Consider the following 72089-nt stretch of genomic DNA (forward strand, 5'->3'; position numbering starts at 1 on the left):
AAAAACTATTGCAAGTTATTTAATTAATGCTAAGTGCTGTGAGTGATGTGAGGGGAAGAAGAAGAGAGACAATCCAACACAAACACAAGGTTTTATAGTGGTTCGGAGCTAACCCTTGCTCCTACGTCTACTCCCCAAGTCTCACTTGGGAATTCACTATAACCCCCTTGGATTACAGCCGGTTGTTTTCCAAGCTCACAACCAAACTTGTTGTTTTACGAGCTCACAACGAACTCGGTCGGTTTTCCCAGGCTCACCGACTAGAACCACCCCGATTGTTTTTCCGGGATCACAATCAAACCCTTACACACGTTGGTTTTAACTCGGCTCACCAACCAACCTCAATCCCCTTGATTCAATCCCCGATTGAACTAAGTAAATACAAGTTGTAGAAAGAAGACAGAAAATGAGCTTCTCAAAAAGCAGATGAAAATAATATGAACAATAAATGAAGTTAAGAAGCCTCAAACGCTTTTAGATTGGAGATGAGGAATGGCTTCTTAAACTTCTGGTCTCCTCTTGAAAGAGTAGTCGACTTGAATGCAGGAGAAGGAGGCTTTAATTGCTGGGAAGATGTAGTTGGAAGCAGTAAATGCAGATCTTCCTCTTTTTCGTTGAAGAGCACGTTGCAGAGCTTGAATGCTTGATTAGTTGGAGTGGAATGGTTGTTCTCTGCCTTGCTACAGTCCTCTGTGGCTATTTAAGCCAACCCCCATGGAAACTAGCCGTTAGAGTGCTTTTTCTGCCCGTTCTGAACACTCTGCGCAGCCTGACAATATGACCGTTGGTGGGTTGGAGTCGACTCGCGCGATCAGGAGTCGACTCGGCTGTAGCGGGAGTCGACTCAAGCTTTTCCGGAGTCGACTCGGCAACTGTTCCAAATTTGAATTAAAGTTGCCTTCACGACTGGGAGTCGACTCGTCTTGACCTGGAGTCGACTCGTCAACTTCTGGAGCTGACTTGGCAATTTTGGAGTCGGCTCATCCACTGAAGTCCGTGGATCCAATTTTGAATTTTGTCCACTCGAGTCGACTCGACTGTCCTGGGAGTCGACTCGAATCTCAGAGCCCGAACTCCCGATCCTCTGTCTTTTGGCTCGTCCAGTCTTGGAGTCGACTCGAACTTCCTTGGAGTCGACTCGGCTCTCAGTTTCCGAAAGATGGTCTTCTGCCTTTTGACGTGAAGCTGTCTTGGAGTCGACTCGAGCTGTCTGGGAGTCGACTCGAATCTTAGAGGCAGTAACTTGGTTTTCTGTCTGTCTTGGGGTCGCGGTGTCTTGGAGTCGACTCGCGTATTGCGGGAGTCGACTCGAATCTCAGAGTCCATAAAATGCTCTCTGACTTTTTCTTTGTGTACCGCTGAGAGTCGACTCTTGCTTTCTCTGGAGTCGACTTGCCACCTATCAGAGTCGACTCGCGTTCCACTGGAGTCGACTCGAATCTCAGACCCGAAAACTGTTCTCTGACTTTTCTGCCTGTGACTGCTTGGAGTCGACTCTTACTTCCTTGGAGTCGACTCGGTGAACATCGGAGTCGACTCGCGCACTTCGGGAGTCGACTCGCTGACAGGTTCTGAGTTGAAGCTTTCTGTCCTTCTGTCTGTTCTCAGTCGGAGTCGACTCGTACTTATCTGGAGTCGACTCGAGCTCGTGCCAGTGAACTTGATACGCTTGGAGTTGACTCGTGATACTCGGGAGTCGACTCGAGTCTCAGACATTGGTTCAAACAGACTCCTTAACTTATCCAAAAATTATGAACCAAGTCTTGGGACACTTAGACAGGATTTTCACTGAAACACTCAATTGAATTCATTAGTAATCAAAAGATATACTCAAATGCTTTGAGCTCATCAAAATCAAATGGGGTTTTAATCAATCACTCCACAATCTCCCTCTTTTTGATGATGACAAAACTTTGAGTATATGTAAAATGAATTGCTCAATAAATAATGAAATAAAATCCATAAATGAATTCAAATGTCTGGTAATTCAATTTATCCAAGCTTGAAAGGAGTGAAACAATAAATTTCGGAGTTAAAGCTCCCCCTTTCATTTGGAATTATATAAGCCTTCATATTATGCAATCAATTGTTTGGCTTATATGTCATTAATGATTTAGTTTGATTAAAATTCAGATTCTCCCCCTCAATATATGCATTCAACTATGTTTTGATTCTCTGAATTTCCTTTTAATGCTTTGAAGTTTTTGAACTGAATTTTTTGTATTTAGAGGAAAAATCTGTCAATTTGTTCTTGTGTAGGATTCAGCTAATCTCCGAATATTCCTTGAATAGATTCTGGAGATTACTCCATTAGGAGCCCCAAAAGAGAGATAATGAGCCTCGAGGTACCGAATCCACTTAGAACAAATTTGTGTGTTTTTAAGAGTTTTATGTTTTTATTGATTTCCATTGATTTCTTTTACATATTTCGCCCCTTTTACATACTTTATACATATTTCTCCCCCTTTTTGTCATCATATCAAAAAGGAGGCAATCACACACAATCAATGGCACAACCAATCATCAAATGGCACATAATTGAAGATAAAATGTCTACTCATTGTATTGATATGAATGTGAATACATGTGAGAATACAATAAGTAAAGTAAAACAAGACAAAACACAAAAACATCTATGGCCTCCTCGAGGATGAGGCACCTCCTCTCGAGGATGTGGGTCCTCCTCTCGTGGATGTGGCTCCTCCTCTCAATCGGCTCTGCTCCATGAGGAGGGTGACTGCATCTGTAACATGGCCAAGCTGCGTGATAATAGACGTAGTGGCTCTGCTATGTGTAGTGGAGAGCTCAGTCACCGACGTCTGAAGCCCAGTCACCGACGTCTGAAGTGCGTCCAGCTTGTCGATGAGTACATTTGACAAGCGCTCGGCCCCCTCGGTGGTGGTGTGCATGTCACGACCTATGTCCTCTCGCATCTGTCGAGTGGTGCTCGTGACCTCACTCATGCTGTGGAACTGGGCCTAGACCAAACTCCGGACATTGTAGATCTCTTCCCGTACATGAGCCGTCATGTCAGTCACGGCTGTCAAGGAAGGGACCAACTGAGAAGATACGGGTGCAGGAGTGGGAGCAGGCACCGCACCTCGGAGCTCCCGAAGCAGCTCATCCCTCACATCTTTGACTATCTCCTGTCGCAGCTCCCGGAGCTGCTCAGGATCAATCCGGACCTCCATGGATGGTGGAGCCGAGGAGGAAGGTCCGGCGGAGGTGGTAGGAGCAGGAGGAGTGGATGGAAGGTCTGGATGGTCTGGAAGGTCTGGGTAGTCTGAATCGGGCTCAGGACTGGGTGAAGGTCTGGTGGTCTGAGCGGTGAGGGTAGACTTCCTAACCCATACCCCCTCTCTCTTCCGAAACCCCATCCTGTGTAGGGTCCCCGCACGCGTGCGATCAGTCCATCGCAAAGCGCGAAAGGGCTCCCCCTCAGGAATGGGAACCTCGTACTCCCTAAAAAGAAGGGTGAAAATCATGCCGTATGGGAGGGTGAGCCTAGGTCTATCTAGGGGCTCACACATATACCTATAGATGAGCTTAGGGAAGTTGATTGGGGTGTCCTGAAGGATATAGAACATAAGAGCTAGGTCTCTCTCATTTACAAAATCAAATCTCCCTGTCTTAGGGAAGATGGATCTAGACAAAATACTCAAGAGGATCCGCACCTCAATCGGTAGTGAGCTCGCGGATACCTCGTCTAGAGGTGACTGGGGTGGATGTCCTAGAACGGCCGTAAGGGCCTCAACCCTATCCTCAGGGTGTGCGGGAGCCACCCCTGCTAATGGAAGGTGGAGGATGTGGGCAATAAGATCCTCCGTGACACGCAAACGGACACCGGCTACTGTGCCCTCGATACCTCCATCTTCCCGATGGACGGTACCATAGAACTCTCTAATAAGGCCCGGGTATGTGGGGAGGTCCAGTGTAAGGAAGTACTCTAGGCCCTGGGCCCTAAGTCTATCACCTATGGTGAACCCTTCCCGGGAGAGGAAGTCGAAATCGACATACCTCCCGGTGGAGACGACCTTCCCGGCCAATGGCCTCGCGGGAACCGCCCTAGGCGGGGAACGAGCCGGAGGTGGTTGCCTCGCGGGATCGTGCCGTGCCTTGGAGCGCCGCTCGGGACCGGCCTCGGGTCGGGACCTCTTCCTAACTACGGTCTTACGCGGCATTTTGACCTAAACTGAGAGGAAAAACCTAGAGGACGGTGAAGGACCGACGGAAAAGACTCGGAACCGACCGGGAATGACCTAGGAAGGGAGGAGAACTCAATGTCCGGCGAAGAATCGACGGAAAAATGGCTTGGAGACGATCGGGGACGACCTAGGAGTCGGCTCTAGGGCTTTTTGAACAGTGGCGGCTCGAAAGAAAAGTATTTTCGAAACGATAAATCTAGGGTTAAAAAGTCGGATCCCGACTGCGAGTCGACTCCACTGAGTCGCGAGTCGACTCGACCTCGAGTCGACTCCAGAATATGCGCGAGTCGACTCTCCTTATGCGCCTGTGGACCTCGAGTCGACTCCCGACAGTATGCGAGTCGACTCCCCCTCTGCTGCCATCTTTGCGAGTCGACTCCCGCCAATGCGCGAGTCGACTTCCCCTTAGGAGCCGGCTCTGAAACTTACTCGAGTCGTCTCTAACTTTGGCACGCACCTAAAACTCATGCTATAATCGTGCCGAATGACGGAAAATCACTTAATTAAGATCTGATTTGATGATCATTGGAAAGAAACTCTATTTTTAACCACATTGTAATCATCAAAATCAATGTATCTAGTGGAACCACTAGGATGGATCAATCACTCCTAATCCCCTCCTAAGCACACTAAACCTCTCTTCACTTAGGGGTTTTGTAAAAATATCTGCTAATTGATTATCAGTACAAACAAATTGGAGTGTCACATCACCATTCAATACATGATCTCTTATGAAGTGTTGTCTTATCTCAATGTGTTTAGTTCTTGAATGTTGAATTGGATTTTTAGTAAGGTTTATGGCACTTGTATTATCACAATTAATGGGAATTTTATCTTGTTTAATGCCATAATCTTCTAATTGTTGTTTAATCCATAAGATTTGAGCACAACAACTCCCGGCTGCAACATATTCAGCTTCTGCAGTGGATAATGCAACCGAGTTTTGTTTCTTGCAAAACCATGAGATAAGATTTTCTCCTAGAAATTGACACGATCCGCTGGTACTTTTTCTATCAAGCTTACATCCAGAGAAGTCTGAATCTGTGTACCCTATTAAGTTTAGGCTAGATTCTTTAGAGTACCATAGCCCTATGTTCTTAGTTCCTATTAAGTATTTAAAAATTCTCTTAACTGCAACTAGATATGATTCTTTAGGATTAGCCTGATATCTAGCACACATGCACACACTAAACATAATATCAGGTCTACTTGCAGTAAGATACAGTAAAGATCCTATCATACCTCTATAAAGTTTTTGATCTACAGATTTACCTGATTCATCTTGGTCTAACTTGCATGATGAGCTCATCGGGGTGCTGATTGACTTGTTTCCCTCCATGTCAAACTTCTTGAGCATCTCCTTGATATATTTGGCTTGATTGATGAAGATGCCTCCTTCAGACTGTTTGATTTGAAGCCCGAGAAAGTAGTTCAGCTATCCCATCATGCTCATCTCAAACTCACTCTGCATCAAATCAGCAAATTTCTCGCAGAGGCGATTGTTAGTAGCACCGAAAATGATATCATCAACATAAATCTGTACTAATAACATATCCTTATTTTGCTTTTTCAGAAATAGTGTTGTATCTACATTTCCCCTAGAGAATTCATGTTCTAATAGGAATTTGCTAAGCCTTTCATACCATGCTCTAGGTGCTTGTTTTAAACCATAAAGTGCTTTATTTAGCTTATATACATGATTGGGGTATTGATGATTTTCAAAACCAGGAGGTTGTTCTACATATACCTCCTCATTAATATACCCATTTAAAAATGCACTTTTTACATCCATTTGAAATAGTTTGAAGTCCTTAGAGCATGCATATGCTAATAGTAGTCTAATCGCCTCAAGTCTAGCTACGGGAGCAAAGGTTTCATCAAAATCTATACCTTCTTCTTGATTATACTCCTTTGCTACTAGTCTAGCCTTATTCCTTATAACAATTCCATTTTCATCAAGTTTATTTTTATAAATCCATTTAGTACCAATAATTGGATATTCAGAGGGTCTCTCTACTAGATTCCACACTTTGTTTCTAGTAAATTGGTTTAGTTCTTCTTGCATTGCATTTATCCAATTTACATCATTTTCGGCTTCTTCTATATGTTTGGGCTCAAAGTGTGAAACAAAAGCTAGATGGTTATTCAAATTCCTAAGGGATGCTCTAGTCCTAACGGGTTGAGATGGATCATCTAGAATTAGTTCCTTAGGATGCCCATGAGCATACCTCCAAGCTTTAGTTAGCCCATGATCCATAATAGCCTCTTGGCTTGATGATTCTCCTTCAATCAACTTTTGATTATCATCTTGTAATCCCATCTCATCTATCTTTTCTTCAAGTATTTCCATATCATCATCAAAATTAACCTTCTTACTAGACGAGATGTCACTAGAGTCATCAAAAACAACATGTATAGATTCTTCTATAACTAAGGTTCTTTTATTAAAGACTCTATAGGCTTTACTAGTTGTAGAATAACCTAAGAATATTCCTTCATCAGATTTAGGGTCAAATTTCCCTAGATTATCTTTTCCATTATTATGCACAAAACACCTACATCCAAACACATGAAAATAATTAACCTTTGGTTTTCTGTTTTTCCACAGTTCATAAGGTGTTTTCTTTATAATGGGTCTCAATAGAAATCTATTTAGTATGTGACAAGAGGTATTAATGGCTTCTCTCCAAAAGTACTTAGGGAGGTTACTTTCACATAACATAGTTCTAGCCATTTCCTCTAGTGTTCTATTCTTCCTTTCCACCACTCCATTTTGTTGTGGTGTCCTAGGTGCTGAGAAATTATGGGTTATCCCCTTCTTACTACAAAATTCATTAAATGACTGATTTTCGAATTCGGTACCATGGTCACTTCTAATGGCTATGACTGAAGACTCTCTAGCATTTGTTACTTCCTTATGGAACTTCTTAAACATAGAAAATGCTTGATCCTTATGCACTAGGAACATGACCCATGTGTACCTAGAGTAATCATCTACTATAACTAGACCATATTTATTTCCACCTAGGCTTGTTGTTCTAGTTGGACCAAATAGGTCCATGTGTAATAATTCTAGAGGCCTAGAGGTAGAGACACATTTTATGGATTTAAAAGAGTTCCTAGATTGTTTGCCAAATTGACATGCTTCACATATTTTGTTCTTTTCAAATTTTAATTTTGGCAAACCTATCACGGAGTCTCTTTTAACTAGTTTAGTTATTGTGTCCATGCTTGCATGACCTAACTTACGGTGCCATAACCAACTAGCATCATTATCTTTAGTTTCATTTACAACTAAATATTGGTTATGTTTTGCAAGATCTTCTAGGTCTACAACATATACATTTCCACGTCTAATCCCTTTAAAAACTAAACTATTATCATTAGGGTTTGTTATAATGCATAGTGATGGCTTAAACATAACATCATACCCTTTATCACATAATTGACTAATGCTTAATAAGTTATGCTTAAGACCATCAACATATCTAACATTATCAATAAAAGTAGAAGGGGTGATTTGAACTTTACCAATACCAATGATGTGACCTTGGTTGTTGTCTCTAAAAGTCACAGCACCTCCCTTCTTAGCTTCAAGGGTGAAAAATTGATCTTTGTCACCCGTCATGTGCCTTGAGCAGCCACTATCCAAGTACCAGCAGTTTTTGTTGACCTTGGCTGCAAGACACTCCTACACAAGCAAATCATGTCATCTTAGGTACCCAAGTTTTCTTGGGTCCTTCATGGTTAGTCAAGTTGGTTCCTTTTGGAACCCATACCCTTTTAATTTTCCTTTTTGTTTTATTTTTCCTAAAATTACACACATTCGCTTTATGACCTATAGTACCACAGCAAAAGCAAGTTATTTTCTTAGTTTTAGTTTCCCCAGCTTTAACAAAGAAGTTACTAAGAAGTTTTTGTTTATTTCTTGGTTTATACCCTAAATCCGCTTTATTAAATACGGCTCGTTGACTATTAAGTATCATGTTTAATTTTTCAGAACTATATGTAAATTTTTCAACTAAGGGTTTGTATTTGTTAAGTTCTTTAGTTAGAGTTTGATTTTCTGCTTTTAGGTCATTAAGTTCTTTTGTGAGATCCTTATTTAAGATTTGTTTATGATTTTTAAGTTCTGAAAGTTCCTTAGTTAGTTTTTCATTATCTTTAGTTAAGGTACTAGTCTTTTGAGTTAAAAGTTGGTTGCTTGTCTTAAGTTCTATATTTTCTTTGATGATTAAATCCTTATCCTTAACTAATTTATCGTATTTATGTAGGTATGATTGATTAGCTATTTTTAGTTCTTTATTCTTAAGATTTATGGCCTTATATTCTACCATTAATTCATTAAATGCATCATAAAGTTCATCAAAAGAAAAATCAGGATGCGTATCGGAAGTTACCTCGTTTTCATTGGCCATGAAGCAGAAATTGGCCTTCTCTTCTTGTTCATCATCTGATGAGGAGGATGATGAGTCGGAGTCGGATAGTGTTGTGACAAGAGCCTTCTTCTTCTTGTACTTATTCCCCTTCTTCAGTAAGGGGCACTCAGCTCTTACCTTCTTGCACTCGTAACACCCAATCCCCTCATTTTCCCTTTCCTTACCTTTGTCCTTGCGGTAGGAATTTGAGGGGCCTCTCCTTTGATGATAGGACTTCTTGTGGTTGATGAATTTCTTGAACTTCCTGACAAGAAGAGCCTCACCATCATCTTCCTCATTCTCTTCTTCGTCACTGCTGCTACTGCAAGACAAGTCCTTGTTAGATGAAGTAGACTTAAGAGCTATTACCTTTTTCTTGTGGGAGGACTCCTCTTCGCTGTGTTGCTTCATGGTTAGCTCGTGAGTCATTAGGGATCCAAGGAGCTCTTCAAGTGGAAGCTTGTTCAAGTCTTTAGCTTCTTGGATTGCCGTCACCTTGGCTTCCCATGACCTTGGTAGGCAGCGAAGTATTTTCCTGACAAGATCACTGTTAGTATAGCTCTTGCCAAGGCTTTTTAGGCCATTGACAATGTCAGTAAACCTAGTGAACATGCTAGTGATTGTCTCATTAGAATCCATTTTAAATAGTTCATACTTATGAACCAATATATTAATTTTGGATTCTTTAACTTGATTCGTGCCCTCATGGGTCACTTCAAGTCTATCCCAAATCTCTTTTGCAGAGTTGCAAGTAGAGACCCTATTGAATTCATTTCTATCCAAGGCACAATAAAACACATTCATAGCTTTAGAGTTTAGTTGTGCCTTCCTCATGTCATGTTCATCCCAATCCTTTTCTAGTTTGGGTACCTTGATACCCTCTACATATATGGATGGGATGTATGGGCCATTTACTACAATGGTCCACATCTCATAGTCTTGGGCTTGGATGAATATTCTCATCCTAGCCTTCCAGTATGAGTAGTCGGATCCATTAAAGAAAGGGGGTCTTTGGGTGGACTGACCCTCAATGTGGGAAGATCCAAATGGGGTTGTCATTTTGATCTTTTAACTCTTGGGTGGAAGAGTTTAGGCTCTGATACCACTTGTTGCCCAGATAGACAACCCAAGAGGGGGGGGTGAATTGGGTTTTAAAATAATTTGAATAATTAAAACGATGTGGTTGACTAATTAAAAACTATTGCAAGTTATTTAATTAATGCTAAGTGCTGTGAGTGATGTGAGGGGAAGAAGAAGAGAGACAATTCAACACAAACACAAGGTTTTATAGTGGTTCGGAGCTAACCCTTGCTCCTACGTCCACTCCCCAAGTCTCACTTGGGAATTCACTATAACCCCCTTGGATTACAGCCGGTTGTTTTCCAAGCTCACAACCAAACTTGTTGTTTTACGAGCTCACAACGAACTCGGTCGGTTTTCCCAGGCTCACCGACTAGAACTACCCCGATTGTTTTTCCGGGATCACAATCAAACCCTTACACACGTTGGTTTTAACTCGGCTCACCAACCAACCTCAATCCCCTTGATTCAATCCCCGATTGAACTAAGTAAATACAAGTTGTAGAAAGAAGACAGAAAATGAGCTTCTCAAAAAGCAGATGAAAACAATATGAACAATAAATGAAGTTAAGAAGCCTCAAACGCTTTTAGATTGGAGATGAGGAATGGCTTCTTAAACTTCTGGTCTCCTCTTGAAAGAGTAGTCGACTTGAATGCAGGAGAAGGAGGCTTTAATTGCTGGGAAGATGTAGTTGGAAGCAGTAAATGCAGATCTTCCTCTTTTTCGTTGAAGAGCACGTTGCAGAGCTTGAATGCTTGATTAGTTGGAGTGGAATGGTTGTTCTCTGCCTTGCTACAGTCCTCTGTGGCTATTTAAGCCAACCCCCATGGAAACTAGCCGTTAGAGTGCTTTTTCTGCCCGTTCTGAACACTCTGCGCAGCCTGACAATATGACCGTTGGTGGGTTGGAGTCGACTCGCGCGATCAGGAGTCGACTCGGCTGTAGCGGGAGTCGACTCAAGCTTTTCCGGAGTCGACTCGGCAACTGTTCCAAATTTGAATTAAAGTTGCCTTCACGACTGGGAGTCGACTCGTCTTGACCTGGAGTCGACTCGTCAACTTCTGGAGCTGACTTGGCAATTTTGGAGTCGGCTCATCCACTGAAGTCCGTGGATCCAATTTTGAATTTTGTCCACTCGAGTCGACTCGACTGTCTTGGGAGTGGACTCGAATCTCAGAGCCCGAACTCCCGATCCTCTGTCTTTTGGCTCGTCCAGTCTTGGAGTCGACTCGAACTTCCTTGGAGTCGACTCGGCTCTCAGTTTCCGAAAGATGGTCTTCTGCCTTTTGACGTGAAGCTGTCTTGGAGTCGACTCGAGCTGTCTGGGAGTCGACTCGAATCTCAGAGGCAGTAACTTGGTTTTCTGTCTGTCTTGGGGTCGCGGTGTCTTGGAGTCGACTCGCGTATTGCGGGAGTCGACTCGAATCTCAGAGTCCATAAAATGCTCTCTGACTTTTTCTTTGTGTACCGCTGAGAGTCGACTCTTGCTTTCTCTGGAGTCGACTTGCCACCTATCGGAGTCGACTCGCGTTCCACTGGAGTCGACTCGAATCTCAGACCCGAAAACTGTTCTCTGACTTTTCTGCCTGTGACTGCTTGGAGTCGACTCTTACTTCCTTGGAGTCGACTCGCGCACTTCGGGAGTCGACTCGCTGACAGGTTCTGAGTTGAAGCTTTCTGTCCTTCTGTCTGTTCTCAGTCGGAGTCGACTCGTACTTATCTGGAGTCGACTCGAGCTCGTGCCAGTGAACTTGATACGCTTGGAGTCGACTCGTGATACTCGGGAGTCGACTCGAGTCTCAGACATTGGTTCAAACAGACTCCTTAACTTATCCAAAAATTATGAACCAAGTCTTGGGACACTTAGACAGGATTTTCACTGAAACACTCAATTGAATTCATTAGTAATCAAAAGATATACTCAAATGCTTTGAGCTCATCAAAATCAAATGGGGTTTTAATCAATCACTCCATAACTCTGCATCAAGTCAGCAAATTCTTCGCAGAGGCGATTGTTAGTAGCACCAAAAATAATATCATCAACATAAATCTGTACTAACAACATATCTTTGTTTTTCTTCTTTAGAAACAATGTTGTATCTACATTACCCCTAGAAAACTCATGTTCTAATAGGAATTTGCTAAGCCTCTCATACCATGCTCTAGGTGCTTGTTTTAAACCATAAAGTGCCTTGTTCAATTTATATACATGATTAGGGTATTGATGATTTTCAAAATCTGGAGGTTGTTCTACATATACCTCCTCATTAATATACCCATTTAAGAATGCACTTTTTACATCCATTTGAAATAATTTGAAGTCCTTAGAGCATGCAAATGCTAGTAGAAGTCTAATTGCTTCAAGTCTAGCTACAGGAGCAAAAGTTTCATCAAAATCTATACCTTCTTCTTGATTATAACCCTTTGCTACTAGTCTAGCCTTATTCCTTATTACAATTCTATTTTCATCAAGTTTATTTTTATAAATCCATTTGGTACCTATAATTGAATATTCAGTAGGTCTTTCAACTAGATTTCATACTTTGTTTCTAGTAAATTGGTTTAATTCTTCTTGCATTGCATTTATCCAATTTACATCTTTTTCAGCTTCTTCTATGTGTTTGGGCTCAAAATGTGAAACGAAAGCTAGATGATTGTTTAAGTTCCTAAGAGATGCTCTAGTCCTAACATATTGAGATGGATCATCTAGAATTAATTCCTTAGGATGCCCGTGAGCAAACCTCCAAGCCTTAGTCAGCCCATGATCCATAATAGCCTCTTGGCTTGATGATGCATTTCCAATTAATTTTTGATTATCATCTTGTAATGTCATCTCATCTATCTTCTCTTCAAGAATTTCACCATCATCATCAAAATTAACTCTCTTGCTAGAAGAGATATCACTAAAATCATCAAAAACAACATGTATGGATTCTTCTATAACTAGGGTTCTTTTATTAAAGATTCTATAGGCTTTACTAGTTGTGGAGTACCCCAAGAATATACCCTCATCAGATTTAGAGTCAAATTTTTCTAGATTATCTTTTCCATTATTATGAACAAAACACCTACATCCAAAAATATGAAAATAGTTCACTTTTGGTTTTCTGTTTTTCCAAAGTTCATAAGGTGTTTTCTTTATGATGGGTCTTAATAAAACTCTATTTAATATATGACAAGAAGTATTGACAGCTTCTCCCCAAAAGTACTTAGGGAGGTTACTTTCACACAACATAGTTCTAGCCATTTCCTCTAGAGTTCTATTTTTCCTCTCCACAACCTCATTTTGTTGTGGTGTCCTAGGTGCAGAAAAATTGTGTGTTATTCCCTTTTTACTACAAAACTCATTAAATAAATGATTTTCAAATTCGGTTCCATGGTCACTTCTAATAGCTATTACAGAAGTATCTCTAGCATTTGTTACTTCTTTATGAAATTTCTTGAAAATTGAAAATGCTTGATCCTTATGGCCTAAGAACATGACCCAAGTATATTTAGAATAATCATCTACGATAACTAGACCATATTTATTTCCACCTAGACTTGTGGTTCTAGTTGGTCCGAATAGGTCCATGTGTAGTAGTTCTAGAGGTCTAGAGGTAGAGACACAATTTATAGATTTAAAGGAGTTCTTTGATTGTTTGCCAAATTGACATGCTTCACATATTTTATTCTTTTCAAACTTTAATTTTGGCAAACCTATCACAGAATCTCTTTTAACTAGTTTAGATATGGTGTCCATGCTTGCATGACCTAACTTACGGTGCCATAACCAACTAGCATCATTATCCTTAGTTTCATTAACAACTAAACATGGGTTGTGTTTGGCAAGATCCTCAAGGTCTACAACATACACATTTCCACATCTTATTCCTTTAAAAACTAAACTATTGTCATTTGGGTTTGTTATGATGCATAGTGATGGTTTAAATATAACATTATAACCTCTATCACATAATTGACTAATGCTTAATAAATTATGCTTAAGACCATCAACATATCGAACATTATCAATAAAAGTTGAAGGGGTAATTTGTACTTTACCTATACCAATGATGTGACCTTGGTTATTGTCTCCAAAAGTCACAACACCTCCCTTCTTAGCTTCAAGGGTGAAGAATTGATCCTTGTCACCCGTCATGTGTCTTGAGCAGCCACTATCCAAGTACCAACAATTTTTGTCGACCTTGGCTGCAAGACACTCCTACACAAGCAAATCATATAATCTTAGGTACCCAAGTTTTTTTGGGTCCTTCATGGTTAGTAATGTTGGTTCCTTTTGGAACCCAAACCCTCTTAATTTTTCTTTTAGTTTTCCCTTTCCTATACTTACACACATTTGCTTTATGTCCTAAAATTCCACAACAAAAGCAGGTTATTTTCTTAGTTTTACTTTCCCCTGCTTTAACAAAGAAGTTACTAAGAAGTTTTTGCTTATGTTTAGGTTTATACCCTAAACCCGCTCTATTGAATACCGCTCGTTGACTATTAAGTATCATATTCAATTTTTCAGAACTATATGTAAATTTTTCAACCAAGGATTTGTATTTTTCAAGTTCGTTAGTTAGTGTTTGTTTTTCTGCTTTTAGATCATTTAGTTCTTTTGTGAGACTCTCATTTATATGTTTATTGTTTTTGGGTTCTAATGTTTCTTTGTTCAGCCTTTCATTTTCTTTAGTTAAGGTATTATTCTTTTGTATCAAGATTTGGTTACTTGTTTTAAGTTCTGCATTTTCTTTGATAAGAACATCTTTATCCTTAACTAATGAATCATACTTGCGGAGATGAGTTTGGTTAGTTACTTTTAGTTCTTTGTTTTTAACGTTTATTGTTTTGTATTCATCCATTAATTCATTGAAAGCATCATATAATTCATCGAAAGTAAAATCTAAATGTGATGCGGATGTTACCTCATTTTCATTGGCCATGAAGCAGAAATTAGCCTTTTCTCCTTGTTCCTCATCCGATGATGATGATGATGTGTCGGAGTCCGATAGGGTGGTGACAAGGGCTTTCTTCTTCTTGTACTTGCTCCCCTTCTTCAGTAAAGGACACTCAGCTCTAATGTGTCCCGGCTTCTTGCACTCATAACATCCAATTCCCTCATTTTTTCTTTCCTTACCTTTATCCTTTCGATAGAAATTTGAGGGGCCTCTCCTTTGATGAAAGGACTTCTTTTGGTTGATGAATCTTCTGAACTTACGTACGAGAAGAGCCTCATCATCCTCTCCCTCGTGATCTTCTTCTTCACTGCTGCTACTGCAAGACAAGTCTTTGTTAGATGATGTAAATTTGAGAGCTATTACCTTTTTCTTATGGGAGGACTCTTCTTCGCTGTGTTGCTTCATTGTTAGCTCGTGCGTCATTAGGGATCCAAGAAGCTCCTCAAGTGGTAGCTTGTTCAAGTCCTTGGCTTCTTGGATTGCCGTCACCTTGGCTTCCCATGACCTTGGTAGACAGCGAAGAATCTTCCTGACAAGATCACTGTTAGTATAGTTTTTGCCAAGGCTTTTTAGGCCATTGACAATGTCAGTAAATCTAGTGAACATGCAAGTGATTGTTTCATTAGAATCCATCTTAAATAGTTCATACTTATGAACCAATATGTTTATTTTGGATTCTTTGACTTGATTCGTGCCCTCATGGGTCACTTCAAGTCTATCCCAAATCTCTTTTGCAGAATTGCAAGTAAAGACTCTATTGAATTCATTCCTATCTAATGCACAGTAAAGCATATTCGTTGCTTTGGAATTGAGTTGTGCCTTTCTCATGTCATGGTCATCCCAATCCTTTTCGAGTTTGGGTACAGTGACACCCTCTACATAGATGGATGGGATGTATGGTCCATTTACTACAATGGTCCACATCTCATAGTCTTGGGCTTGGATAAATATTCTCATCCTAGCCTTCCAATATGAGTAGTCGGATCCATTAAAGAATGGGGGTCTTTGGGTGGACTGACCCTCAATGTGGGAAGATCCAAATGGGGTTGTCATTTTGATCTTTTACTCTTAGGGTAGAAGAGTTTAGGCTCTGATACCACTTGTTGCCCAGAAAGACAACCCAAGAGGGGGGTGAATTGGGTTTTAAAATAATTTTGCAATTAAAATGTTTGTGGATGACTAATTAATACTTTTGAAGGATGATTAATTAGTTGCTATGTGCTGTGAGTGAAATGAGAGTGAGAGAGAGAGACACAAGCAATCACAAACACAATGTTTATAGTGGTTCGGAGCTATCCCTTGCTCCTACGTCCACTCCCCAAGACTAGAACCATCCCGATTGTTTTCCCGGGATCACAATCGAACCCTTACACATTGGTTTTACCCTCGGCTCACCAACCAACCTCTACACTCTTGATTCAATCCCCTGATTGAATCAAGCAAAGATAAGATGGAAAGAACAAAGACAAATAGAAAAACAGAGCTTCTAAAAAGCAGATATACAGCAATATAAACTAGAGAGAAGTTAAGAGCCCTCAAACATGTTTGAGTTGGAGTAGAGTAGGGCTTCTTGAACTGTGAGTCTCCTCTTGAATGTCTGGTCGACTTGAAGGCAGGAGGAGACTTCTTTAAATGCTGGGAAGAGGTAGCTGGATGGAGTTAATGGCGCTCTTCCTTCTTTTCTGTTGAAAAACAGTTGGCCGAGATAGGATGCTTGATTTCTTTGAGTGGAATGGTGCTTCTCTACCTTGCTACAGTCCTCTGTGGCTATTTAAGCCATCCCCCACGGAAACTAGCCGTTAGTCACCTTTTTCTGCCCGTTCTGCACACTCTGCACATCCTGACAATATGTCCGTTGGGGTCGGAGTCGACTCGCGCGATCTGGAGTCGACTCGGCTGTAGCGGGAGTCGACTCATGCTTTTCTGGAGTCGGCTCGGCAACTGTTCCGGATTTGAATTAAAGTGACCTCCGCGACTGGGAGTCGACTCGACTTAACCCGGAGTCGACTCGCCAACTTCTGGAGCTGACTTGCCATTTTCGGAGTCGGCTCATCCCATGAAGTCCATGGAGCTAATTTTTCAACTTGGCCCACTCGAGTCGACTCGACAATCCTGGGAGTCGACTCGGCGCTCAGAGCCCGAACTCCCGATCTTCTGTCTTTTGGCTCGTCCAGTCTTGGAGTCGACTCGAACTGTTCCGGAGTCGACTCGGCTCTCAGTTTCCGAAACACAGCCTTTTGCCTTTTTGATGTAGCGCTGTCTTGGAGTCGACTCGAGCTGTCTGGGAGTCGACTCGGCTCTCAGAGACAATAATTCGGTCTTCTATCTTTTTGGGGTCGCGCTGTCTCGGAGTCGACTCGGATCTCAGAGTCCGAAAACTGCTCTCTGACTTTTGCCTTGTGTATCACTGAGAGTCGACTCTTGCTTTCTTTGGTGTCGACCTGCCAACCATCGGAGTCGACTCGCGTTCCACAGGAGTCGACTCGAATCTCAGGGTCGAAAATTGCTCTCTGACTTTTCTGTCTGTAACTCCTTGGAGTCGACTCATACTACTCCGGAGTCGACTCGGTAATCATCAGAGTCGACTCGCGCACTTCAGGAGTCGACTCGCTGACAGGTTTTGAGTTGAGTCTTTCTGTTCGTCTGTCAATTCTCAGTCGGAGTCGACTCGTAATGATCCGGAGTCGACTCGAGCCCGTGCCAGTGATTCTGATACGCTTGGAGTCGACTCGTACTATTCTGGAGTTGACTCGAGTCTCAGACTTTGGCTCAAACTGACTTCTTAACTTATCAAAATATCTTGAACCAAATCTAGAAACACTTAGACAAGATTTTCACTGAAACACTCAATTGAATTCATTAGTAAACAAAAGATATACTCAAATGCTTTGAGCTCATCAAAATCAAATAGGGTTTTAATCAATCACTCCACATCATCACATCTAGGGAGCAAAGATACTCCCAACCTTGCCTTCGGATCCATTCCCCCAAACGGAACCCTTCTTGATCAAAGAACTCGGAATGGATCCTTCTCCCCGTTGTAACCGGTCTCCCCGCAAACTTTGCAAGTTGTACTGAGGGGGAGGGAGGAGGAGGTGGCTCTGCACGTGCCTCACGTTGTGGAGACACTGTAGATGGCTCCGTAGCTTCTCTTTCCTCACGTTGGATCCATGGGACTCTCCCGGATCGCTTGGCTACGGCTCTCTTGGGTCCCATTTCTCCAAGATCTTGAAGTAATCTAGCGTTTGGAGTTGATTGGAGGAGTTTGGAGAGTGGGGAATAGAGTTTTCAGAAGAGGACAAGGGCAAACAGTGCCCTAAAAAAGCTCACGGGTCCCCCTTTTAACAGTGGGGTCCCGACGTTGGGTCGACTCAAGAATTTTCTTGGGTCGACTCAACGTTGAGTCGACCCTATTCTGGGTTGGGTCGACCCAAATTCAGAATTTTTTTCTTTCTCTTTCTTTTTGCTTCTAAAAATTTTCCTTGCTTCCAATCCTTACAAATTCTTTGTGGATACATGAGTAAGGAATCTATATATGACAATTTTGACTCATGTTTCATGGGTTTTTAGAAATGGGAGGAATGTATCATGAGACTGCTTGCTCCCTTTTATATCTCTTCAATAGAAAGGATCACATATGCCTAATTTCCTTCTTAGCGTGCAGAATCTATCTTCACTCAATGGTTTTGTGAATATGTCGGCTAATTATTTTTTAGTGCATATATGCTCAATACATATGTTTCCATTTTGCACATGATCCCTAATAAAATGATATCTTATTTCTATGTGTTTGGCTTTAGAATGCTGAACCGGATTTTTAGTAAGGTTGATGGCACTAGTATTGTCACACTTAATAGGAATATTATCTAGCTTAACTCCATAGTCCTCTAGTTGTTGCTTAAGCCATAGTACTTGAGCACAACAACTGCCAGCAGCTATATATTCAGCTTCAGCTGTTGACAATGCCACTGAATTCTGCTTTTTGCTAAACCATGATACTAAGTTGTTTCCTAAGAATTGACATGTTCCACTAGTGCTCTTCCTATCTAATTTGCATCCAGCAAAATCAGCATCTGAGTATGCAAGCAAATCTAGACAGGAGTCTCTTGAGTACCATAATCCTATGTTCGTAGTTCCTCTTAAATATCTAAGGATTCTTTTAACAGCACTTAAATGTGACTCCTTAGGATCTGATTGGTATCTAGCACATATTTCTACACTAAATACGATGTCTAGTCTACTAGCAGTAAGGTAGAGCAAGGATCCAATTAGTCCTCTATAAAGCTTAATATCAATACTCTTTCCTTTTTCATCTTTGTCTAGCTTACTAGTAGGATTCATTGGAGTGCCTACTCCCTTATGATTTTCATTCCCAAACTTCTTTAGTATTTCCTTTGTATACTTAGTTTGATGAATGAAAATACCTTCTTTAGTTTGTTTGATTTGTAATCCTAGAAAGAAACTTAGTTCTCCCATCAAACTTATTTCGAATTCTCCATGCATTAGATCAGCAAATTCTTTGCAAAGAGTATCATTTGTGGCACCAAAGATTATGTCATCTACATATATTTGTACCACTAATAGATTTTCGTCCTTTCTTTTGAGAAACAGTGTTTTATCTACATTTCCTCTACTAAAGTCATTATTAAGCAGAAATTTGCTTAATCGATCATACCAAGCCCTAGGTGCTTGCTTCAATCCATATAATGCCTTATGTAATCTAAACACATGATTTGGCAATTCATGATTCTCAAAACCAGGAGGTTGCTCTACATATACTTCTTCCTCTATAAACCCATTTAAGAATGCACTTTTTACATCCATTTGATACAATTTAAAATCCATGAAATATGCAAATGCTAGAAGTAATCTAATAGCATCTAATCTAGCTACAGGAGCAAATGTTTCATCAAAATCTATCCCTTCTTCTTGATTGTATCCCTTAGCTACAAGTCTAGCTTTATTTCTTATAACTAACCCATTTTCATCTAATTTATTTCTAAAGATCCATTTTGTTCCAATTACAGAGTTATGCTTTGGTCTTTCAGTTAATGTCCATACACTACTTCTTTTGAATTGATTTAATTCTTCTGGCATGGCATTTATTCAATTAGTATCTTTTTCAGCTTCTTCATAAGTCTTAGGTTCTAATTGTGAAACAAAAGCAAGATAATCATTTAAATTTCTAAGAGAGGATTGAATTCTTACCCCTTGAGATGGATCACCAATGATTAGGTCTTTAGGGTGTCCAGATGCATACCTCCATTCCTTTGGCAAGTTTTGAGATTGTGGTGGCACGCAATCATCACCCTTATCTTGAATTGGCACGTCATCAATATTCAACTTTTCAAAGTTAATAATTCCTGTATCATCATCAAGAATATTTTCTTTCCTAGTAGACTCACTATCAGACTCATCAAATATGATATTAATTGACTCTTCGACTACAAGAGTTCTTTTATTGAATACTCTGTATGCCCTGCTAGATGTGGAGTATCCTAAGAAGATACCTTCATCTGACTTGGCATCAAATTTACTTAGATCCTCCTTGCCATTGTTTAAAACGAAACATCTACATCCAAATACTCTAAGATATTTAGCAATTGGTTTCTTATGTTTCCAAAGTTCATAAGGAGTTTTCTTGGTTATTGGTCGTATTAAAACTCGATTTAGAATATGGCAAGCAGTGCTTATAGCTTCAGCCCAAAAGTACTTTGGAAGATTTGACTCACACAACATCGTGCGTGCCATTTCTGCCAATGTCCTGTTTTTCCTTTCAACAACCCCATTTTGTTGAGGCGTTCTAGGTGCTGAAAATTGATGTGAAATACCATTTTTATTACAAAATTCTTCAAAGTGTTGATTTTCAAATTTTGTACCATGATCACTTCGAATTGCTACTAAGGTGAGCTTCTTTTTATTTGTGATATTATTATAAAGTTTCAAGAATTCTGAAAATACTTCATTCTTATGTGCCAAAAATGAAACCCATGTATATCTTGAAAAATCATCTACAATAACTAGTCCATACTTCTTCCCTCCTAGACTCGCAGTTCTAGTGGGTCTAAATAGATCCATGTGTATGAGTTCAAAAAGCCTAGTTGTTGATACTATATTCTTTGATTTGAATGATGATTTAGTTTGTTTTCCTAATGAGCATGGTCCACAGATTTTGTCCTTTTCAAAAATCAACTTTGGCACATCTTTTATTAATTCCTTATTGACTAGTTTTGATATTAATTCCATACTAGCATGTCCTAGTCTACGATGCCAAAGCCAACTTGTTTCATTTTTCTTTTCTTCATTAGTAATTAAGCATAATCCATTTTTCTTGCCTAAATCATGAAGATCTACCATGTAAATATTTCTTTGCCTTTGTCCTACAAGTACAATGCTATTATCTTTAGGATTTGTGATTATGCATACTGATGCTTCAAATGTGACTTTAAATCCTTTATCACAAAATTGACTTATGCTAAGTAGGTTATGTTTCAAATCCTTAACTAATAAGACATTTTCTATAAAAATAGATGGAGTAATGAAAATTTTATCCTTTCCAATGATATACCCTTTACCATTGTCTCCATAGGTTACTACTCCACCCTTCTTAGATTCCAAGGTGACAAATTGGTCTACGTCACCGGTCGTGTGTCTTGAACAGCCGCTATCTAGATACCATCGTTTATCCACTTTATTAGCTGCAAGACACCCCTGCAATAAAGATCAAGAAAGAGCTTTAGGTACCCAAACTATGTTGGGTCCTTTAGAGTTAGTACTTGATGTTCCTTTTGGAACCCAAACTTTTCTGAATTTGATCTTATGATTATTATTCAATTTGCTTTGACTGGACTTTCTATAGTTACATTCATATACTTTATGTCCTAATTTATTGCAGCAATGATAAGTAATGTTTTCATTTTTAGCTTTAACAAAAATGTTCTTTAAGTATTTTTGTTTTCTATTTGTTTTATAACCTAATCCTGCCTTATCATATACAGCTTTTTGACTATCAAGAATCATATTTAATTTGGTTGAACTAAGTGTAAACTTATCTACTAAGGATTTATATTTTTCAGCATCTTCTTTTAACTTGACATTTTCAGCAATTAGATTCTTGGTTTCATTTGTGAGTTTCCTACTTAATGTTTCATAGTTATGAGATAGTTTTAACTTATCTTTGATAAGAGATTGATTTTCTTCTTTTAGAACTTTATTTTTATTGATTAGTTTTTTATGTTCTTCCATTAGTTCTAAAAATGCATCATGTAATTCATCAACAGTAAAATCACATTCAAGTTCAGAATCTACCTCATCGTCATTGGCCATATGACACATTTGGGCCGTCTCTTGATGATCTTCTTCTTCCGAACTTGATTCCTCACTTTCACTCCATTCAGCCATGAAGTTCTTCTTTTTGAGTTTTCTTGCCATCCACTTTAATTCTGGGCAATCTATCTTATAATGCCCGGGTTTGTTACATTCATAACAGATAGGTGATTCTTTTTCTTTTTCTTTGTCCTTACCCTTTTCTTTGCTTGAGCTACCTTTGAAGAAGGGTTTCTTTTTATGAAATCTATTCTTACCTCTCATAAATTTTCTGAATTTTCTTCCAAGCATAGCCATTCCTTCTTCATCAAATTCCTCATTATCATCTGAATCTTCCGACTCAGTTTATTGTTTAGGAGTGGTAGACTTTAGGGCAATGGGCTTTCTTCCCTTGACCTCATCTTCTGAATTTTGCCTCATGGTCAACTCATGGGTCATGAGTGATCCTAGAAGTTTCTCTAATTGCAGTGTGTTGAGGTCCTTAGCTTCCTGAATTACAGTTACCTTAGCCTCCCAAACTCTTGGTAGAGACCTGAGAATTTTTCGCACCAATTCAGAGTTAGTATAAGACTTTCCTAAACTCTTAAGCCTAGTTATAATTTCAGTAAAACGAGTAAACATATCAGTTATGGACTCAGTGGATTCCATTTTAAATAACTCATACTTATGTACTAATATGTTTATTTTTGACTCCTTAACTTGATTAGTCCCTTCATGAGTGACCTCAAGTTTGTCCCAAATTTCTTTAGCAGAGATGCAAGTAGATATTCTATTAAATTCACTTACATCTAATGAGCAATAAAGTACATTAATTGCTTTTGCATTTAACTGTGCCAATCTTCTATCACTTTCATTCCAATCCATTTCTGGTTTGGGTATGATAGTGCCTTCTATATTAAGTGTGGGTGTGGGAGGTCCTCTAGTAATGATGTACCATAATTCATAGTCTAAAGCTTGAATGAATATCCTCATCCTAGCTTTCCAGTATGTGTAATTTGTGCCATTAAATAGAGGAGGTCTATTTGTGGATTGCCCCTCACTCATAGAACATCCCACTTGGGTTGTCATGATCTTTAACTCTTGATTGTGAGATCAATAAGTACTATTGGAGCACCTTGCTCTGATACCACTTGTTGCCCAAGGTGACAAGCCAAAAGGGGGGGTGAATTGGTTTCTCTTAATTTTAACTATCTTACTTATGTTAAATGATGAGTTAGTGGAATTAAACAAATCACAATACAAACAACAGAAAGTATAGTGGTTCGGTGCTCTCCTTAGCACCTACGTCCACTCCCCAAGCGACCCCTTAGGAATTCACTATAATCCCGTGGATTACAGTTTGATTGTTTTCCGGGCTCACAATCCAAAAACCTTTACACTTTGGTTTTCTGGGTTCACCAAAAACCTATGTTGGTTTTACGGGCTCACCAACGAACCTATGTTGGTTTTACGGGCTCACCAACGAACCTTTACAATTAGTTTTACGGGTTCACCAATCAACCTATTCCGTTGGTTTTGCGGGCTTACCAACTAACCTTTACAATGAGTTTAATGAACAAAGTAAGAAGATTTAAACTCCTAGATGAGCAAATATAACAATATAATCTACAAAGAAGAGTTTAGAGAATAGTTATCGCTTGATGTGACTTCTCTCTTCTTTGTCAAGGATGCTTCACTCTTCAAGGGTGGATGGAGCTCTTAATGACTCTTGGAATCTGCTCAACCACTTTCTTTTGACTCTTGAATGAAGCACTTGGATGAAGAAGATTAGGGCACTTTGTCTTTCTTGTGTACTCTTTGATATTTTGCAAAAGGATGTTCTCTCTGATGAATAGTGCCACTTTAAATAGTTTCCTTCATCCACTGGACAAACCCCAATGGTTAGAATTCAAAAACTAGCCGTTACTCACTGTTGGAAGGACAAAAAGTACTTCTACAGAACTAGCCGTTATGCTTCTGCCCGTGATTGGGTCGGCTCAACCTGTCCTTGGGTCGACCCAACTTTCACTTGGGTCGACTCAACCTTTCCTTGGGTCGACCCTCTCAGAACCAAAGAAACTTGCAATTCAGCCTTCCTTCACTTGGGTCGACTCAACATTTTTTTGGGTCGACTCAAGGTTCAGTTGGGTCGACTCAACTTCTTCTTGGGTCGACCCTCTCAGGGTTTCCAGAGAACCTTTTCTGTCATCTGTTCTATCTTGCCTTTGGGTCGACCCTCTCAGGGTTTGGGTCGACTCAAGCTTGGGTCGACTCAACTTCATCTTGGGTCGACCCTCTCAGTATTTCTAGAGAACCATTTTCTGAGTTGTTGAGAAGTTTGAAGTTTGGGTCGACTCATGCTTTCCTTGGGTCGACCCAACTTACTGTTCATCTGTGCCATTTTTGCAGAAGTGTGCCAAATGCTTTCTTGATGTGCCGGGATCGACCCAATCAACCTTGGGGTCGACTCAATCCACACTTTGCTGCAACTCAAGGTTAGATTCATCCAAGTAAACAATGAAATGCATCTTTAACTTGTTATACAAATATACTGAGAGTAACAGACTTATAAATGAAGTATCGAATTAACTTATAACATACTCTCGATTATTGCTTGTTAATTATCAAAATAACACTATCATCCTCACACGGCTTCCGAACGACCTTCCATCTTCAAATGAAATTGATCACCTCCCATTTTTCCCAAAATATCCAAAACTATTCTCTTTCCCCCTCCTTTCTCTCTTTTTTTTATTTCTTTTTCTCTTCTTCCCTCTCAGTTTTCTTCTTCTTTTCACCGAAACAGGGGGTCTCCCCTGTTTTCTCAACCGAGCTCCCCCCTCCTTTCTTCTCCCCTCTTCCTTTTATAGATCCCCACCAAGAATCAGCCAACGGTGGATCCATGATTTCGCGTGGAGAGGAGGAATAACGCGTGCGTGATCGTTGGGATGGAATCCATGGGATCGGCTGGAGCTGACCGTGGGATGGAGGCGCTAATCCGAAAAAAGCTGGCTGGGTGGCTGAATCATGGGAGTCTGGGATATCGGAGAAGACGGGAACGAAGCTAGAGACGGATGCCGATCCGAGAGGAGCTGCGTTACCGGCTGCTGGGAAGGAGATGAATCCGGAAATGTTGGCTGTAGCTGGAAAGGACTGATGCGGAAGAGCGGGATCTCAGCTGCGGATGAAGAGGCGGAGGAACTGGGAAGAGAGGCTGCACCGCATGGAAGATTTTGTGGAAGATCTCTCAGGCTGGAACGGGCTGATCGGAGGAGTGGTCGCTGGCGGTTGGAGCGGCTCGTTGATTTGCAGCGGAGGAGTGGTCGCTGGCGGAACATCCGGGGATGAAGACGATGCCACGGTTGGATGCGGAAGACGCCCGGCTGATTTCCCTCTTGGGTTTGGCACGCGGCTGAGGGAGGATCGTGTAGCGGATCTGGCTGGCGGGCTCGACGGGAGGAGCCATGGACGGTCGGGATGCTTACGGGGAGGAAGAAGATGAATAGTAGGATTAGTTATATATATATTTTTTTTGTAACACTGTTCATATGAACAGTGTTTTCACGGGACACTGTTCATATGAACAGTGAATCCAGTGATTCTTCCCGAAATTATTTTTTATTTATTTTATTATATTCATTATTTTTTTCTTGTTTTAAATTTATCAATTTTATATGAAGGCAGGTAATGAATTGGTTGGAAATTAACTTTGGGTTTGAGGTGGGTCATGATCGTTGATTTGCTTGAACTTACTCTCGAGCCCAATGTCGTTTAAATTTAATTTTTGCTAAACTGCTTCAGACCGGACTCAACAAGGCTAAAAGCAAGACCGTAACTTAATAAAAGGGTTAATCAAATATTTTCCCATACAATTATAACTTTCAATCTAATCAGGACCAAAGCCCATTTAATTATAACCTTAGCTGGGTCAACACAATCTCCTTATATATTTTTTCTGTAGTTTTCATTAAAGATTGCAATCAAGAGAGAGACAAGTTCAGAATGTGGTTTAAGAAAAGAATTATTTACCTCTTACCATAATTTAAATTTAATTCAATGTTTATTCAATTTCATGGTAAAATATGTATTTATCAGTTTAAAAACATTGATAAGTGCTATGGAAAGATAACTAAATTATAAATTATTAAGCACTTATCACACCCCCAAACCTATATTTTGCTAGTCTTCGAGCAAAATAAAATTAGAAAAAACTCTAACTCACTTTCGCAGGCATCGCGATTGCATTTACCATATGCAACAAGGCTTTAAACCCCTAGGTTACCCTAGTGGACGAGTTATAGTCTCGTGAAGGTTTCTAGTGAAGATACCCACAAACTTCAATATCATTTATTGTTATGATTAATTTGTTGTTGTTGTTGTTTTATTTTTTTTTTAATTCGATTGATGAAAATTCAAATTCCAAGTGCATACTAGCTAGAAAAAACTTTTTTTAATTAAAATCTAATTTAAGATACATAAATGATAAGAATTTCAAAGCACACACGGTTTTATTTACTAAGTCAGCCCAAATTCTAGATTAGTATGCAATCTAAGTTAAAGTCATTAAGTTTCCGTTTAGGAAGTTGTAAGACTCATTTATACTGGAGTGCTTGGTGAAATCTGGACCGTACACAAGCTAAGAGTTCGGATCTCCAAAATATTGCTAATACTAGTAGTTTCCAAGGATTGGTCGAAAGGACCTGCTCACTGATTTAAAATCATCTTATCTGCAGGATTTCGAGAGTTGTGGATGTTTACTTTAGTACCTCACGGGCATTATTTGTAATATTCCAGTTTACTCGAATTTTTACAACGACGGCTTTCACACTATTGTCTTTTTCAAGGTCAGTACAGAGTTTTTTTTATTTTTATTTTTTATAAAGACATATAAATTGTGCACTTTTACTCTTGTGGTGATTTCTCCGTGTAACGAGCAATGAGTCGACAACTCTCACACCAGTTGGCACAAGGTGTCAGGCATCAAGACTCCCCTATGGACTTATGCTCGGAGTTCTCATCACAAGCCCACTTGACCTTTGACAATAGGTAGCCCTTTTCGATGTTCCTGACTAAATCCATTATTATTGATGATTTTTTTTTTTGGATTAGATAAGTATGATTCATCAGGGTCCAAGGTTGCTACTATACTATCAATATAATGTCGAGCCTAGACCTTAGAAGTGTCGGCCAGTGTGTAGTGAAATTCCGAAGTATTAATTAGCTTACAACTCCCTAAGAGAGACTTAATGAAAAGAACTTGAATTTATATTACTTCCGACTAGTCATTGGGCTTTTTAGATTTTATATACCTTGTGTATTTATCATTCTCGCATAAATGTATAGAAATTAGGTTTTTAAAAACAAAAACCTTTTTTTTATTTAAATTTTTTATTATTATTATTTATTATTTTGTAAATGAAAATGAACATATTTTTTCTATTTTTTTCTCTTTTTTTTTGGATGAAAATCAAGATGAATACCCCCAAACCTAAACCTAACATTGTCCTCAATGTTAAAGAAATCCAAGAGAATTGGGTTGCCTCCCAACAAGCGCTAAGTTTATTGTCTTCAGCCAGACACAGTGAGGTAGTTTTTGCATCTCCTTCTATGAGTTCATCTATTTTGTCTATCATAAAACACTCAACTTTTCTCGTGGGTTGGTCGTCCGCATTGAACACATTTAATTTTACCTTCATGTTCCCAAATGATATGTTCATTACCCCTGTTCTACAATTGATGCATGCATTGGCTGTTGCTAAAAAGGGCCGCCCAAGGATCACGGAGATTTGTTTCTTAGGATTAGGTTCATGTTCCATATCAAGGACAATGAAATCTACTGGAAAATAGAATTTGTCTACCTTGACAAGAACATCTTCAATTATCCCACGTGGTGTTTTTACAGATCGATCAGCCAATTGAAGGGATACCGAGGTTGGTTTTAATTCTCCTAACCCAAGTTTCTCATAAACTGAGTAAGGTAAAAGGTTGACACTTGCCCCTAGATCTAAGAGTGCTCGATCAATAAAATTATTTCCTAAGACACAGGAGATGGTGGGAGCATCAGGATCTTTGAATTTTGGAGGGGTGTTGTGTTGGAGAATAGAACTCACTTGCTCAGTTAGGAAGACCTTTCTAGGCACATGTGTTCTAGATTTTCGCTTTTGGTTGCACAGGTCTTTAAGAAATTTGGCATAGGAGGGAACTTGTCTAATAGCATCAAGAAGTGGAAGGTTGATCTTCACTTGTTTGAAAACCTCCATCATCTCCTCTAGTGAAGTTCCCTTTTTGCCAAATGGAGAGGGTGAAGTAAGAGCTTCAGGAAATGGGGCCTTTGGGATGTGAGTTTTGGCAGAAGATGGACTAGCCGAAGAAGAAGAAGAAGGTTTTAGATCTTCATTTGACACATTTCTATCCTCTTCTTCACCTTATTGTTGTCCTCCCCAATCTTATTGTCTATTATACGTCCACTCCTTAGGGTAGTCAAAGCATTGGCTTGTTCATGATGAATTGCATTTAATTGATTTTCTTGAGCCATGTATTGTCCCCTAGGATTACTTAGTGGTTGGCTTGGAAGCTTTCCTTCCTCTCGCTTGTTCAGTGCATTAGCTAGTTGCCCCATCTGGGATTCTAGCTTGGCGATTGATTGCGTGTGAGAGTGCACCAATTGTGTAATGGTTTCCAAACCTTGAAGGGCGTTCAACACTTTCTCCTCAAAGGCTGTGTTTCTTTGGGGTGGAGGAAAAGTGTGTTGAAATTGAGTCGAGAAACGGTAGGAATGAATATTTCGTTGGGTTTGAAAATTCTGAGGATTTTGAAAATTTTGGGAATAGGGTTGGGCTGTGTTCGAAGCTTGCTGCATCCAAGAAAAATTTGGATGATTTCGCCATCCCGGGTTATATGTATTGGAAAATGGGTCATTACCCGGTCTGGGCTGTGTTTGAGCAGCATTGATGTGTTCTTGCACGAGTTCAGAGAATTGGGGCGCTGAGGGGCACTCATGAATAGGGTGGGATGGGCTAGAACAGATAGTACACACTTGTGATTGGGAAGAGTTCATGTAATGCCCACCTATCATCAGTTGGTCAATCTTATGGGACAATGCATCTACCTTGCTAGACAGGTCCATAGAATGACTTATTCCACAAATGGTCCCTTTTCTTTGAGAACTCAGGGGTGCTTGACGAGAACAGAAAGCATGGTGGAGGGAGTTTTCATTTAGATTTTCAAATAATTGCCATGCTTCATGCTCATTTTGAAGCATGAATGTCCCCCCGCATGCAGCATCGATCATCTGACGGTTTCGTTCAGTCAATCCGTCATAGAAACATTGCACTAGCTGCCACTTAGGTATTTGATGATGAGGGCATTTACAGATTAGGTCCCGAAATCTCTCTCAAGTTTCATGAAATTCTTCTTCCTCAGTTTGGGAGAAGCTTGTAATGGCACGTCTAAACTGGTTCGTTCTTCCTATGGGAAAGTATTTTTTTAGAAATTCTTGTTGCATTTGATCCCAAGAACGAATCGAGTTAGCTTCTAAAGAATTCAGCCATTGTTTGGCTCTATCTTTAAGGGAGAAGGGGAATAATCTAAGTTTCAGAGCATCATCAGTGAAGTTCTGAATCTTGATAGTGGTGCAAATCTCAAAGAATTCATCTAGGTGTTTATATGGGTCTTCATTGGTGAGCCCATAAAAAGATGGGAGCATTTGGATCACACTAGATTTTATTTCATATTGTACAGCTGCTACTTCAGGTAATCGAATGCAAGATGGGGAAGTGTAAATAGTGGGAGTAAAGTACTCCCTCAGGAGTTTGGGTTGTTCTTCAGCCATCTTAAGAGGTGGGGATGATCCTAATGTTTTAATCTTAGCTCGAATGTTCCTAAGGGTTCGTTCTATTTCAGGATCAAAAGGTAATAGGTTTCGTACTCTAGAACGACTACCTTGCATACACTAGTACTTGATCAGTCGAGCATGCAATAAAAGATAAACACATCAATCCTTGTACTTGTCCTAAAATCACTAGACAGCTCCTAACTGGTTTGAAGAGGGCACCTAAGCCTCCAATCCGGTCTAATGAACTGAGTTGATCAGGTAAGCTCCCAGGTAAGTGGAGGGGTCACGATGCGTTCGCAAATGTCCCACTTAAAACCCACTTGCCTCGAACAGATGAACTGTCTTCCTTATAGGGACAAAGCTTGCCTAGACATCAACTAAGCCATAGAGCGAAATTGGTGCAACTTTCGGTGATCTTCGTCCTATTGAGCTCGAATATCCCTAGGAGCCAACGTCTAATTGATTTTAATTAAAATGACACTATGTGAGATTGAGTTCACCTAAGTTGGGCAAGAGTCCGGTGATGAAATCCGGCTCTTATCTTGTTGGGGTGATTGCCCTTACTATGTACGGATTAATTTGTATATGTGTATCAAGTATGCATTCACACTTTTGCTGAAATTAAAATCAAACAATCACCACAAGATTTCAAGCTAATAATTAATATAAATAAGAAAGGTTTAGAGGTTACCAAAGGGAATTTCTCCAGCAATTTAAATTTTTAGGCAAACCTTTACATCATTTCTTTTCCAGCTATTCTCCTTTTGATCATCCCAGATTTTTTCTTCGATTCCTGATCAAATAAGACCAAAAGAAAAATTGGAAAAAAAAATAGTAGAAGAGAAAAAGAAGATAAGAAAAGTAACAATAATAGAAAATAATAATTTTTTATATATATATTTGTTTTTGAAATATTTTTTAATTAATTAATTTTTTTTAATGGTAGAAAAAATAACTATGCTAGCAATCCCCGGCAACGACGCCAAAAATTGATCGGTTCTTTCAATTTCAAAAATAAACCACGCAATAGCACGTATCTTGTAGGATAGTGATTACGGGTGTCGGTCCACAGGAATTGGAGACTAGTTATTTTTCCTTAATAATAAATCAAAAAGAAGAATTTGCTAACTTGATTTAACTAAATTAATCTATGAGTACGAATTGAAATTTATCAAAGTAGATGGATCTAGGGTTTGGAATCCACCGCGTAGCATTGCATTAGGGACTGTGTTCTTAATTTTTATCTTTTGGAGAGGCATGCAAATTGGCTACAAGCCTTTTAAAATAAAAACATAAAGAGGTTGAGGAAGATCCATCTTAGGTGTAGCATGAAGTGTCTACCTAATTATGCTAACCTAGGGTGCAGCACACCTCATCTTCCTAGGCATGGATCATCTTAGACTACTTTAGCAAATATGAATAGTAAATGGCTGCTCTATTTTGACACGAAAATGGGCATATGTGGATTTAAATTAAAGGTCTCCCCTGTTCTGCTTAGTTTGCAAACGTGATGCGGAGATAGAAATTTATGAACCGTTGGATTGCTTGGGTGCATGCATGTCAGTTGGGCATTGGGCTCGAACCCATTGTTATTGAACTGAAATGTGCTGGCTGGTACGCTTGGAAGGTGAGGATATGTGAATTATTTACTTCTTATCATATTTTAAATTTATTTCAAAGATTATTCTATTTTATGGTAAAATAAGTGGTTATCCGTTTAAGAACATTGATAAGTGCTGGAAAAAGAATATTAAATTATAGATTAATCAGCACTTATCAATGGCATGCTCAAGGTTTAAATATCATAAAAGAAATATTTCATTGAAGATAAGAATTTAAACAAGCTCCAAAATAATAAAGAAAATAAGAACTACAATGCCCTGATACATTGCTAGGGCTTCATCCAGCCCTAGACTAGACGTTTAGCCGAGCATGGCTTCCGGACGACCTTCCATCTTCAAATGAAATTGATCATCTCCCATTTTTCCTAAAATATCCAAAACTATTCTCTTTCCCCCTCCTTTCTCTCTTTTTTTATTTCTTTTTCTCTTCTTCCCTCTCGGTTTTCTTCTTCTTTTCACCGAAATAGGTGGTCTCCCCTGTTTTCTCAACCGAGCTCCCCCCTCCTTTCTTCTCCCCTCTTCCTTTTATAGATCCCCACCAAGAATCAGCCAATGGTGGATCCATGATTTCGCGTGGAGAGGAGGAAGAACGCGTGCGTGATCGTTGGGACGGAATCCATGGGATCGGCTGGAGCTGACCGTGGGATGGAGGCGCTAATCCGGAAAAAGCTGGCTGGGTGGCTAAATCATGGGAGTCTGGGATCTCGGAGAAGACGGGAACGGAGCTAGAGACGGATGCCGATCCGGGAGGAGCTGCGTTACCGGCTGCTGGGAAGGAGATGAATCCGGAAATGTTGGTTGCAGCTGGAAAGGACTGATGCGGAAGAGCGGGATCTCAGCTGCGGATGAAGAGGCAGAGGAACTGGGAAGAGAGGCTGCACCGCGTGGAGGATTTTGTAGAAGATCTCTCAGGTTGGAACGGGCTGATCGGAGGAGTGGTCGCTGGCGGAACATCCGGGGATGAAGACGATGCCACAGTTGGATGCGGAAGACGCCCGGCTGATTTCCCTCTTGGGTTTGGCACGCGGCTGAGGGAGGATCGGGTTGCGGATCTGGCTGGCGGGCTCGACGGGAGGAGCCGTAGACGGTCGGGATGCTTACGGGGAGGAAGAAGATGAACAGTAGGATTAGTTATATATATATTTTTTTGTAACACTGTTCATATGAACAGTGTTTTCACGGGACACTGTTCATATGAACAGTGAATCCAGTGATTCTTCCCGAAATTATTTTTTATTTATTTTATTATATTCATTATTATTTTTTTTTCTTGTTTTAAATTTATCAATTTTATATGAAGGCAGGTAATGAATTGGTTGGGAATTAACTTTGGGTTTGAGGTGGGTCATGATCGTTGATTTGCTTGAACTTACTCTCGAGCCCAATGTCGTTTGAATTTAATTTTTGCTAAACTGCTTCAGACCGGACTCAACAAGGCTAAAAGCAGGACCGTAACTTAATAAAAGGGTTAATCAAATATTTTCCCATACAATTATAACTTTCAATCTAATCAGGACCAAAGCCCATTTAATTATAACCTTAGCCGGGTCAACACAATCTCCTTCTATGTTTTTTCTGTAGTTTTCATTAAAGATTGCCATCAAGAGAGAGACAAGTTCAGAATGTGGTTTAAGAAAAGAATTATTTACCTCTTACCATAATTTAAATTTAATTCAATGTTTATTCAATTTCATGGTAAAATATGTATTTATCAGTTTAAAAACATTGATAAGTGCTATGGAAAGATAACTAAATTATAAATTATTAAGCACTTATCAAACAGCCTTTGGGTTTCACTTCCAGTGATGGAGATCACAACGTCTGCAAGCTGCAAAGGTCCATCTATGGACTAAAGCAAGCATCTTGGAGTTAGAACACTGGTTTCAATGATGCGATCAAATCGTTTGATTTCATCAAGAACGAAGAGGAACCATGTATTTACAAGAAGGTTAGTGAGAGTGCTGTCGTATTCCTCGTATTGTACGTGGACGACATCCTCTTAATTGGGAATGATATTCCCATGCTAACCTCGGTCAAGGTCTAGTTGTCAAAAGAGTTCTCCATGAAAGACCTTGGGGATTAAGGTCTATAGAGATAGATCTAAGAGGATGTTTGACCTATCATAGAAGATGTACATAGAGGAGATGCTGAAGAGGTTCAGCATGGAAAACTCCAAAAGGGGTCTATTACCCCTTAGGCATGGGATTCATCTCTCCAAGAAGATGTGCCCCAACACATCTGAAGAGATTCAACGCTTGAGCAAGATCCCTTATGCATCGACAATAGGGAGCCTCATGTATGCCATGTTGTGTACACGACCTGATATAGCTCTTGCTATGAGTGTCACTAGCAGATATCAGTCGAATCCAGGCGAAGAGCACTGGACAGTTGTGAATAACATTCTTAAGTACTTGAGAAGAACTAAGGATTTGTTCTTGGTCTTTGAGGAGCATCAGAGTTAAAGGTAGAAGGAAACACAGATTCAGACTTTATGACTGATATTGATGATAGAAAGTCTATATCTAGATATGTATTCTTGTGCAATGGTGGTACGGTAAATTGGAAGAGTTCCAAACAACCGATCATTACTGATTCTACTATGGAAGGTGAGTATATCACCACCTCTGAAGCTACAAAGGAAGCCTTCTAGTTCAAGAAATTCATTGCAGAGCTAGATGTAATGTCATCAGATGCCATAACACTCTACTACGATAATAATGGCGCCATAGCTCTCGCTAAGGAGCCGAGGTCTCATCAGAAGTCCAAGCACATAGAGCGGCGCTTTAATCTCATACGCGACTACCTCGAGAAGAAATATGTCGAGATGCAGAGAATAGACTCCGCGGACAATCTGGCGGACCCGCTCACTAAGCAGCTAAGTCAGCAGAAGACTGAAGCCCACCTTGAGAAGATGGGACTTAGATATATGACTGATTGGCATTAGTGCAAGTGGAAGATTGTTAGATGTATGCCCTAGAAGCCAATCTGGCTGACACATTATTAATTATGGAACAAAATTTTGTACTTGATTTTATTATTATTAAATAATAAATGGGCATCTTTTTCATTCATATTATTTATGTATCAGTGAATCATCCAAGAAATTAATAAGATGATCATAAATATTCTCAAGAGTTGAGAATTTGAGCTATGTATCATTGGTGATTAATTTCTAAATGCTCCTGATCATAGATCATCATGAAGACAGTGATTGATTCGATGAGATCAGTGCACTGATCGCTTTTCTTATGGATGGACGAGTCTCGAGTCCACAGTGTAGGAACACTGAACTGATAGTGCAGGTGCTTGTTAGAAAACAAGGGTACTGATAGTGCAGATGACCAAGACAAGAAGTCACTTGGATGCCTATCCACTCGTCGGTGACTTGCTTGATGTTGCAGTAGTGTGATTGGTCCTTTGACCTACGGTGCTTCGGCTACTCATAGTGAGGTTATTGTAGTTTGACTACACATATACATGATCTCTAGTCATATGGAACCTTGTTGTGTAAATTGACTGCAGTAGGTTCACTGTACGAGTAGGATATGCACCTACATGGAATCTATCGACCTTCATAGATAAAGAGTGATTCTATGTGATTTATAAGATTGAGTTCGTAAGACCTTGGCCAGGGTAGTATGTACAGTAGAGAAAGAGTTTTTTACTCTCAAACTTAAGTCGAATAAATCTAGACATATGATAGACGACGAGGTTTGACGAGTTATCCATGACCTCCGGTCTATAGAGATCCATGATAGAAGGACTGTATAATACGATAACTGCACCTAGAAGTTCATCATTCTATTCTGCTGAATAGCTACTATATGCTTCTAGGTGTCACTGGTGGATGGTGAGACTCACAAGGATCATCTTGATGGTCGATGATCCCTAGTGAGTTGAGTTGGAATTGTTCCAACCCATTGAAAGGAGTTTTCAATGATATTGTGATAGAGATCGCAATATATCTCACTACCAGATAGAATAGAACCTATGGGGTCACACACATTAGAGGTATTGACCGATCCGATGGTTGAATTGTGATTAGGAATCATAAATAATCAATTTGATTGATAATTGGTTAACCCGCTAAGAGTTAGTGAGTTGAAAAATGAATAATAGCAATTGAATTGTAATTTAATTTAATTAATTAGATTTAATTAATTGGACTTGATCACGAGTCCTACTTGGAGTAGGATTCTTAGAGTCCTAATTGGATTAGGATTTTCAATTAAATTAGAGTCCTACTTGGAGTAGGATTTTTAAAGTCCTAATTGGATTAGGACTGAAATTTAACAAGCCCTAATTAGATTAGGAGTTCTTAAGTCCTAATTAATTTTAATCTAATTAATTTAATGACTCCTAATTAGATTAGGATTGAAGAGTTCAATTAAGTTGTGGTTCAATTAAATTCTAATTAGATTAGGATTTGAAAGGAAAGCAAAAGGGGTGCACTTAATCCTATTTTGAATAGGATTGGACCCATGCATTTGACCCAACCCTCCCCACTTAATTTGATTAAGTGGGGGCTGATCAAATGGGATAAGAGGGAGGGGCGTACGCCCCTCCTTTGGTGCCATGCATGGAGGAAAAAAGAGGGGTGTACGCCCCTCCTTGCTTAAATTCAAATGGATAAGGATGAGCTCCTAAATTTTAGGAGCTCATCCTTATCAATTGGGGCTTCAAAGAGGAGGGCGTACGACCCCTCCTCTTGTGCTTTTCTTTTGAGGATCACGGCAGCAAACCCCCCCATCCTCTTCCTCCTTTCAGCCGCAAGAGAAAGAAAGGGAAAAAGAGTGTGGCGTGGCCCTTCTTCCTCCCATTCTTTGGTTCCAACACAAAGAAAAAGAAATGGTTGTGGGCTTTTGTTCTTCTTCCATTGAACCTTCCTTCTTCTTCCTCCTCTCAAAGCAATTAAGAGTTGATTCGAAGGAGAGGATTTCAGCTATCAAAAGCCATCTCTGCAAGGGAGCTAGCATCCTGGAGAGATACAAAAGCTTCGATCGGTGTTCTACCTCGTGTGGATACCTGTAGAGGCTGGATGCGTGTGCGGCTTCCATCGAACCTCCATCAAATCCATGAATATCAGATTTGCGGTGATCATCTACCTGCACAAGGTGAAGATCTGATCTTCCTAATGATATAAAATGGTTTAAAATATTTAATCTTAATCTATCTACGAACGACGTTTTTAAAATACGTTCATGCGATGAACAAAATCTCGTGCATGCCTTTCCACTGCGCATTGATTTTTTCTGAAATTTTCTGTGGCATGCATAGGATCCTAACAGAATTCTCGTACCAAATCTGGGTAGGTCAGCACATTCAGTGAACACAGATATTTCCATCTCCTTTAGATTTTGACTTAATGGAAAATTTTTATTTTCTAAAAATTTAAAATCCACTCTTCTTGCGGTAGAGACATTCCTTATGGAGAGGGGACCTTGTTTTGAAACTAAGGAAGGAGGTGACAAAGGGGTCATAATGGGTTGAGGCGGTGGCGTTTCTTCCCTTTGTGGATTCATTTCTGTCTCTGCCCTCGCCTTTGTTCTCCTCTCTGTTTGTGGAGTGATATTCTTTCTCTTTGGTCCAGATGTAAGTTGCTTTCTTCTCACCATTGGAAGATCAATCGGGACCTCGGAAAGGCTTTCTAGGGTTTTGGAGGTTTTTGCTTGAAAGAGAGTTTGAAGGCTAAAAGGCGCTCTAACGGTTATGAAACGTTTCAGGTTCAACGTTTCAGAGAGAGAGCTTTTAGAATACGTTTTAAATAGTTTCCACTTTAGTCGACTCATTCAAATAATGAGTTGTCTCCTGTAGATTAGGAGTCGACTCTTTTAACTTAAGAGTCGTCTCTTTTAAGTTAGGGGTCGACTCTTTTAGCTTAAGAGTCGTCGCTTACTACATGAGTCGACTCCTCATTTACATGAGTCGTCTCCTCAGACAGTTCAAGAGACAAAATCTTTCTAAATATAATTTGAAAATCAATTGTAAACCATATATCAAATCAACTAAAATTCAACCAATAATAGTCAATCAAAATATGCAATTTATCATTCATAATCAGTCATCAAAAATGATCATAAATGCATAATTCATCTCTAAATTTGCAAAAGACTTTTTTATTAAGAGGTTTAGTGAAAATATCTACAATTTGTTTATCAGTATTTATAAATTTCATTTTTATATCCTCATTTTGAGCATGATCTCTTATGAAATGATTTCTGATTTCTATATGTTTAGATCTTGAGTATTGTATAAAATTTTTAGTCAGATTTATGGCACTAGTGTTGTAACACCTTATAGAAATTTTATTTTGTTTTATACCATAGTCCTTGAGTTGTTGCTTAATCCATAGGATTTGGGCACAGCAACTTCCTGCAGCAATATATTCAGCCTCAGCTGTAGATAGTGCTACGGAATTTTGCTTTTCGCTAAACTAAGAGATTAAGTTTGTTCCAAGAAATTAACAAGTTCCACTTGTACTTTTTCTGTCTAATCTATAACCAGCAAAATCTGCATCTGAATATCCAATTAAGTCAATTATAGATGTCTTAGAATACCATAAACCTAAATGTTGTGTTCCTTTTAAGTATCTTAATATCCTTTTAACAGCAATTAAGTGTGATTCTTTAGGATTTACTTGATATCTTGCTGAAAGTGAATCCTAGGTTCTTCGGTGTTTAGCATGCTGAATTTTTTTTTTTTTTTTTGAAAACCATGGCTGAACCTGATCGGGTTGCCTACGTACCCCTTCATAAGGGGGATCAAGCTATACGTAGTTCTTTTTAAGTTTTAAAACGCAGCAGAAAAACCGAATCAAACAATTTAATTCATGCATGCTTACAAGATCAAATCTAGAAATCAGCACCTTAAGAACACATAGGATTATGCCGGAATCGTTTAAACAATTATGCTAAAACTTTTATGCATGATTAACTATCAGATCTGAAACTTAAGAACTCTATTCCAATTAATCTCCGAATATCCATCGAATGGATTCTGGAGATATCTCCGTGAGGAGCCCCAAAAGAGGGTAAAACCTCGGGGAATTGGACCTAAACCTTGACACCATAATAAATGATTAATGCTAGATTAATACCTTTTATGATGGATGAAAGTTGTGAATCTGATTCTTGACTTCGCAGCCACGCACACGAATGGCCTCTACGAGAAGTACACGCGAAGTCCTGAAGGATCTTCTTCCGCAACAGTGCTAGCAGCTGCAGAACACTTGAAAGCTGAAATCTGTCCGCCGGGATTCAATCAACTCTTGATCAATCGTCTTGAAGCAGATAGAGATGAGGTTTGTAAGGGAAGTAGAGGACTCAGATCTGATCTTGAATCTTCTAGATATTCACCCTGAAAACCCTATCTAAAATGGAGAAGAAGAGGAGGAGGAGGCGGGTGAGGAAGAAGGCTGCAATGGATGTGTTTTTGGTGCCCATGTTTGACCCCTTTTAATGGCCTCCGAATTTTCATTCAAAATTCAAAATTTATTTTCAGAAAACCTCTTTTAGTTGGCACATGCAAAGGAATAGGAACAACCCAAATTAGATCTCAACCAAATCTGATTTAAATTCAAATTTTAAACACATGTGCAAGAGGGAAGGAATTTGAAATCCATGCGGCAAGGTAAAACACTTCATAATTTCGAAATCACCTCTTGAAATTCGAATTTAATCCATTCAAAAACTCAGACGCCACCTTGGCTGATGGTTTGAGTGATTAAAATTATTTAACACATTGCTTAATGTTTGAATTTAAATTCAAATAACAAACAATGTCGCCATGTGTCAAGCAATGGGTCCATGTGCCATGCAATAATTTTGGTTTATTTAAAATTCATGAAATCCAATTCCATGTCACCAATAATTGCCACATCATCTGAGCCTAATCCCCTTGGGTTGCACCTAATCAAATTTGGTCAAACCCGAATTAAAACAAAGCAATTTGGTTGAACCCAATCTAATCAGGTCAGACCCTGATTGAGCTCAAATTGAATCCAATTCAATTTTGGCTCATGCAAACTCAATCAAATTGAATTATTACTTTGTGTTGGACCTAATTCAATTAGGTCAATCCCCAATTAAGAACAAATTAATTTAAAATTAATTTGATCAGCTTAAGTCCTTTTTGGTTCTGACCTAATCCAATCAGGTCAAAACCCTGATTGAGCCCAAACTTGAATCCAATTCAATTTGGCTCATCCTTAGCACAATTGCTCAATCAAATTGAGTTTATTAGTAATTTAATTACTAATTAATCCTTCAATAATTACTTTAATTATTTTATAAGATAATTTGCCAATCAAATTGACCAAATTACCCCTAAATGATTCTTAATCATTCATCAGCTTTCTTGATCAATCAGGAATCTTCTATGCGTGTGACCTCATAGGTTCGAACCTAAGCCGGTAGTATAGGAACAATTTTCAACACTAATCGATGTGACCATCTAGCAATGGTACCCGACGTCCGGATAGGTCGAATATATGCGAAGCAAATATTCTGGAACCCTGAACTATGGTTACTGTATAATTCAATCCCTTTGACTCCTAATGCCAGGATGACTTAGAGCTCACTGTCAACCCTATAATTAGTACATCCATTATGTGATTAACTTTAGATATTCCGTAACTCCTCACTGGGATTACCCTGGCCAAGGTTTTGCTAAATTAATCACAAGACATTATCTCCTGTTTTCAGGAGGGGTCAATTCCATCTTGACTCACAACTGACTACGCAAGTACCTGACTGCACCCAGTGACCTTCCGTCACTGAATTAGAAATTCAGGTAGTCCGGTACCAAAGTACAGTGAGTTGCTTGCTAGTCACAGGTTGCGGTCTCAGGTCAGAGGGCCAAACTTATACCCATATCCACTCGGAACATCTCTCGACAGTAGAGCATTTCGGAATTGGTCAAGTTTAGTGAAATGTACTTCTACACTTCACTTGTGTGGCATACCAGTGTCTCCACACTCCTTGGTTAAGAGGACAACCAACGTATATGTCACACAACGACCTAATCTCGATAATGTTGTCGTCCTAGTAACAACATATCATTTCGTCGCAAACAAGTTTAAGGACTCAAAGATAAATCCTCCTTTATCATAACATAAGTCCTAAGGACTTCATCATATAAGAGTTCATTTGAAGATGAAATGATGAATAATGCCAAATAACACTTTATTAATTTGTCAATTCATTTACAAAATTCAATCATCAATATGCTGACGATTGACATTTAGGATACAAATTCCAACAACTCCCACTTAGCCTAATGCCAATCGGCACAGTATCTAATACCCATCTTCGACTTGTGTTCGTCGAACTCTTTGATGCCGAGGACTCTGGTAAATGGATCAGCCAGATTTTCTTTTGTGTCAATCTTCTGAAGATCAATATCACCTCAATCGATGATCTCTCGAACCAGGTGGTAGCGACGTAGAATATGCTTGGTCCGCTGATGTGCTTTGGGTTCTCTTGCTTGAGCTATGGCCCCAGTATTGTCACAAAATACAGGCACTGGACCATCAATGGAGGGTGTCACTCCAAGCTCGGTGATGAACTTCCGCAACCATACAGCTTCCTTGGCGGCATCAGATGCTGCGATATATTCTGCTTCACATGTAGAATCTGCCACTGTATGCTGCTTGGAACTCTTCCAGCAGATGGCCCCACCCTTAAGAGTGAAGATATATCCTGACACGCTCTTGCTATCATCTTGATCTGACTGAAAACTTGAATCAGTATATCCCTCAAGTTTTAAGTCAGAATCACCATAGACAAGCCACTGATCTTTAGTATTTCTCAAATACTTAAGGATGGTTTTTACAACCTTCCAGTGGTTGCTACCTGGATCAGACTGGTATCTGCTCACTACTTCTAGTGAGTATGCCACGTCTGGTCTAGTACATGTCATGGCATACATTATAGATCCCACTGCCGAAGCATATGGAATTCTATCCATACTCTCTCTTTCTTGAGGGGTTGTCGGACAATCCCTTTTAGAGAGGTTAATTCCATGGCCCATCGGAAGATAGCCTTTCTTGGAATTAATCATACTGTACCTCTTCAGTATAGTATCAATGTATGTGGATTGGGATAATCCAAGCAATCTTCTAAATCTATCTCTATAGATCTTCATCCCTAGGATGTAAGATGCTTCTCCCAAATCTTTCATGGCAAATTGAGATGATAGCCAAACCTTTATTCCTTGTAATGCAGGAATGTCATTTCCGATTAAAAGAATGTCATCCACATACAAAATAAGGAATATAATAACTGAACCATTTGCCCATTTATAAATGCAAGGTTCCTCTTCATTCTTAATGAAGCCATATGTTTTGATTACCTTATCAAAACGTATATTCCAACTCCGTGAAGCTTGCTTTAATCCATAAATGAATTTTTGAAGCTTGCACACTTTAGACTCATCTGCAGATGTAAAACCTTCAGGTTGTATCATATACACTTCCTCTTCTAAATCTCTATTTAGAAATGCGGTCTTTACATCCATTTGCCAGATTTCATAGTCTAAATGTGCTGCTATCGCAAGCACAATCCGAATGGACTTGAGCATTGCCACAGGAGAAAACGTCTCGTCATAGTCAATACCATAACGTTGACGATAACCCTTGGCAACCAAACGGGCTTTATAGGTCTCTACCTTTCCGTCTGCGCCCCGTTTTCTTTTGAATATCCACTTACACCCTATGGATTTAATTCCTTCGGGTGGGTCAACTAATGTCCAATCATCATTGACCTTCATGGATTCCATTTCGGATTGCATGGCTCCAAGCCATTTATCAGAGTCATACCTCTGCATTGCATCCATATATGTGATCGGATCCTCATCATTTTCATCAAGTTCGATAGGATCCCCATCCCGGACCAAAAAACCGTAGTATCTGTCCGGCTGACGTGGTACTCTACCCGATCGCCTTATGGTGCATCTAATATGGGTTCTGGATCTGATCTAATCAAATCCGACTCAACTGGTTCAGTAGATGGTGTCGGATCTTCTACATGTTGAACTTCTCTAAGCTCAACATTAGTGCTATTTGTTCCTTCACCAAAGAATTCCTTTTCTAAGAAAATTGCTCTATTGCTTACGAACAACTTTTGTTCTTCAGCAAAGTAGAAGTAATATCCTTTAGTTTCTTTAGGGTAACCAACAAAGAAATATTTGTCAGACTTGGGTTCAAGTTTGTCTGTCTTCAAACGTTTGACGTACGCCGGACACCCCCAAATCCTAAGGTGAGAGAGCATCGGCTTACGTCCAGTCCACATCTCATGTGGTGTTTTATTTACAGACTTACTTGGAACCTTATTTAGAATATAGCAGGCTGACTCAAGAGCATATCCCCAAAAGGATATGGGCAGATTAGCAAACCCCATCATGGATCGAACCATGTCTAACAGAGTTCGATTTCTCCTTTCTGACACACCATTATATTGTGGTGTACCAGGAGGAGTCCATTGGGAGAGAATCTCATTTTCTCCTAGATATGTCAAAAATTCACTGGAGAGGTATTCACCTCCTCGATCTGATCGAAGAGTTTTAATACTCTTTCCAGTTTGTTTTTCTACTTCATTACGATATAATTTGAACATTTCAAATGATTCAGATTTATGTCTCATTAAATAGACATAACCATACCTAGAAAGGTCGTCTGTAAACGTAATGAAATATGAATACCCACCTCTAGCATCTGTGCTCATTGGCCCACATACATCAGAATGTACAAGGGTCAATAAATCACTGGCTCATTCACCTTTTCTGGTAAAAGGTGATTTGGTCATTTTACCAAGAAGACATGATTCACAGGTTGTCAATGATTCACAATCATTAACATCAAAGATTCCCTCTTTACTTAACCTGTTCATCCTATTCTTGTTAATATGACCTAGCCTATGATGCCAAAGGTAGACATCCGTGACATTATCTATTCTAGGGCACTTATTGGATTTATACATTACATGAACAGGCTGTGACAAAATGTAAATGCCATTACTCAGAATTCCATTCATTACAACAACACCATTCCAAATGACATTGCAATAATCCTTTTTTATTGATATTTCATAACCATTTTTGGCCAAAAGGCCTACAGAAATGATATTCAATAGAAAACTTGGACAATAGTGACAATCACTAAGGACATTTACATGAGAGCTGAATTCAAGTTTAAGAATTCCTAAAGCTAGAACTAGAACTGGTCTTCCATCTCCAACATTCAGGAACCTTTCTCCTTCTTCAAACCTCTTACTGACTTGTAGCCCCTGCAACGAATTGCAAATATTAAAAGGACTACCGGTATCCAATACCCAGGTCGAATTATCACAAATAGAAAAATTGCAAGGTGTTATCATATAAGTACCTTGATTGGCAACTGATTGCCCACTTTTCTTAGGTCGGTTCGGATCGAGGGATGCAATGTAAAGAGGACAGTTCCTCTTCCAATGTCCTTGCTTTTTGCAGAAGAAGCACTCCGCCTTGCTCTGATCAGCCTTTTTATTCTTTTTCTGATTAGGCTGAGCATGGTGCACCTGTTTCTTTTGGATTTTATTTTTCTTTTTCCCTTTCTTAAAGGAGCGACTCTTGGATGAACCTCCCACTAAATTCACCGTCTTCTTAAGAAGTTGGTGATCATTCTCAAACGTCTGTAGTAACCCCAACAATTGGTGATAATTCACTACAGATTTCGTCATACGAAAATGAGTGAGAAAAGGACGGTATGATCCAGGCAATGAGTTTAGTATGGCATCCTTCCCCAATTGATCATGAAGGAAAAAGCCAAGAGAGCTTAGACGCTCGATCAACTCAATCATGCACAGTACATGATCAGTTACTGAGGTCCCATCTTTCATTCGGGCGCTGAAGATGGCACAACTAGTTTTGTGCCTCTCAACGTCGTCAGAAACGCCGAATGATTCATTCAATACTTGAATGATATCTTCCGGCTGCGTATTCTCAAAACGCCTACTAAACTCATCACTCATTGCTGCCAACATGATGCATCGAACAGTGATCCGGTCACTGAGCCACTTCTGATAAGTGTCTCTGGCCGATCTTGATGCATTAGCAGCGGGCTGCTCAGGTACTTGATCCGTTATCACATAAAGGATCCTCTCATGCTCTAGCACTTTTTTTAGTTTTCTATGCCAATTATTGAAATTTGGACCAGTCAACTTGTCATTGTCCAACAATGAGCGAAGTGATAAATTAGTGGCCATTTCTGCATAAAAAGAAAATTTGGCTATTAGTATATGAATTGACTAAACACAGTAGACTTGGACTTTAGTCTAAAGATATTCGCACTATTTTATACAAATTGGTAGCCTCTACCTCTAATTTGAAAAATTACTCCTAATTCTTTAGTGGGCACTAGAACCCAATAGATCCCATATAGGCCCGAGTATGGCTCGGCCAACCCATATGCACCTATTGGTAGGTTCTTAACCAATTGCTTCACCAAGCAACTTCTAGTGATGATTTTGCCCTAGGTTTTCCGGCAGGCGTGTGGCGCCTCCACCGAATACCCTAGTCAGGTCCAACCATTAAATGATAGGGTTAAGTCTAATCAACTAATAGACGACCAAGCCCGAGTGTGGCTCGGCTCACCTGACCGCCTATTGAAGGTACACTTAACTCATCATATATTGAATGACAATTCCAATGCTTGATAAGTACTAGGCGTGTGGCGCCTCCAATAATTATCAAAACATTGGACCCATTATCACCCAACTTAATGGGAGGCTATGACCTAGTTATCTCCATAACCATTTCATTTTAAGGACCTAATAATTTTAGAGAATTTCATAATTAGGATGGATGAGAAGATCCGGTTAGTCTAATTTCTCCCACTGACTTCACCAAATCAGATTAGACCCAAACCGGTTAAGGAGACACCTAAATCAGTCATACTGATTTTCCTTAAGGCATGGACTAACTCGAATCATTAAGTGATCCAATCAAAATGTGATTGACCATGTCGGCCAGGTAAGTGAGATCGGTGGAAGGGATATGCCATTAACTCGACAAAGACGAATCAGTGCGAGTAGCTCCCAATTAAAAACCACCGGTCAAAACTGCCAAACTTACCTTAGACACCGACTGGTTAATCAATTTCGATTTGATTACTCAAATGACTCGGGCTACACCTCTGAGCCTAAATCAAGTTCCATCTTGGTCTAATCAAAGACATGGAATTGATCAATCTACAACTATTGTATTTAACCTAGAGTTTCCTTGACCTAATCTAGTTACTACTTAATTAGATTTGATCAATTAACTCTAATTAGACCATGTTTGATTCTAACCTTAGGTCTAACCCAATCCTAAGAACTTGATTCAAGCTAACCCATATGCCCAAAGAATTATGCAATGTCAATTAATTGAGTTACAATTCTATTTCATAACACTTAATTCTCAATTAAGTTTAGACTTATGAAAGTTATGATCATTGCATATTTCTTTTTAATTACATATTAATTACAATCTTTCAGTTCTTAAAACACATTTTCAGATCTGAGTTTTTGTAATTAATCACATGTAATCAGATTTAATTCATGTTTAAGTCATTATGTTTTATGTTCATGCATCACATATACATAACAACATGAATTAATACAAACAACATACATCTTATGTATTTGTTTTTTCACTTTTATTTTCAGATCTGATTTGTTCATTAAAATCAGAGATCATATGAATCATAAACTTTATTTAGATCTAATCTAAACAATATTATGATTTCAGATTTATTCATGTTACTAATCCTAACACAAACATGCATCATATGCATCCAAAATTTCAGATCTACTTAATCATGCATAATCAGCAATTAAATCAATCATAAAAAGCACTTTAGATCTAATCTAAACATGTTAATGATTTTAGATTTAATTGCAAGAATTAAAACATAAAAGTTTAAACATAAACCTGGCTCTGATACCACTGAAAGTGAATCCTAGGTTCTTCGGTGTTTAGCATGCTGAATTTTTTTTTTTTTTGAAAACCATGGCTGAACCTGATCGGGTTACCTACGCACCCCTTCATAAGGGGGATCAAGCCATACGTAGTTCTTTTTATGTTTTAAAATGCAGCGGAAAAACCGAATCAAACAATTTAATTCATGCATGCTTACAAGATCAAATCTAGAAATCAGCACCTTAAGAACACATAGGATTATGCCGGAATCGTTTAAACAATTATGCTAAAACTTTTATGCATGATTAACTATCAGATCTGAAACTTAAGAACTCTATTCCAATTAATCTCCGAATATCCATCGAATGGATTCTGGAGATATCTCCGTGAGGAGCCCCAAAAGAGGATAAAACCTCGGAGAATTGGACCTAGACCTTGACACCATAATAAATGATTAATGCTAGATTAATACCTTTTATGATGGATGAAAGTTGTGAATCTGATTCTTGACTTCGCAGCCATGCACACGAATGGCCTCTATGAGAAGTACACGCGAAGTCCTGAAGGATCTTCTTCCGCAACAGTGCTAGCAGCTGCAGAACACTTGAAAGCTGAAATCTGCCCGCCGGAATTCAATCAACTCTTGATCAATCGTCTTGAAGCAGATAGAGATAAGGTTTGTAAAGGAAGTAGAGGACTCAGATCTGATCTTGAATCTTCTAGATATTCACCCTGAAAACCCTATCTAAAATGGAGAAGAAGAGGAGGAGGAGGCGGGTGAGGAAGAAGGCTGCAATGGATGTGTTTTTGGTGCCCATGTTTGACCCCTTTTAATGGCCTCCGAATTTTCATTCAAAATTCGAAATTTATTTTCAGAAAACCTCTTTTAGTTGGCACATGCAAAGGAATAGGAACAACCCAAATCAGATCTCAACCAAATCTGATTTAAATTCAAATTTTAAACACATGTGCAAGAGGGAAGGAATTTGAAATCCATGCGGCAAGGTAAAACACTTCATAATTTTGAAATCACCTCTTGAAATTCGAATTTAATCCATTCAAAAACTCAGACGCCACCTTGGCTGATGGTTTGAGTGATTAAAATCATTTAACACATTGCTTAATGTTTGAATTTAAATTCAAATAACAAACAATGTCGCCATGTGTCAAGCAATGGGTCCATGTGCCATGCAATAATTTTGGTTTATTTAAAATTCATGAAATCCAATTCCATGTCACCAATAATTGCCACATCATCTGAGCCTAATCCCCTTGGGTTGTACCTAATCAAATTTGGTCAAACCCGAATTAAAACAAAGCAATTTGGTTGAACCCAATCTAATCAGGTCAGACCCTGATTGAGCTCAAATTGAATCCAATTCAATTTTGGCTCATGCAAACTCAATCAAATTGAATTATTACTTTGTGTTGGACCTAATTTAATTAGGTCAATCCCCAATTAAGAACAAATTAATTTAAAATTAATTTGATCAGCTTAAGTCCTTTTTGGTTCTGACCTAATCCAATCAGGTCAAAACCCTGATTGAGCCCAAACTTGAATCCAATTCAATTTGGCTCATCCTTAGCACAATTACTCAATCAAATTGAGTTTATTAGTAATTTAATTACTAATTAATCATTCAATAATTACTTTAATTATTTTATAAGATAATTTGCCAATCAAATTGACCAAATTACCCCTGAATGATTCTTAATCATTCATCAGCTTTCTTGATCAATCAGGAATCTTCTATGCGTGTGACCTCATAGGTTCTAACCTAAGCCGGTAGTATAGGAACAATTTTTAACACTAATCGATGTGACCATCTAGCAATGGTACCCGACGTCCGGATAGGTCGAATATATGCGAAGCAAATATTCTGGAACCCTGAACTATGGTTACTGTATAATTCAATCCCTTTGACTCCTAATGCCAGGATGACTTAGAGCTCACTGTCAACCCTATAATTAGTACATCCATTATGTGATTAACTTTAGATATCCCGTGACTCCTCACTGGGATTACCCTGGCCAAGGTTTTGCTAAATTAATCACAAGACATTATCTCCTGTTTTCAGGAGGGGTCAATTCCATCTTGACTCACAACTGACTACGCAAGTACCTGACTGCACCCAGTGACCTTCCGTCACTGAATTAGAAATTCAGGTAGTCCGGTACCAAAGTACAGTGAGTTGCTTGCTAGTCACAGGTTGCAGTCTCAGGTCAGAGGGCTAAACTTATACCCATATCCACTCGGAACATCTCTCGACAGTAGAGCGTTTCGGAATTGGTCACGTTTAGTGAAATGTACTTCTACACTTCTCTTGTGTGGCATACCACTGTCTCCACACTCCTTGGTTAAGAGGACAACCAACGTATATGTCACACAACGACCTAATCTCGATAATATTGTCGTCCTAGTAATAACATATCATTTCGTCGCAAACAAGTTTAAGGACTCAAAGATAAATCCTCCTTTATCATAACATAAGTCATAAGGACTTCATCATATAAGAGTTCATTTGAAGATGAAATGATGAATAATGCCAAATAACACTTTATTAATTTGTCAATTCATTTACAAAATTCAATCATCAATATGCTGACGATTGACATTTAGGATACAAATTCCAACACTTGCATACATACAAACACTATGCATTATATCAGGTCTACTTGCTGTAAGATAAAGTAAAGATCCAATCATTCCTCTATACAGCTTTGAAACAAAGGATTTACCATGCTCATCTTTTTCTAATTTACAAGAGAGGCTCATAGGAGTACCTAATGATTTTGAATCTTCCATACCAAACTTCTTTAAGACTTCCTTTGTGTATTTGCTTTAGCAGATGAAGATTCTATCTCTTGTTTGCTTGATTTGGAGTCCAAGGAAGAAGTTGAATTCACCCATCAAACTCATCTCAAACTCACTTTGCATGAGCTTAGCAAATTCTTCACATAAGCTTTCATTAGTAGCACCAAATATAATATCATCAACATATATTTGAACAACCAGAATATCAGCATTTTTCTTTTTAATAAACAGAGTTTTATCAACATTTCCTCTTGTAAAATTACTCTTTATTAAAAAGTTGCTTAATCTATCATACCAAGCTCTAGGAGCTTGCTTCAAGCCATAAAGTATTTTGTTCAATTTAAAAACATGATCTGGAAGTTTATGATTTTCAAATTCGGATGGTTGTTCTACATAAATTTCTTCAGTTATAAAATCATTTAAAAATGCATTTTTGACATCCATTTGAAATAATTTAAAGTTTATAAAGCATGCAAATGCAAGCAGTAGCCTTATAGCTTCAAGTCTAGCTACAGGTACAAAAGTTTCAACAAAATCAATTCTTTCTTCTTGATTATATCCTTTAGCAACTAATCTAGCCTTATTTCTAATTACAATTCCATCCTCATTTAATTTATATCTGAAAATCCATTTTGTTCCAATTACAGAAATATTTTTAGACCTTCTAACCAAATTCCAAATATTATTTCTTTCAAATTGATTTAGTTCTTCTTGCATAGACATTAACCAATTGTTGTCTTTTTTAGCTTCTTCAAAAGATTTTGGTTCTATTTGAGAAACAAATGCAAAATGATTACAAACATCTCTAATAGAAGATCTAGTCCTAATATCATGCGAAGGATCACCAATTATTAAGTCTCTAGGATGACTATGTGCATACCTCCATTCTTTTGGTAGACTAGTTCTATCTTTAGGCATTTGATCTTCTTCTCCTTAATTTTCATCATGTTCTGAATTTTCATATGCAGAAACATCCTTTAGGGTTAACTCTTGGATTTGTTTGTTTAGTTCTTCTGCATCATCATCGAGATCTATATTCTTTCTTGAAGAAGAATTATTAGATTCATCAAAAATAACATGTATTGACTCTTCTATGACTAGAGTTCTCTTGTTGAATATTCTATATGCTTTGCTTGATGAAGAATATCCAAGAAAAATGGCTTCATCTGATTTAGAATCAAACTTTCCCAAGTTGCCTTTGCCATTATTTAGAACAAAATAATTGCAACCAAAAACATGAAAGTATGAAAGATTTGGTTTCTTATTTTTCAAAAGTTCATAAGGAGTTTTCTTTAAAATAGACCTAATAGTAACTCTGTTAAGAACATGGCAGGCTGTGTTTATAGCTTCAGCCCAAAAATACTTAGGTAAGTTACTTTCACATAACATTGTCCTAGCCATTTTAGTAAGAGTTCTATCCTTTCTCTCTATAACTCCATTTTGTTGTGGTGTTCTTGGTGCAGAAAACTTATGATCAATACCATTTTCAGTGCAGAAATTTTCAAAGTCATGATTTTCAAATTCAGTTCCATGATCACTTCTAATCTTGATGGTTTGCAGTCCATGTTCATTCGAAATCTTTTTATACAGTTTAGTAAAAGCTGAAAATGCTTCAATTTTGTGTGCTAAAAATAAAATCCATGTATATCTAAAAAAATCATCCACAATAATAAGGCAATAAAGTTTTCCACCTAGGCTTGCAGTTCTAGTTGGTCCAAATAAGTCCATATGCAGAAGCTCTAAAGGTTTATTTGTGGAGACAACATTTTTAGATTTGAAAGAAGCTCTAGCCTATTTTCCTAGTTGGCATGCATAACAGATTTTGTCTTTTTCAAATGATAATTTAGGCAAGCTGAAAATAAGTTCTTTTCGGATAAGTTTTGAAATTAAGTCCATGCTTGTATGAGCTAATTTTCGATGCCATAACCAGCTAGCTTCATTATTTTTTATTTTCATAGCTACCAAACAATCCATGTTTTTCATGAGTATTTGATCTAAATCAACTAAATACACATTTCCATGTCTATATCCAGTAAATATTACACCACTGTTATTAGTACTTGAAACTAAGCACATAGATGATTCAAAAGTCACAATATATCCTTTATCACAGAATTGACTGATGTTTAGCAAATTATGTTTTAATCTATCTACCAATAAAACATTTTCAATAAAAGTTGTTGGAGTGATCCGAATGTTACCAATACCAATGATTTTTTTTTTTCCATTATCACCAAAGGTAACCATTCCTCCGTCTTTCTTTTTGAGGGACATGAATTGGGATTCATCCCCTGTCATGTATCTAGAGCACCCACTGTCCAAATACCATTTTTTGTTTGATGCTTGGGATGCTAGACACACCTACAAAATAGAAATTCAATTCTTTATCTTTGGTACCCAAGCTTTCTTGGGTCCTTGAATGTTAGCAATGATGGTTTCCTTTGGAACCTATATTTTCTTAATTGAAACATTACTTACAACTTTTTGGCTTTTAGGATTGCATGCAGTGTATTCTTGTTTCAGTTTATCTAACTTAAACAGTGTAGATTCAGGTTGAACATAAGTTGGCTTCACAAATATACTTTTTAATGATTTCTGTTTTCTCCAAGGATTATATCCTAAACCAGCTTTATATAGACAGCTTTCTGACTTTCAAGAATTAGATTTAATTTCTTAGAACTTAGGATGAATTTATCTACTATAGGTTTCAATTTTCTAACTTCTTTAGCTAACTTCTGATTTTCTTCATTCAATTTCTTCTTATTATCCAGAAGCAGAGCATTTTCTTTTTCCAACGATTGGTTCTTAATCTTCAGCTCCTTATTCTTTAAACTAAGCTTTTTATATTCAATCATAAGCTAGAAAAAGCATCTTGAAGCTCATCAAAAGTGAAATCATATTCAGTATTCAAATATACCTCAGTTTCGCGTGCCATTAGACACAGATTTGTAGCTTCTTGTTATTGTTCTTCTTCTCCAGAGCTGGATTCATCACTGTCACTCCAAGTAGCCAGCATAGCTTTCTTCCTTAATCTTTTTGGAGCCTTTTTCAATAGAGGACAATCAGTTCTGAAGTATCCAGGCTTTTTGCACTCATAGCAAACATATTGCTCCTTATGATTATTCTCTTTGCTTTGATCCCCCTTGATTACAGGTCTTTTCTTGAAGTTTTCTTTATTCTTCTGAAAAATTTTCTGAACCTTCTTGTAATCAGGGCCATTTTCTCACTATTTTCAGATTCAGAATCTTCGCTCTCATCTTCATGTAGAGTGGATTTAAGAGTAATGGTTCTACGCTTCTTGGATTCGTCCTCCTCAAGGTTCTGTTTCATTGAAAGCTCATGAGTCATTAAGAAACCCAGCAATTCTTGCAGTGGGAGAGAGTTGAGATCTTTGGCTTCTTGGATGGTAGTGATCTTTGCTTCCCATGCTCTAGGAAGAGATCTAATAATTTTCCAAACAAGATCACTGTTAGAGTAAGATCTACCAAGGCTTTTCAAGCCATTTATAATATCAGTGAATCTAGTAAACATTTCAGTTATAGACTCACTATTTTTTATTTTAAATAATTTATATTTATGCACTAGCATACTGATTTTAGATTCTTTGATCTGGTTAGTGCCTTCATGTGTGACTTCCAGCCTATTCCAGATTTCTTTAGCAGTCATGCAAATAGATATACGATTAAACTCATTTGCATCTAAAGAATAGTAAAGAACATTCATGGATTTTGCATTCAGCTGAGCCATTCTTTTATCATGGTCATCCCATTCAATCTTAGGTTTGAATAAGGTGATGCCATCTACAATCTTAGTTGGTGTGTGAGGTCCATGGACAATAACAGTCCATAAATCATAGTCAAGTGCTTGAATAAAAATATGCATACGAGCTTTCCAATAAGTAAAGTTTGTGCCATTGAAAAGAGGTGGTCTGTTGGTAGATTGCCCTTAGGCAACTAAGGATCCCATGGTGGTTGCCTTGACCTTTAACTCTTGATTGTTAGATCAAAAAGTTACCGTGAGTACCAGGCTCTGATACCACTTGTTGCCCAGAGGTGCAGCTCAAGAGAGGGGTGAATTGATCTTTAAATAAATGTGTGAAGAATGTGAGTTATTGTTATATTTCAATAACTTGCAGATTTAGCAGCGGAAATAAGATTGCCCAAACGAAGCAGTGAATAAGATGAGGAAAGCAATCAGAAATATGCAGTGAAGGAAGAGAGATAAATCACACACACAAACATCAAGATTTATAGTAGTTCGGTGCACTCCCAGCACCTACGTCCACTTTCCAAGCCTAGCTTGAGATTTCACTATAACCCAGCAGATTACAACCTGATTGTTTTTCGGGCTCACAATCAAAAACCTAGTTGGTTTTCTCAAGCAACCAACCGAAAACCTATCCCCATTTGTTTTTGGGGCTCACAAACAACCCAGTTGGTTTTCAGACAAACCAACCAAAAACTTTACACCGTTTGTTTTTCCGGGTTCACAAACAACCCAGTTGGTTTTCAGACAAACCAACCAAAAACCATTTTCCTTGCTGAATACTCCTGATTCAGCAACTTCCAATCAAGGCTTGGAAGAGCCTTTACAAGTTTCAAATTAATGAAACTATTACAGCAAAAGTTAATCCAAATAAATGAATGTTGTAACCAGAAAACTTAAAGCTTCAAAATATATAGAATGAATCAATAAAAATAAAGGCTGAAGCCGATGAAGAAGATAGCTGTGGAAGAATGTCCCAATGCTTGAGCAGCAGCTCTTCCTGATTCAGTGAGAAGCTTCCACCAATTTCCTCATAGGAGTAAGTTTCAGATGTATGCCGGTGAGGATGATGAACTTTTTAGCCTTTTTTTCTTCTCTTTTCTTTTGTGGAAACTTTTCTTACTTGACAGAATATTTCTCTCTTTTCTTGTTGTTTTCCTTCTAAGGTTCCCTTGAATTTATAGGCGAGTTATTCAGCAGAATTTGAATTACTTTCTTTCCGTTCTGATGGAAATCTTTTCTGTTACAGAAGAAGACAAAAGTTGTTGCAAGCTTTCCGTTGTGGTCCCAGCAGTACAAGGGTCGACTCATATAATTCAGGGGTCGACTCATGTTTCTCCTGGCTCGGCTCTTCGAGATATTGAGACGGCTCTTGCTGTGATAAATTCAAAGGGTTGACTCTTTAACCATAAGGGTTGACTCATCTTCTTCAGGAGTCACCTCTTTAAACACAAGGATCGACTCATGTTCTTCAAAAGTCACCTCTTTAATCACAAGGGTTAAAGAGTCGACTCATCTTCTTCAGGAGTCGCCTCTTTAAATACAAGGGTCGATGCAACTTCTTCAGAAGTCGTCTCTTTAATCATAAGGGTCGACTCATGCACTAGTTTTTTGGCGGATACTGAGACTGAACTGGAGTCGACTCTTCAAATGCAAGGGTCGACTCTTCAATTTCGGAGGTCAACTCATTTGGAATAAGGATCAACTCTTCAAACTTTGTCTCAAGCGGTAAAAAGCTTTCTGTTTAATTTGAACTACACAAAGATCGACTCATATTTTGCGAGAGTCGACTCATTAACTAGGTTACTTGAAGAGAACATGCCAGATTCAACACAAACTTGTCCTTTTTGCTTAAGAGTTGACTCAAGTTTTTCAAATAGAAAATTTTAGACTTCATCTTTGATCTCCATGGATTAGATTAAGATCATTTTCCTTTTAGAATATGTCTAATAAAGTGTTTGCGAAGAACTTATGGTTTTGCAGTGCTTCATTTCTTCGAATTTTTCTTAACTTATAAAACTTCACAATTAACCCAACATCATTAGTATATAACATCATCTTAAGTATTTTGTAATCATCAAAATTCATCCTTCAGGGTTGACAGGATTAATTATACGGTAACCATAGTCCAAGGGTTTCAGAATATTGCTTTACGATTATTTGGCTTATCCGGACATTGGGTACCATTGCTAGATGGTCACTTCAATTAGTACAGAAAGTCGTTCTTGTGTTACCAGCTTAGGTTCGAACCTATGGGGACACACGCATAGAAGTTTTTAGGTTGATCAAATGGCTGATCGACGATTAAGAATCGTTCAGGGGTACATCAGTCAATTCGATTAACAAATTATCCTAAGCAAAAGTTGTAGTAAAATAATTATTGAATTATTGAAGGATTAATCATAAATTAGATTGCTAATGAACTCAATTGATTGAATGATTGAGCTTAGGTTAAGCAAAATTGAATAAGATTCAATTTGGGCTACATCAGGTTTTGACCTAATTGGATTGAGTTCGATCCGAGTTGATTAGGCTCGACCCAATTAATCGAACTTGATCCAAAATGATTGGGCTTGACCCGAGCCTATTAAAAGTCTTTATTTAATAAGGATTCTAAGTTCAAAAATTTATAAATTGATAAGAAGAAGAATCCCTAAATTTTAGGATCCTAACTTTCTTTCTTGGAAAAGAAAGACACCTCATCCTTATAACTAAAATTAGTGGCACCTATCCTCTTTATTTTTGTCCAATTTTTGGCATGAGGAAAGAGGAGGTGTAGGGCTATTTTTCAAAAAAATATGGTGCCTCAAATCTTCCTAAAAAGATAGAAATCAAATTCCTAATTTGTAGGAACTGCATGGCGCATCAAGCATGAACCTCCTGATTTTTAGGGATTCATGGTGCAAGATTACAAGAGAATTTGTTCACCTCTTAGCTTTCGGTTCATCAGAATTTTTTGGAAATTTTATTAGCCAAATTTGTTGGCTAAAATAGGTGTGAGGCGTAGGGGATCTTTTGGCTATAAAAAGACCCCCACGCCTAGGGTTTGGAAAATATGGTCTTTAGAAAGGGTTCTAAATTCTGAAAAAATTCTAAGAGCAGCCGTCCTCTCTCCTCCTTCTTCTCCTTCATCTCCATCCTTCATCCTCTCGAAGAAGAATCAAAAGTTGAGTGCTTCGAGGGAGAAAAGTTTAGCCACTGCAGCACCTCTGTGCGAGCTAACACTCCTGCGGTTGTGGATCATCCTAGAGCTTCGCGTGGACTATCCGTAGAGGCTGGATGTGTGTGCAGCTATAGAAGGTGATTAAGGCATCATCAAAGTCCTCAAAACAAAAAGGTATGAGATCTGATCTCATTAGAATTTAGGATTAGAAATCAACTAGGTTGCTAAAATTCTGCATGACTACATGTTAAACATAGAATCATGCATACTTGTTTAGGATCAATGTTTAAACTTTTGGATCTATTTTTGTTGTAGAGATATGATCTCTAGCATGCATGGAAATTAAATTGTTTAATTCATGCTTCAGCTGCAAAATTTTTAAAAATATATGCATGCGACCACTAAGGTTCCCAACAGTGGTATCAGAGCCATAGGTTCAAAATAGTTTAAACATTTATACCTAAAATAAGTTTTCTAATCCTAGTAGTCAAGTAACCTGATTGGAATGATCACCGGGCCGTCCGGTCATAGAAGAAAGAAGGGTTCATAACCCTCTTTTTCCACTCAATAGGATCTCTTATGGCGTGTAGGGGTGCCACTGTAATCCAATCCTTGAAGATGAACTACGAAAAGAAGATTAAAAGTAGTTTTAATCTTTGTAATTAAATCTAAAATCATAGATATGTTTAGATTAGATCTAAAAAAGATTTATGATTGATTTAATTTCTATTTTTATATAATAATTCAGATCTGAAAATGATGCGGTTGGAACCACTAGACCGCCTCGGACTTAATCATTTGGTTATTTTTGCTTTTGAGTCCTTGATGTTAATTTTATTGCAGCATAGCCTTGCTCGGGCTAGCCGACTTGGCCTTTATTAGAGTCGCTTTGGGTTTAGTTGTTTCTTGAATTCAATTAGATCAAGTCAAGTTAAGGGGTCAGGTAGCCACCTGTTGCCCAGTAGATACAACCCAAGAGGGGGGGTGAATTGGGTCTTTTAAAACTTTTAAACTACTTCTAGTACTTTTTGATTAATTATGCTAAGTTGTATATATGCGCAGTGAAAGTTAAACTTAGCAACAGTTTGATGTATAGAATGTGACTTGATTAAATATGCTTGCAACTAAAGGATGTCCAGATAAGAGTTAAGCAAGCAGTTTATCTAAGTAAGTGAGTGTGTTAGTTAGACGATAAGCAGAAGCATTACAAACACAACAAACATATAGTGGTTCGGTGCACCCCAGCACCTACATCCACTCCCCAAGACTTCTTGGGAATTTCACTATAATCCTACAGATTACAGCCGGTTGTTTTACAAGCTCACAACCCAACTTGTTGTTTTACGAGCACACAACGAACTCGGTCGGTTTTCCCAGGCTCACCGACTAGAACCAACCCCGATTGTTTTCCCGGGCTCACAATCAAACCCTTACACGTTGGTTTTACCCTCGGCTCACCAACAAACCTAAACCTCGTTGGTTTTCCCTTTGGCTCACCAACAAACCTTAAACCCCTTGATTCAATCCCTTGATTGAATCAAGTTACAAGATATTAAAATAAAGAATAAAAACAAATTAAAGCTTCTTAAACAAGCAGATATGACAATATAAACAAATAAAGTAAAGAGAAGCCCTCAAACGAGTTTTGAAGATGGAGGAGCTCGGCTTCTTCTTTACTTGATCCTCCTCTGATTTGGCATGAAGTAGAGGATCCCCGAGGCAGCACACGGATGGAGAGGAAGCTTTCGGATTCACTTGGATGCTCTTCTTCTCTCTATTTCGTTTTGGATGGCCCTTTTGTGCTTGTGGGAGATTTCCTTTGTAATCTCTTTGAGATCTCTTTCCTAGATGATCTCTCCCACTTCCATGAGTTCTCCCCTAGCTCTCTTATTGTTTTTATAGCTTTAGATGGCGTGGAAACAAGAATATAGCCGTTAGAGACAAGAAAAAGAGCCGTTGGACACAGTCTGCATTTCCTGACAATGTTACCGTTGGGATCGGAGTCGACTCGCGCGATCAGGAGTCGGCTCGCCTGTTGCAGGAGTCGGCTCGTGTTTTACCGGAGACGACTCGGCCCACTGTTCCAAATTTGAATTAATGTGCTTGCCTCGACTGGGAGTCGACTCGTCTTAACCTGGAGTCGACTCGCCAACTTCTGGAGCTGACTTGGCAATTTCGGAGTCGGCTCATCCACTGAAGTCCGTGGATCCAATTTTGAATTTTGTCCTCTCGAGTCGACTCGACTGTCCTGGGAGTCGACTCGAATCTCAGAGCCCGAACTCCCGATCCTCTGTCTTTTGGCTCGTCCAGTCTTGGAGTCGACTCGAACTTCCTTGGAGTCGACTCGGCTCTCAGTTTGCGAAACACAGCCTTCTGCCATCTTGGTGTAGCGCTGCCTTGGAGTCGACTCGAGCTGTCTGGGAGTCGACTCGAATCTCAGAGGCAGTAACTTGGTTTTCTGTCTGTTGATGGTCGCGGAGTCTCGGAGTCAACTCGTGCAATGCGGGAGTCGACTCGAATCTCAGAGTCCCAAAAATGCTCTCTGACTTTTTCCTTGTGTTCCGCTGAGAGTCGACTCTTGCTTTCTTTGGAGTCGACCTACCAACCATCGGAGTCGACTCACGTTCCACTGGAGTCGACTCGAATCTCAGACCCGAAAACTGCTCTCTGACTTTTCTGCCTGTGACTCCTAGGAGTCGACTCATACTTCCCCGGAGTCGACTCGGTAAACATTGGAGTCGACTCGAATTCCTCAGGAGTCGACTCGAAGACTATTCTTTTGAATTTTTTTTCTTTGATTTTACTCCTCCAATTTGAATCCTTTGAACTTTAAGCTTGGGCCAATAAATTGTAGCTTTCTTCCAACTTGAGAGCTTTGGAGGCCTTCTTGTGTTCTTCCAACTTGCTATGTTCCTTGCAAAATAAATATCTTTCTCCTTGCAACATAAACATTAGTATCTATACTTCAAGGTTTTGTGATCATCAAAATCAATCTATGAATCAATCTTTGGGTCATCAATCTCCCCCTTTTTGATGATGACAAAACTTGGAGTATATGCAATATAAAAGATATTGATTTCTAGAAGTAATACATAGCTAAGTTGCATGAAGTGGAAAACATATATATTTAAAAATATACTTCATGATAATGCTTTAGATTTAATCAGCTTAACACAATCAACATATTTAAATTTTAAGCTGATTTGTATTCAATTCAAAGTAATAAAGCATTCTGAGTATATAGCATATACTTAGATATTTCTTCCCCTTTTTGACAACATCAAAAAGATAGTGAAACATTAAGTACAAAGATCAGAGCAGAACACATCGAGTGTGAATTCAAGAGGTTTTTTAATTTGATACCACAGATAGTTTTCTAATCAAGTGTAGGTGGAATCTTCCTTAGGTTAATTCAAGAAGTACCACAAATGATATTCAAGGAAAAATATGAGTGGAAATCTAACCTCTTTTCACTAAGTATGAAAGCTTGTTCATTTAAGACCTTTTGCCCAATCTATTAAGTATTTTATCAACATGAGAGCAATTTAATTAATTTTCAGAGTAAAAGATCAAAACTTATATATTTGGAAAAACATATCATCATGTTGGATCATTAATTCTTAATGACTTCAAAGTTCTTATATGATAGTAAGAGCATTGGGGCACAAATACCAAAATATGAGTTTATGCAATTTTTGATACATCTTTGAGCTCTTTTAAAGACTTTCTTTTATTTCTTTAGAAAATAAGCACAATTTGATACATAAAATAATGAATTTGCACAAAATTGAAGTTCCACAAAGCAAGCCAATTAGAGCTCATTAGTGAAGTTCCAAAAATAGATTTTCTAAGAGATACTCAAGAAAATTTAATACATTATTCTCCCCCTTTTTCATTAAATTAGAGGCTCTTAAGATTTGCAATTTGGTTCAAGAGTGATGCATGAGATATACTAACCAAATAACACGCCTCAAGGTGTATCATACAGATTTTCAGATTTAAATTTCAGATGATACATATTGGAGAGTATTAGAATCACTTTTCATTTAGTGTTCTTTCTCTCTCCTTTAGTTATAGATTTATGCGATTAAGTTCCATAAGACCTTTCCTTCTGAAATTTTCTTTCTCCCCCTCAATTGATCATTCCATTTAAGAGTTTAGAATCCTAAGATAATGTTCAATAAGATTGTCAATCTCAAAAATATATTTCAGCTTATTTTCATAAGACTCAACGTTTGAGATAAGACAACCTTTATAGAACTCATCTCAAGGAAATTAAAGCATGTCTTGCAATATAAGGAGGTTCATCAAAATCAATCCATAAAATTCAAAGTATGCATCAAAATAAAGTGTCTTTGGGATAGGATACTGAATATCTAAAGCTCCCCCTCAAAAGATGCATTCTTCTTTAATCATTTTAAATTGTTGAATTTCAGATTTTAGTGATAAACGTGAATAACACTGAAATTCTGTAATATCGAGAATGTAGAGTAATCTAGTATTATTCCAAAATTTGTAGTAATTACTCTTTCTAATCCTTTACGAACAAGTTATGCTTTCTCTCAATCTTAGAGAAAATGTATAGAAATATTAATCAGAAAATGATTCATTTGAAGCTCAATTTCTTTCAAAAGCATTTACATTTTCTTTCTTTTAGAGTCATTTGAGTGAACTGAAATATTTCTAGTTTTAAGATCATTCACTCTATTGATGGAAGTCTTTAATAATGTAGGAGAGAAAAACATATAGATGATCATTGAAGTATATCTATTTATAGAACTCAATTTCTTAATTATAGTTTTTCTGCAATGGATACATGAAGCACAATAAATCTTTTTAATATCAAAATAAGATCATATATTTAGAAATTTTTGTTTGCAATCAAGATCTTCGAAAGACACATCATTTGGACCAATATTAGTACACTTTGAAGATAAGAAATGATATGTTTCGGATGCGTATCGGAGCAATCAACCAAGGGCATCAGAATTAATTCTGTTTTTCTTACATTAAGATTTTATTTAGAAATCATATTGAGTCTAAGCTTGTATACAAAATCAGATTCTGAATTACATAGGATTTTCAATTGAGGCTTTCAAAATCATAATTTGAGATATGTATCTTCCACATTATAGCTCATCTTAAATCATTAAGATTGAAAACGCATATTTCAATAACATTAGAGCACTTTCAGAATCTTTGTATTTAATTTTGAGTTTTGATACAAAATGGAGGATATTTTAACAAGTATTAGGATATTATGTATCAAAGTTAGGCAAGTAGAAAGATAGATCAAGATTAATTCATTCTGCCTAAATAGAGATATCTTTCTCTTCTCCTTTTTACAAATTTATTTAACTTTCAGATTTTAAAGATGATTGTGAACGACAAATCTGAAATTTCTTTTCAATAATACCCAAAAATTTATGCAGTATTTCAAACATTCAATTAAATTATCTAAGCATGGAGCATTACAAAATATTGAGAACCCATAATTCAAAACATCATACCATATGCACACTATATTAAGTGTTAAGTCATACATTAAAATAATAAGAACAAGCATGTCAAGGATCAAAATCAATTCTTTTCAAATAAACTCCTCCTATTTAAATATTATCTTGCATTGATTTCATCCTTAAATTATGTTTTCAAGTGATAAAAAAAGACTTGATTCTTCTTATATACTCTCATTTACTTTGTCTTTCATTTTTACTTTCTTATGCTCTATACTCTATTTGCTCCCTATCCGGTGGAGTTGGGAAGGGGCACGAGGTACTACCACTAGCCTCCCTCTTGTGCCGTCCCTAATATGCCCTACACCGAATAGTTGGGTCAAATAGTGCCGGGTACTACCACTAGCCTCCCCATTGGCACCATCCCTATGATGAGCAATATAGAAAGGTTAAAATGTTTACTTCAAACTCTCCCTGTTTGAGTGTAATTAATTATAGATTTTATCCCTTCCAAATGTGCCGAATATATTATGCTTGTTTTGCTTTTCCTTAAGATTGAAGTACTTGCCTTTGCTCAAATTTTTCATCTCTTGAACAATGTCCATTTTCTTTTCTTTATCTCTCTCTCTTTTTGTTATTCTCATGTAATCTACATGAAAGAGCAGAATAAAGAAATAATGAAATGTATCGTATAGAGGTATATCATGCAAACACTATTTTCATTATGCCCAAGAATTCGTAGCTTCTCACAAGTCATTCTAAATCAGAGTTTTAATCATATACTTGTGTATTTCATGGTTATGATACAGCCATAGAAATATTTTAGATTGAGCAAACCATGAAACAATTTCTAAAAGTATAAGTCAGTCAATACACATATAGACATGATATCAAAAATTAATAATTAAAGAATTTAATCATGCCATAATAGGATTTAAGTTATTGACTTTGCTCAATTAATTTGTGAGAAAGGTATCTAAAATTACCTATTCATTATATGTTCTTCAAGCCAAACTAGATTTCTTATCTGTGAACTTTTGGCTGAAGAAGATCCTCTCTCTTGTTTGCATGTGAATGTTTAGTGTATCTTACATGAAGGTCATTAGTTTCTTTAAGATACAAAGCATTCATCCAACATATATATATATATTTTTTTAATTAGATGACTCAATATAAGATATGACAATAGTTGCATGTTGAGTCACTTTACTCAAGAGATTGCCTAAATATAAGCAAGCATATATCATTTGAACTAAAGAGATAGATTCATTAACCAAGATAGTTTAAGTCAATTTAATTTAGATTCTATTTGCTTAAGATAATTATCAATAAGATATGTTAACTATGTTTTAATCAATTTATCTTAACCGTTTGTTTCTATCAAAATTCAAATTATGATTTATTGGTTATTAATAAAATATGATTCATTAAAATTAGATTGAAGTCTTGCACACGGTCACATAATGAGCGTACAATCTGGTCTACTAGCTGTATGATAAAATAATTATTCTATCATGCTTCAATACAGCTTTAACACAATAGATCTACTTTGCTCATCCTTTTCAAATTCTACAAGATGGGGTCATAGATATACCTTCTTCATGCCAATCTTCTATAAGAGTTTTCTTGTGGACTAACGTTGGTCAATGAAGATCCCCTTTCCTGTTTGTCTTAATTTGGAGTTTGAGAGAAGATGTTAATTCATTCATCATATTTCAAACTCACTTTGCAATATAACTCTTCATTAGTAGAACCAAAAATGATGTCATCAATGCATACTTTGAGCAAATAAGATATCACAAATTTATCTTTTTGATGCATAGATTTATCACTATTATTTTCTATCAAAAAGGTTGCTTAAGCTTTTATATATCATGCTTTTGATGCTTGTTCCAAATCACATATTGCTTTATCATATATGTAATGTGTATTTTTAAATATGGTGGTTATTTTTCATAGATCTCCTTTTTAATGAAGTAACCACATAGGAGTGAATTCTACACATTCATTTGACAGAATATAAAGCTCATGAAGCAAGCACATGATAATGATGATCTTTACTTCTAATCATGCAAGAATCTTTATCAAGATCTATTTCATCTTTTCTTGATTTAATCTTTTAGTAGTCATCAATTTTTCTTCATTAAGTGCATTTCTGAATAGACTCAATTTTGTTATACTTATTAACAAGTTTTCAGATTGTTATATGTAAAAGATTAACCATATACATATATAATTTGATTTTAGTATTTTGATAACAAATCATTAGCCTCATAAAGAATAAAATGACTTGATATTTTTGCAACTAAAATCTTTTCATTGAATATTCTATATGCATTGCTTGATGAATGATATCCAAGAATAGACATATCTCTATCAGATTTGGCATTATTTTCATAAGAGCATATCAAGCATAACATGTACGACTGAAAAATATGAAAGATATGCAATGGTTCATTTTCCATTTTTCAGAAGATCAAAATTTTCATAAAAAAATAGATCTAATAGAAATCATATATATGACAAGCAGTGATGATAGTCTTTTAAAAATTATTTAAGTAGATGACTATCATACATAATTGTCTTTTTCATTTCTTCAAGAATTCTATTAATCCTATTTTGCTTATGGTGTCCTTGGTGCTGAAATCATTGGATTTAATATTATTTTCTGTATAACCTTTATCAGGATTTTGGTTTTCAACACTGTGCCATGATACTCTTTATCTTCACAGTTTGGAAACCTTTATCATTTGAACCACTTTTACAAGATTTAGTAAATACAGAAAAATACTTCAGTTTTATTTTTCAAGAATAAATCCAATGTAAGCTTTTGAAAAACTTGGAGATGGAAACAACATCTTTGGATTTAGAAATGATTTTTGTTTGTTTCCTTAGTTAGCATGCATAGCAAAACTTTGACCTTTAAGTAGATAATCTAAGTAAGCCTATGGCAAGGTCTTTTGAGATTAAGTACATACTAGCATGAGTTGATTTTATATGCCAAGGATGGTTTCTTGGTATTCATAGTGCATATATTCAAAAGCATACCAAGTACACATTATCATATCTATGATCAATAAACAATAATGCCATGGATAATAACTCTCAATCAAGCATATAGAGAATTCATAGAGTTATTCTTAATAAATTGATTAATCATTTAGCAACTTATCCAATAGTGAGTGAAGTATACTAAAAAATGAAGAGATTTGATTATATTTCCAAAAGTATTTTCTATATCACAAAATTGATCACGACTAGCAAATCATATCAAATACTAAAGCACAAATAATGATGAGATGCAAGAATTACTGATTTCATTATTATTTTTTTGTTAATAACTTTTTAAGTTTCTTTATGTTCCATAGGTACCTTGGTACACCTATGTGTACATCCTCATTTTCTCATTTTGGGTATCCAAGCTTGCTTGAGTCCTTGAGAGTTAGGACATATGGTTCCTTTTGGAACCCATATCTGTTTAATAGTAATAACTTTACCATTTGATTTAATTATACTAGAACGATAGGTAAAGTTGTTATTCCCATCCTTTTCATTTTTGAAATAAGTTATCTTATTTAATGGTTTGCTTGGTAAATTGATAACCTTTTTCTCTAGAGATTTATGGCTAAGTGAAGGAGTCAAGCTAAATTTTGATTTATCAAAATCAGCATGTTGGCTTTCAAACATTATTTTTAATCTTTCTGAACTCACAGTGAATTTGTTAATAAAACATCTTAATTGGTTAATTTCTTTACTTAAGTTTTGATTTTCTTTAATTAAGCTATGATTTTTCTGAATCAATTCTTCTGAAAATGACCTTAAGCTTTCATTTTCAGAATTTAGTTTCTTAAGATTTTTATTCTTTACAGATAATTTTCTACAATCACTATACAACTCATGAAAAGCATTTAATAATTCATCATAAGAGAATTCTTCTTGAAAATCATTTGAGGTAAGAGTAGATTCAGATTTTACCTTGTCTTCTTGTGCCATAAAGCACAAGTCAGTTATCTCTTGTAGTTTCTTGGAGCTAATATCATCATTGTTGCTCCTAACCTTTATTTTTTGGCTTGACTCTTTCTTGGTCAAGGCTTTCTTCCTTTTTATCTCTTTCTTCCTTTCTTCTTGATTTCTCTTTTTCTTTGTCTTTAGGAAGCTGATTTGCCTCGGAGTCGACTCGGACCTTATTGGAGTCGACTCGACTAACTTGGGAGTCGACTCTGAGCTACTTGGAGTCGACTCGACTGAGGGAGATTCATCACCCTTTTCTGCAGTCTCATTGTTAGTATATAATTGAAGCATATGAGAGCTAATCTGAGATTTATCATAAATATTTTCTAAAGTATCCCAGATCTCCTTAGCAGATAAGCATGCAGAAATTTCATTAAACTTTGTTTCTTGAATAGCACAATATAATATGTTCATAGCATTAGCATTTAATTGTGCTAAGTCCTTCTCATTAATATGAGAGAGTGTGTGAAGGTCATTTGTTATGATTTTCCATAAATAATAGTTTTGTGATTGAATAAAAATGCGCATGCGTATTTTCCAATATGTATAGTTTATGCCATTAAATAGTGGTGGTGTATCAATTGATTGTCCTTCTCCTAGAAAACTATCTATTTGAGTTGTCATGATCTTTGGCTCTAGTCGGTTAAGACTACAAATAATATTTGAGAACCTGGCTCTGATACCACTTGTTGCCCAGTAGATACAACCCAAGAGGGGGGGTGAATTGGGTCTTTTAAAACTTTTAAACTACTTCTAGTACTTTTTGATTAATTATGCTAAGTTGTATATATGCGCAGTGAAAGTTAAACTTAGCAACAGTTTGATGTATAGAATGTGACTTGATTAAATATGCTTGCAACTAAAGGATGTCCAGATAAGAGTTAAGCAAGCAGTTTATCTAAGTGAGTGAGTGTGTTAGTTAGACGATAAGCAGAAGCATTACAAACACAACAAATATATAGTGGTTCGGTGCACCCCAGCACCTACATCCACTCCCCAAGACTTCTTGGAAATTTCACTATAATCCTACAGATTACAGCCGGTTGTTTTACAAGCTCACAACCCAACTTGTTGTTTTACGAGCGCACAACGAACTCGGTCGGTTTTCCCAGGCTCACCGACTAGAACCAACCCCGATTGTTTTTCCGGGCTCACAATCAAACCCTTACATGTTGGTTTTACCCTCGGCTCACCAACAAACCTAAACCTCGTTGGTTTTCCCTTTGGCTCACCAACAAACCTTAAACCCCTTGATTCAATCCCTTGATTGAATCAAGTTACAAGATATTAAAACAAAGAATAAAAACAAATCAAAGCTTCTTAAACAAGCAGATATGACAATATAAACAAATAAAGTAAAGAAAAGCCCTCAAACGAGTTTTGAAGATGGAGGAGCTCGGCTTCTTCTTTACTTGATCCTCCTCTGATTTGGCATGAAGTAGAGGATCCCCGAGGCAGCACACGAATGGAGAGGAAGCTTTCGGATTCACTTGGATGCTCTTCTTCTCTCTATTTCGTTTTGGATGGCCCTTTTGTGCTTGTGGGAGATTTCCTTTGTAATCTCTTTGAGATCTCTTTCCTAGATGATCTCTCCCACTTCCATGAGTTCTCCCCTAGCTCTCTTCTTGTTTTTATAGCTTTAGATGGCGTGGAAACAAGAATATAGCCGTTAGAGACAAGAAAAAGAGCCGTTGGACACAGTCTGCATTTCCTGACAATGTTACCGTTGGGATCGGAGTCGACTCGCGCGATCAGGAGTCGGCTCGCCTGTTGCAGGAGTCGGCTCGTGTTTTACCGGAGACGACTCGGCCCACTGTTCCAAATTTGAATTAATGTGCTTGCCTCGACTGGGAGTCGACTCGTCTTAACCTGAAGTCGACTCGCCAACTTCTGGAGCTGACTTGGCAATTTCGGAGTCGGCTCATCCACTGAAGTCCGTGGATCCAATTTTGAATTTTGTCCTCTCGAGTCGACTCGACTGTCCTGGGAGTCGACTCGAATCTCAGAGCCCGAACTCCCGATCCTCTGTCTTTTGGCTCGTCCAGTCTTGGAGTCGACTCGAACTTCCTTGGAGTCGACTCGGCTCTCAGTTTGCGAAACACAGCCTTCTGCCATCTTGGTGTAGCGCTGCCTTGGAGTCGACTCGAGCTGTCTGGGAGTCGACTCGAATCTCAGAGGCAGTAACTTGGTTTTCTGTCTGTTGATGGTCGCGGAGTCTCGGAGTCGACTCGTGCAATGCGGGAGTCGACTCGAATCTCAGAGTCCCAAAAATGCTCTCTGACTTTTTCCTTGTGTTCCGCTGAGAGTCGACTCTTGCTTTCTTTGGAGTCGACCTACCAACCATCGGAGTCGACTCGCGTTCCACTGGAGTCGACTCGAATCTCAGACCCGAAAACTGCTCTCTGACTTTTCTGCCTGTGACTCCTAGGAGTCGACTCATACTTCCCCGGAGTCGACTCGGTAAACATTGGAGTCGACTCGAATTCCTCAGGAGTCGACTCGAAGACTATTCTTTTGAATTTTTTTTCTTTGATTTTACTCCTCCAATTTGAATCCTTTGAACTTTAAGCTTGGGCCAATAAATTGTAGCTTTATTCCAACTTGAGAGCTTTGGAGGCCTTCTTGTGTTCTTCCAACTTGCTATGTTCCTTGCAAAATAAATATCTTTCTCCTTGCAACATAAACATTAGTATCTATACTTCAAGGTTTTGTGATCATCAAAATCAATCTATGAATCAATCTTTGGGTCATCACCACCTATAAATAGATGTGGTGAGCACCTATTTCAGCATGCAAAAATTAATTGAAAGGCTTTTGTCCTAGCTCTCTTCCCTTCTCTCTTCTCTTCTTGCGACGCCTTCCCCCTCTCCCTAGGCCGCCGTCCAAGGCCGCCGCCCCCTCCTTCATCCGGCTGCACCACCTCTGTCCCGAGAGGCCAGCCACCTTCTCCCTCTTCTTCCTCTCCTCCTTGATCCCTTCCAGCCTCTACAAACAAGTCCATCCCGTCGGATTATCAGCCCGTCCTTCCCTATGCAGTCATCAGTCGAGGCTGATATCTCAAGATCCCGACGTCCTCTCTAGACCCACGACCTACTGCTGGAAAGCTAACGTGGAGATCTACAACATATCCAAAATTAAGATCGATCTGACGGACGGATATTCAGAAATTGTGTCTGCAATTAGGTTGGAACCACCCTTCCAAAAATCAAGAAGAGTCAAGAATCTTGAGATACGGATCAAATTCTATCGGATCGCATCAATTTGGTATCAGAGCAGTTCAATCCTTGGCCTTGGAAGATGGTGAACACCCGCTCTACAACCTCGAAGCAGCAAGAAGCGGCATCTTCAAGGGGCGTCGACCCACATCAAGAAGGCTCGCGATCACCCGCGGCCTCGGCGGACCTGAGACCCGATCTTGATTCCACCGACCGTCTCTTGGAGTTCTTGCATGGGAATCAAACAACTATGCAGCAGAGCCAACAACAATTGATGGAGAAGATGGATACCACGCAACGCCATATTGAGATGATGTTGCAACTATTGCTAAATCAGCGGCAAGAAACTCCACCGGGGGGAGCTCCGCATCGGACCCGGGTGGAATCTCCGGCCCCTACCCGTGGACGACCAGGACGGAGGGGACCCCCTCCTCGTGAGCCTCTCCTTCCCAACCCACCAGAGGAGATGCGGCTGGACCAAGGAGAAGATCGACCTAGACCTCGACCCGAGCTCATACCGATTGGCGCACGCGCTAGGGCTCGGGGGATGAGCCCGATTGGCATCGACGACGGGTCGGATATGGAGGATGATCCCATCCAAAATTTTTAGATGAGGAACCAGCGTGTGGGGGAGTACCCACGCCGAGGATATGAACGAGATCGGGACCGTAATGGAGATTGAGAGGGAGGAAATCGCGGACTGACTCTTAGGCTGAAATTTCTCAAGTTTAAAGATGGCGATCCTCTCGATTGGGTGTATCGAGCTGAGCGGTTCTTTCACTACCATGGCACAGCGGAGGACCAAAAGGTATTGATCTCATCTTTTCACCTAGAAGAGACCGCCCTGCGATGGTTTCAAACCGCCGACCGAGCCCGACCTTTCAACGGTTTGGAGGATTTTTCTGCAGCAATTTGTCGGCGTTTCGGCCCTACCGAGTACGATGACTTCCAGTCTATGCTATCAAGGGTCACCCAAAAGACTACTGTTAGAGCCTTTCAAGAGGAGTTTGAGAGGATCAGCAACCGAGTGGTGGGGTGGAGCGACTCCGCGCTGAAAAGCATATACCTCGGAGGACTTCGTGTCGACATTCAAGCCGAGGTGAGGACTTTGCGGCCACAATCTCTGGAGGATGCCTTTGTCTTGGCCCTGATGGTGGAAGAGAAGATCAAGACCACTCGATCAGCGGCACGGGGCAGCTGGACCAACCCCCGGGCCAGCCAAACTGCAGGGGGCTCCCTCGGCCAGCCGAGAGCGCCGACGGCTGCAGCAGCCAACACAGGGCCGAGGACCTCTCTTCGCTTGTCAGGTGACGTCAAGAGGGTTGAGCGTCCATCCGGGAGGACCTTGACACCAGCACAAGTGGAGGAACATCGAGCAAAAGGCCTATGTTTTTGCTGCGACGAGAAATTTACACCGGGACACCGGTGTGCGCGGCCCGTTGGAGCGGTGATGTTGATCGATGGATTGGAGGACGAGGCCGTGGTTGAAGATGGTGATGAGGTTGCTGAGGACGAGCCCCAAGATTTAGAGGCCGAGGAAGAGGACATGCCACCTCAGATTTCATTGCATGCCTACTCCGGATCGGCGACACCGAAAACGCTGCATGTGGACGGCATGATCAAAAGACGTGTGGTGTGTTCCCTATAGATACGGGCAACACCCACAATTTTTTGGATGAGAGGCTCGTCAAACATATCGGTCTCATAGCAGAGCCGACATTGGGCCTCGACGTGGAATTGGGTGACGGAGCCACGTTGAGGGCGGAAGGCATATGCCGAGGCATCACTTTGACGATCCAGGGTAGCCAATTCAAGCTCGATCTCTATCCGTTGGCATTACGAGGAGCTGATTTGGTCCTTGGTACACAGTGGCTGCAGAGTCTTGGCCCGATTACATTCGACTTCGCCGAGATGTGGGTGACTTTCAGACGAAGCGGACGGCGAGTTAGATTGGATGGCATTCGGCCTAGCCCAAGGGCTGCACTTCAGCCCCTAGTCGGCTTGCCCGGACCTGGCGCGCACAGCTACTTGATGCAGCTCTTACCTCTGTCGACGGAGGCAGGTATACCTACTGATTTGGCTGCTCTCTTACAGGGGTTCGCAGATTTATTTGAGGAGCCTCATGGTCTTCCACCCGAGAGGGAGCACGATCATCACATAGAGATTGTACCGGGAGCAGAACCGGCGAATGTGAGGCCTTACCGCTACCCGCACGTTCAGAAGGAGGAGATCTCAAAGATGGTACGAGAGATGTTGGAGAGTGGCATCATTCAGCCCAGTAGAAGCTCATATTCGTCGCCGGTGCTACTGGTACATAAGAAGGACGGGACGTGGCGATTCTGCGTCGACTATCGGGCACTTAACGCGATCACCGTTAAGGACCGGTATCCGATTCCAGTCATAGAGGAGCTGTTGGATGAGCTTGCTGGTGCGGACTACTTCAGCAAACTTGATCTCCGTGCCGGATACCACCAGATCCGTGTCAGACCTGAAGATGTGCACAAGACGGCGTTTCGGACACATGATGGCCATTATGAGTTCCGGGTGATGCCGTTCGGCCTCACCAATGCACCAGCGACGTTTCAGGGGCTCATGAATGACATATTCAGACCATTACTACGACGGTATGTCCTTGTATTCTTCGATGACATACTGGTTTACAGTCGTTCATGGCAGGAGCACCTAGAGCACTTGGAGGAAGTGCTGAAAATTCTGCGCAGAAATCAATTGAAGGTAAAGCGATCCAAGTGCCTATGGGCCGAGCCGAAGGTCGAGTACCTAGGCCATGTCATCTCTGCTGCAGGTGTGGAGCCGGACCAAGCAAAGATACATTGCATGACCGAGTGGCCGCTACCCAAGAACCAAAAGGAGCTGCGGGGATTTTTGGGTCTAACCGGTTATTACCGCCAGTTTGTGGAGGGATATGGAAAGATCGCCGCGCCACTGACCCTGCTACTGCGAAAGGGCGAGTTTAGACGGACCGAGGCAGCGACGGAAGCGTTCGAGAAGCTCAAGAAAGCCATGACGACGGCCCCGGTTTTGGTGCTACCCGATTTCGCCAAACCGTTTGTAGTCGAGTGCGATGCTTCCGGTGCCGGCATTGGTGCTGTTTTGATGCAGGAGGGACGGCCAATTGCTTTCATGAGCAAGGCGTTGTCCCCTAGGACCCGCTCGCTGTCCACATATGAGAGGGAGATGATGGCGGTCATCCATGCAGTCACAAAGTGGAGGCCGTACCTTATCGGCCGCCGATTCATCGTTCGGACTGATCAGCAGAGCCTTCCATTTTTTCTTGAGCAGCGCATACATACTCCAGCCCAGCAGA

At 38.9% G+C, this 72089-nt stretch overlaps 1 non-coding gene across 1 annotated transcript; it reads left to right on the plus strand.

Annotated features, from left to right (window-relative positions):
* Positions 1-29301: 29301 nt before the first annotated feature.
* LOC120105914 lies at positions 29302-29407 on the plus strand. Its single transcript, XR_005508156.1, has one exon. It is a non-coding gene; the product is annotated as a small nucleolar RNA R71 (small nucleolar RNA).
* Positions 29408-72089: the final 42682 nt, after the last annotated feature.

This window comes from Phoenix dactylifera, unplaced genomic scaffold (assembly GCF_009389715.1).
Source record: "Phoenix dactylifera cultivar Barhee BC4 unplaced genomic scaffold, palm_55x_up_171113_PBpolish2nd_filt_p 000394F, whole genome shotgun sequence".
Taxonomy (NCBI): Eukaryota; Viridiplantae; Streptophyta; class Magnoliopsida; order Arecales; family Arecaceae; genus Phoenix; species Phoenix dactylifera.